This window comes from Triticum aestivum, chromosome 3A, assembly GCF_018294505.1.
Source record: "Triticum aestivum cultivar Chinese Spring chromosome 3A, IWGSC CS RefSeq v2.1, whole genome shotgun sequence".
In the NCBI taxonomy this organism is placed as follows: Eukaryota; Viridiplantae; Streptophyta; class Magnoliopsida; order Poales; family Poaceae; genus Triticum; species Triticum aestivum.
Window position 1 is genome coordinate 399,130,061 of NC_057800.1, and position 67,152 is coordinate 399,197,212.

At 43.9% G+C, this 67,152-nt stretch overlaps 1 protein-coding gene across 1 annotated transcript; it reads right to left on the minus strand.

The window, feature by feature from the left end:
* Nucleotides 1-55,682: 55,682 nt before the first annotated feature.
* On the minus strand, nt 55,683-58,023 carry LOC123061406 (pentatricopeptide repeat-containing protein At3g49240, mitochondrial). Its single transcript, XM_044484497.1, has one exon. The coding sequence runs from the start codon at nt 57,934-57,936 to the stop codon at nt 55,945-55,947; it is 1,992 nt and encodes a 663-aa protein (XP_044340432.1). The 5' UTR covers nt 57,937-58,023; the 3' UTR covers nt 55,683-55,944.
* Between the last annotated feature and the right edge of the window lie 9,129 nt (nt 58,024-67,152).

Genomic DNA, 67,152 nt, shown 5'->3' on the forward strand with positions numbered 1-67,152 from the left:
TCCAACTTCTCTATGGTTCATAACCTCTGCGCCATAGATTCATCAAAATAAGCAAACAACACACAAAGAACAGAATCTGTCAAAAACAGAACAATCTGTAGTAATCTGTACGTTTCGAATAATTCTGTAACCCCAAAAATTCTGAAATAACTTTCTGGATGTGGGGAATTTATCTATTAATCATCTGCAAAAAGAATCAACCTAATCTCACTCTCCAGTAAAAAATGGCAGCAAATCTAGTGAGTGCTAAAGTTTCTGTTTTTTACAGCAAGATCGCAAAGACTTTCCCCAAGTCTTCCCAAAGGTTCTACTTGGCACAAACACTAATTAAAAGCATAAAACCACATATAAACAGAGGCTAGATGAATTATTTATTACTAAACAGAACCAAAAATCAAGAAACAAAAATAAAATTGGGTTGCCTTCCAACAAGCGCTATCGTTTAACGCCCCTAGCTAGGCATAAAAGCAAGAATAGATCTAGGTGTTATCATCTTTGGTATGCAATTCTTCAATGGAACACTTACAAACCTTTGGAGTTTCCTTCTTTTTATTAATAATCCTACTCCTAGGCGAGAAATCAAGAAATTCATTTGTAGCAAAAAGTTCCCTAATGATATTGAAGAAGTTGGGGTGAACACTTATTGATTTGAGATCCGCATTTTCCTTACTAGAAGTTTCACTCTTATTTTTAGGAACGTGCATTAATTTAGCAATCTTGGTGGTAGGAGGACTTGGGGTATTTTTAATGGATGAAAAGGCAGACCCTAAATTAGTAATGATATCCTCAAGTCTACCAATTCTTGTGGAATCTTGATCTATTCTTTCGTTAACTATAGGTTCTTTTTCTTTAAAAAAATTCAAAGTAACCCCCACCTTAGATCCCAATTGAGTGATTTGGTTGTGGATCTTTTTATCCAAATTTTCAATCAACTCTACAGAGGCAACTTTATTTTCAATAATTTCAAGCCTTTCCATCACATGTTCCAAAGTTAAAACAGTTCCATTAACCAAAAGAGGTGGTCGGCCAAACAAATCTATCACAGCATTATAAGAATAAAAAGTATGGATACCCAAGAAATTCCCCCGGTAATGGTATCAAGAATATATCTATTCCAACGAGTGATGCCAACATAAAAATTGCAAAGAAGAACGGAAGTGGATTGCTTCCTAGTAGATCTATTCTGAGCATTGCAGATTCTATGTCAAGCATCTTTTAGATTTTCTCCCTCCCTTTGTTTAAAATTAAGAACTTCATGATTGGGAGTACTAGCAATGATAGAAGGACTAGCCATGACGACACATGGCGACACAAGAAGCAAGTGAAAGGAGACGAGCTAGAAAAGAGAAGGGGAACAGAAAAAGAGGGCGAATAAAACAGCAAGGGTGAAGTGGGGGAGAGGAAAACGAGAGGCAAGTGGAAAATAATTTAATGCGAGGGATAAGAGTTTGTGATGGGTACTTTGTATGTCTTAACTTGTGCGTATATCTCCTCGGCAACAGCGCCAGAAATCCTTCTTGCTACCTCTTGAGCACTGCGTTGGTTTTCCCTTGAAGAGGAAAGAGTGATGCAGCAAAGTAGCGTAAGTATTTCCCTCAGTTTTTGAGAACCAAGGTATCAATCCAGTAGGAGACTACATGCAAGTCCCTCGTACCTACACAAACAAATAAGAACCTTGCAACCAATGCGATAAAGGGGTTGTCAATCCCTTCACGCTCACTTACGAGAGTGAGATCTGATAGAGATAATAATAATAAGATAAATATTTTTAGTATTTTTATGATATAGATTGGAAAATAAAGATTACCAAATAAAATATATTGGAAACTTATATGATAAAAGATAGACCTTGGGGCCATAGCTTTCACTAGTGGCTTCTCTCAAGATAGCATAAGTATTACGGTGGGTGAACAAATTACTGTCGAGCAATTGATAGAAAAGTGCATAATTATGAGAATATCTAGGCATGATCATGTATATAGGCATCACGTCCGTGACAAGTAGACCGAAACGATTCTACATCTACTACTATTACTCCACACATCGACCGCTATCCAGCATGCATCTAGAGTATTAAGTTCATAAGAACAGAGTAATACATTAGGCAAGATGACATGATGTAGAGGGATAAACTCAAGCAATATGATATAAACCCCATCTTTTTATCCTCGATGGCAACAATACAATACGTGCCTTGCTGCCCCTGCTGTCACTGGGAAAGGACACCGCAAGATTGAACCTAGAGCTAAGCACTTCTCCCATTGCAAGAAAGATCAATCTAGTAGGCCAAACCAAACTAGTAATTCGAAGAGACTTGCAAAGATAACCAATCATACATAAAAGATTTCAGAGAAGAATCAAATATTGTTCATAGATAAACTTGATCATAAACCCACAATTCATGGGATCTCGACAAACACACTGCAAAAAGAGTTATATCAAATAGATCTCCAAGAAGATCGAGGAGAACATTGTACTGAGATCCAAAGAGAGAGAAGAAGCCACCTAGCTAATAACTATGGACCCGAAAGTCTGAGGTAAACTACTCACACATCATCGGAGGGGCCATGGAGTTGATGTAGAGGCCCTTCGTGATCGATTCCCCCTCCGGCGGAGCTCTGGAAAGGCCCCAAGATGGGATCTCTTGGGTACAGAAGGTTGCGGCGGTGGAAATAGGGTTTCATGGTGCTCCTGGATGTTTTCGGGGTATATGAATATATATATAGGAGGAAGAAGTACGTCAGTGGAGCCACGAGGGGGGAGGGCGCGCCCCTGCCTCGTGGCCTCCTCGTTGGTTGCTTGACGTCCACTCCAAGTCCCCTGGATCACTTTGTTCCAAAAATAACTCTCCTGTAGGTTTTATTCCATTTGATATTCCTTTTCTGCGAAACACTGAAATAGGCAAAAAAAACTGCAATTTGCACTGGGCCTTGGGTTAGTAGGTTAGTCCCAAAAATAATAGAAAAGTGTATAAATAAGCCCATTAACATCCAAAACAGATAATATAATAGCATGGAACAATCAAAATTATAGATACGCTGGAGACGTATCAGAGGGTGATCGAGCATCACCTAAGGGTGTGCCCCAATGTGCGCCCTGTGAAGCAGAAGGCGTGGCGGCAGTCCGCGGAGAAGCAGTCCTTCATCGTCCAAGAGACATGCAAGCTGGAAGCAGCAGGCGTCATTCGCGAGGTCCGGTACCAGGAGTGGTTGGCGAACCCCGTCGTTGTGCCAAAGAAAGGCGAAAAGGAGCGCATGTCTGTCGACTTCACCAACCTCAACAAGGCTTGCCCCCAAGACCCGTTCCTGCTTCCGCGCATCGACTAGATTGTCGACTCCACCGAAGAGTACGGCCTGCTATGTTTCCTGGACGCGTTCTCGGGCTACCACCAGATCAAAACGATAGTGGAGGATGTGGAGAAGACGGCCTTCCTGACCCCATGCCGGGCGTATTGCTACACTTGCATGCCATTCAGGCTGTGCAACGCGGGTGCGGCCTTCCAACGGTTGATGCACATCGCCCTAGGTCAGCAACTTGGGAGAAACGCTGAAGCCTACGTCGACGATATCATGGTAAAATCTCGGGAGGCGAGAACTTTGATTCAGGATCTGGAGGAGACCTTCGCAAGCCTGCGCCAGGTGGACCTGTGGCTCAACCTGAAGAAGTGTGTGTTCGGTGTACCCTCTGGCAAACTGCTAGGCTTCCTCGTGTCCCACAGGGGGGTCGAGGCTAACCCAGAGAAGGTCATGGCGATAGAAGACATGAGCCCACCACAAACTCTCAAGGAAATGCAGAAGCTTGCGGGCTGCGCGACCTCGCTAGGGCGCTTCATCTCCAAGCTGGGGGAGCGCGCCTTGCCATTATTCAAGCTAATGAAGAAGAAGGGCCCGTTCGAGTGGACCCCGGAGGCCGACCTAGCGTTTCAAGACCTCAAGAGATACCTGACCTAGCATTACAAGACCTCAAGAGGTCCCAATGGATGACTAGGCTCCTGAGGTCCCATCACCTCAGGAGACGCCCCTACCTCCGACAAACGCGGGCTCCATCGATGCTCCCGCCCTCATCGAGCACCTAGTGTACTTCGTCAGCACGGTGCTGCGGGATGCTAGGGCGCGATACCCCATGCCACAGAAGCTTCTGCTCGCGCTCCTGGTGGCCTCATGTAAGCTACGCCATTACTTCCAAGGCCACCCGATCAAAGTCGTCTCGGCTTACCCACTGGAGAGGGTGCTCCGGAGCCCTAATGCCACGGGAAGGGTCGCCGAGTGGAATATCGAACTTCAGGCATTTCAGCTCGAGTTCAGCACAACCAGGGTCATCAAGCGGGCCGCCCTAGCCGATTTCGTGGCCGAATGGACCAACGTCCCGGAACCTGAAGATGGCAGGAGCCCGTCTCTCTCACCAGGAAGTGAAGCACTGGATGGTTGGGTCATGTACTTCGACGGCGCCTTCGCCCACCAAGGCGCGGGGGATGGAGTCGTGTGATAACCCACAAGTATAGGGGATCAATTGTAGCCTCTTTTGATAAGTAGGAGTGTCAAACCAAATGAGGAGCTAAAGGTAGAACAAATATTCCCTCAAGTTCTATCGACCACCGATACAACTCTACGCACGCTTAACGTTCGCTTTACCTAGAACAAGTATAAAACTAGAAGTACTTTGTAGGTGTTGTAGGCTAGGTTTTCAAGATAATAAAGAGCATGCAAATAAAATCTAGGGGATGTTTAGATAAATACACAACTAAATTAGTTTCATTAGAGAGCTTTTTGTCACGAGAAAGTTATTTGTCCCTAGACAATCGATAACTAGACCAGTTATCATTATTGCAATTTTATTTGAGGGAGAGGCATAAGCTAACATACTTTCTCTTCTTGGATCATATGCACTTACGATTGGAACTCTAGCAAGCATCCGCAACTACTAGAGATCATTAAGGTAAAACCCAACCATAGCATTATAAGGCATCAAGTCCTCTTTTCCTCCCATACGCAAACAACCTACTTACTCGAGTCTATGCTTCTGTCACTCACGCCACCCACCATAAGCAAATCATAAACATATTGCAAACCCTACAGCGGGGATCCCTCACACTTGCGTGACACGGAGAGCACCATAGGACAACACCAATAATAAAACAGGCAACTCAAACCAATCACGATCATCAATTAACCCATAGGACAAAACGGATCTACTGAAACATCATAGGATAGCCATACATCATTGGGAAATAATATATAGCGTTGAGCACCATGTTTAAGTAGAGATTACAGCGGGTAAAATAGGGGTTACACCGCTGCATAGAGGGGGGAAGAGTTGGTGATGACGGCGGTGAAATTGTTGGTGTAGAACGTTGTCGCGATGATGGCCCCGGCGGCGTTCCGGCGCCACCGAGAGAGAGGGGGAGAGCGCCCCCTTCTTCTTCTTCTTCCTTGACTTTCCCCCTAGGTGGGAAAAGGGTTTCCCCTCTGGTCCATGGCCTCCATGGCGGCTGAGGGGCGAGAGCCCCTCCGAGATTGGATCTCTCTCTCTGTGTTTCCTTCTGTTTCTGTGCTCTCCGATTCTGCCCTTTCACCATTTCTTAAATTCCCAGAGATCCGTAACTCCGATTGAGCTGAAATTTTGATACGATTTTTATCCAGATATTGGCTTTCTTGCGGCGAAAGAAGGGCACCAACTGCCTTATGGAGTGGCCACGAGGGCCCAGGGTGCGCCCCTCACCCTCGTGGGCCCCTTGGGCATCGTCTCACGTTGATTCCACTTCCCAGAATTCACAAATATTCCAAAAAATCTCCGTAAGTTTTTATCCCATTTGGACTCCGTTTGATATGGATTTTCTGCAAAACAAAAAACATGCAACAAACATGAATTGGCACTGGGCACTAGATCAATATGTTAGTCCCAAGAATAGTATAAAAAGTTGTCAAAAGTATGTAAAAGTTGTAGAATATTGACATGGAACAATCAAAAATTATAGATACGATGGAGACGTATCAGCATCCCAAGCTTAATTCCTGCTCGTCCTCAAGTAGGTAAATGGTGAAAAGGATATTTTTTTGATGTGGAATGCTACCTAGCATAATCTTGATTATTTAATCTAATCATGGCATGAATATTAAGACACGAGTGATTCAAAGCAATAGTCTATCATTTGCCATTAAGACAATAATACTTCAAGCATACTAATAAAGCAATCATGTGTTTTATAAATAACATGGCCAAAGAAAGTTATCCCTACAAAATCATATGGTCTAGCTATGCTCCATCTTCATCACACAAAATATTCAAATCATGCACAACCCCGATGACAAGCCAAGCAATTGTTTCATACTTTTGATGTTCTCAAACCTTTTCAACTTTCACGCAATACATGAGCATGAGCCATGGATATAGCACTATAGGTGGAATAGAATATGATGATGGAGGTTGTGTGGAGAAGACAAAAAAGGGAGAAAGTCTCACATCGACGCGGCTAATCAACGGGCTATGGAGATGCCCATCAATTGATGTCAATGCGAGGAGTAGGGATTGCCATGCAACAGATGCACTAGATCTATAGGTTTATGAAAGCTCAAACTGAAACTAAATGGGTGTGCATCCAACTTGCTTGCTCATGAAGACCTAGGGCACTTGAGGAAGCCCATCGTTGGAATATACAAGCCAAGTTATATAATGAAAATTCCCACTAGTATATGAAAGTGATAACTTAAGAGACTATCTATATGAAGAACATGGTGCTACTCTGAAGCACAAGTGTGGTAAAAGGATAGTAACATTGTCCCTTCTCTCTTTTCTCTCATTTTTTATCTTTTTCTAGGCTTCTTTGGCCTCTCTCTCTTTTTTGGGGGGGGGGGGGCTTCTCTGGCCACCTTTATTTTGATAACCTCACATGGGACAATGTTCTAATAATGATGATCATCACACTTTTATTTAATTAAAACTCAATAATACAACTCGATACTAGAACAAAGATATGACTCTATATGAATTCCTCCGGCGGTTTACCGAGATGTGCAATGATCTAGCGTGGCAATGAAATCAAAAAAATGGACAAGCCATGAAAACATCATGCTAGCTATCTTACGATCATGCAAAGCAATATGACAATAAATGATCAAGTCATGCATATGATGATGATGATGGAAGTTGCATGGCAATATATCTCGGAATGGCTATGGAAATGCCATGATAGGTAGGTATGGTGGCTGTTTTGAGGAAGATATAAGGAGGCTTATGTGTGATAGAGCGTATCATATCACGGGGTTTGGATGCACCGGCGAAGTTTGCACCGACTCTCAAGGTGAGAAAGGGCAATGCACGGTACCGAAGAGGCTAGCAATGATGGAAGGGTGAGAGTGCGTATAATCCATGCACTCAACATTAATCATAAAGAACTCACATACTTATTGCAAAAAATCTATTAGTCATCGAAACAAAGTACTACACGCATGCTCCTAGGGGGATAGATTGGTAGGAAAAGACAATCGCTCGTCCCCGACCGCCACTCATAAGGAAGACAATCAATAAATACCTCATGCTCCAACTTCGTTACATAACGGTTCACCATACGTGCATGCTACGGGAATCACAAACTTCAACACAAGTATTTCTACAATCCACAACTACCCACTAGCATGACTCTAATATCACCATCTTTATATCGCAAAACTATTGCAAGGAATCAAACATATCATATTCAGTGATCTACAAGTTTTATGTAGGATTTAATGACTAACCATGTGAATGACCAATTCCTGTCATCTCTCTAAATAGATATAAGTGAAGTAAGAGAGTTTAATTCTTTCTACAAAATATATGCCCATGCTCTAACAGATATAAGTGAAGCAAAAGAGCATTCTACAAATGGTGGTTTTCTATGTGTAGGGAAACAGGCAATCCAAACTTCAAATGATATATGTGATGCACATGAAGCATTCTATAAAGCCATACTCAAAAGATATAAGTGAAGTGCAATGAGCATTCTATAAATCAACCATGGACTATCTCATACCAGCATGGTGCATGAAAGAAAAGTGAAAACTGAATGCAAAAAACGTTCCAAGATTTGCACATATCACATGAACGAAACAAAACTGAAAACATACCGATACTTGTTGAAGAAAGATGGGATGCCTTTCGGGGCATCCCCAAGCTTAGACGCTTGAGTCTCCTTGAATATTTACTTGGGGTGCCTTCGGCACCCCCAAGCTTGAGCTCTTGCCCCTCCTCCTTCTCCTCATATCGAGACCTCCTCGATCCTTGATCACTTCATCCACACAAAACTCAACAGAAAGTTTGGTAAGATCCGTTAGTATAATAAAGCAAATCACTACTCTAAGTAATGTTGCAAACCAATTCATATTTCGTTTCTGCATTGTAGCTACTATAATATACCTTTTCCATGGCTTAATCCACTGATAGAAATCGATAGTTTCATCAAAACAAGCAAACAATGCATCAAAAACAGAATTTGTCTTAAACAGGACAGTCATAATCTGAACATTCAACATACTTATGGTACTCCAAAAATTATGAAACATTTAGGAAAAATAAAAAATTTGTATAGAAATACAGTGCAAAAAGTTTCAGAACCGTTTGACGTTCCAGTAAAAAATGTAAACTCGCGCACTATAGCCAAAGTTTCTGTTTTGCACCGCACAAACCAACAAGCAATGTAAACATCCTAAAGGCAAATATTGTCACATTATTTTAATAATACAATGGAATTGTACAAGGGGATAATTATTTTTGTTGAAACCTTTCTGTAATCATGATTCACAAAATTTCCGTGAGCATGAACAAAGTTCAAGGAGCTCCCTCACTTCAACAATGCTTGTCTCTCTCAGTTTCACTTTCCTTTTTGAAAAGTTTTGGGTTCCCCTCTTTATTTTTTTATTTTTACACTATAAAATCACTCAACAGAAATAAATGATTCTGTAAAACTTTCGGGTTGTCTCCCTGGCAGCGCTTTCTTTAAAGCCATTAAGCTAGGCATAAGGTGCTCAAGTAATGAATCCACCCGGATTCCAAGGTATATCAAAGCCAATTTGAATTAGCAATGATTTGGCATTTAGTAGTGAGCACAAAGCAACATATATCAAGAAATGACGAAGTCTAACTATCTTCCTATGCATCGCCATGTCATACAAGAACAATTCATGCACATCAAGTAAAGGCCAATGCATAGCATACGAAGTTTCTTGCAATTTTATCGTGTTGGAAATATAGAGAGGCGGAGATGTAGTTCCTCTCTCATAATAATTGCAAGTAGGAGAAGAAAGCACATGCATATTATATTCATCAAAATTATCATGTGCAATGGTAAAAGGCCACCCATCAATATAATCCTTAATAAGTGCAAACTTCTCCGATATAGTGTAGTTTGGAGAATTCAAAAAGATAATAGGACTATCATGTGTGGGTGCAATAGCAACAATTTCATGTTTAAAATAAGGAATAATAGCAAGTTCATATCCATAAGCATAATTCATATTGGCATCTTGGCCACAAGAATAGCAAGCATCAAGTTCATCAAAAAGGGATATTTCAAACGAATCAACAGGATCATAGCAATTATCATGGCATTCATCCTTCGGTAAGAACGAAGGGACATTAAATAATGTATGAGTTGGAGAGTTACTCTCATTAGAAGTGGGCACGGGTAGCTAATCCGATCTTCCTCCTCTTGTTCTTCGCTCTCCTCATCATCTTTTTCATCCAATGAGCTCACAGTTTCATCAATTTCTTCTTCCATAGACTCCTGCAAAATATTAGTCTCTTCTCGGACAGCGGAGTCTTTCTCAGTAAATTCATCAGTATCATAATTGTATTTATAATTCTCATAGAAATATTTAAGGATATCTAAATTTTCAGGTCTACAAACTGAATCATCAAAATCTTCAAACTCTTTAAACAAAGATTCAGTTTCACAAGCACCCTTAAAAGCAACAAATTCTTCTATTCGTTCCACATCATAGTAATCATATATACCGTTAGCATAAGAAGCTAAGGTTTCATTATCATTAAATTTGCATAAAAAGGGAAGGTTTGGAACCTTCATCCTAGAGCAACAAGTATAATCATATCTCAAGCATAGTTACCGAGCATACCAATGCAACATATAAATATGATCCCATAATAGTTTCCCTCTTTGAGTCAAGCGATAATCCCTAAAGTATTCATGTTGATCCAACGTGTCTCGCATTATATAATTGAATGGGGTTTTCTCAGGATTATTTAAATAGTGCATAATACCTTTCACATAATGAGCATCGAGAGTTTTAGGAGGTTCCCCATCTCCATGAGTAGCAAGTAAACCTATTTTTTTGGTATTTCGTGTTTCATATCCATAACTAAAGATAGAGAACAACTTAGAACAGCAAATAAAATCCACTTAGTGATAAAGCAAACAAGCGCACATGAGAATATTCACCCCACACTATTGCTCCCCGGCAACGGCGCCAGAAAAAGGTCTTGATCACCCACAAGTATATGGGATCAATTGTAGCCTATTTTGATAAGTAGGAGTGTCGAACTCAACGAGGAGCTAAAGGTAGAACAAATATTCCCTCAAGTTCTATCAACCACCGATACAACTCTACGCACGCTTAATGTTCGCTTTACCTAGAACAAGTATGAAACTAGAAGTACTTTGTAGGTGGCTTCGTTTGCAAGATAATAAAGAGCATGTAAATAAAATCTAGGGGATGTTTAGATAAAGACACAACTAAATTAGTTTTAGTAGAGAGATTTTTGTCACGAGAAAGTTATTTGTCCCTAGACAATCGATAACTAGACCGGTAATCATTATTGCAATTTTATTTGAGGGAGAGGTATAAGCTAACATACTTTCTCTTCTTGGGTCATATGCACTTATGATTAGAACTCTAGCAACCATCCGCAACTACTAGAGATCATTAAGGTAAAACCCAACCATAGCATTATAAGGCATCAAGTCCTCTTTTACTCCCATACGCAAACAACCTACTTACTCGGGTCTATGCTTCTGTCACTCATGCCACCCACCATAAGCAAATCATGTACATATTGCAAACCCTACAGCGGGGATCCCTCACGCTTGCGCGACATGGAGAGCACCATAGGAAAGCACCAATAATAAAACATGCAACTCAAACCAATCACGATCATCAATTAACCCATAGGACAAAACGGATCTACTCAAACATCATAGGATAGCCATACATCATTGTGAAATAATATATAGTGTTGAGCACCATGTTTAAGTAGAGATTACAACGGGTAAAAGAGGGGTTACACTGCTGCATAGAGAGGGGAAGAGTTGGTGATGACGGTGGTGAAGTTGTTGGTGTAGATCGTTGCACAGGCGGCGTTCCGGCGCCACCGGGAGAGAGGGGAGAGTGCCCCCCTCTTCTTCTTCTTCTTCCTGGACCTTCCCCCTAGATGGGAGAAGGTTTTCCCCTCTGGTCCATGACCCCCATGGCGGTGGAGGGGTGAGAGCCCCTCTGAGATTGGATCTCTCTTTCTATTTCCTTCTGTTTCTGTGCTCTCCGATTCTGCCCTTTCACCGTTTCTTAAATTCCCGGAGATCCGTAACTCCAATTGAGCTGAAATTTTGACACGAGTTTTTTCCGGATATTGGTTTTCTTGGGGCGAAAGAAGGGCACCAACTGCCTTCCCGAGTGGGCACAAGGGCCCAGGGCGCGCCCTGCCCCCTGGGGCGCGCCCCTCACCCTCGTGGGCCCCTCAGGCATCGTCTCGCATTGATTCGACTTCCCAAAATTCACATATATTCCAAAAAAATATCCATAAGTTTTTATCACATTTGGACTCTGTTTGATATGGATTTTCTTCGAAACAAAAAACATGCAACAAACAGGAACTGGCACTGGGCACTGGATCAATATGTTAGTCCCAAAAATAGTATAAAAAGTTGCCAAAAGTATGTAAAAGTTGTAGAATATTGGCATGAAACAATCAAAAATTATAGATATGACGGAGATGTATCACCGCGCTCATCTCGCCCACCCAAGATAAGCTCTACTACACCGTGCAGCTCTGCTTCTAGCGGGGCGAGAAGGTCTCCAACAACATTGCAGAGAACGAGGGGTTGATCGCCAGTCTCAAGGTAGCGGCGGCCTTGGGAGTGAAGCGTCTAACCATCAAGGGTGATTCCCAGTTCCTCGTCAACTTCTCCAACAAGGTGTACGAACCAAGGGACGAGCACATGGAAGCGTACCTCGCGGAGGTGCGTAAGATGGAGAAGCAATCCTTAGGCCTAGAACTGCAGCACGTCCCACGCGACACCAACAAGGAGGCTGATGAGATCGCCAAGAGGGCGTCAAAGCGCCAGCCCCAAGAACTCGGTTTCTTCGAGGAGCGACTCTTCAAGCCTTCAGTGGTCCCCACGGCCATGGATTCCGCGCCTTCTCGAGAGGAACTCCCCCAACCACCGACCTCGGGAGCCCCCGCTTGCGGTCCGACCTCAGGAGCATGTCTGCTCTTGGCGCTCTAGCCTCAGGAGGGGTGCTGGACCGGGGAGTTCAAGGCGTACCTAGGGCAAGGGACGCTGCTGGAGAAGGAGGAGGATGCAGAACGTGTGGCCCGACAAGCCATGGCATACTGCATCCAAGATGGTGAGCTTTATAGAAAACGGCCGAACGTTGTTTCCTTACGATGCATCTCGAGGGAGCAGGGGAACGAGTTGCTAGCTGACATACATGGCGGAGACTGCGGGCACCACTCGTCGTCACATACCCTGGTCAGCAAGGCGCTCCGCAATGGGTTCTTCTGGCCCACGGCACTCAATGACACGACCGAGCTGGTGAGGTCCTGCGAGGCCTGCCAATTCCACGCCAAGCAGATCCATCATCCAGCTTAGGGCCTCCAGACCATCCCGCTCTCGTGGCCATTCGTGGTCTGGGGGCTGGATATTCCAGGCCCATTCCCTCGAGCGGCTGGGGGCTATCGCTACCTCTACGTTGGCATCGACAAGTTCACCAAATGGGCACAGGTGGAGGCCGTCTGCACCATCCCTTCCGGGTCCGTAGTTAAGTTCATCAAGGGCCTCATGAGCCGGTCTGGGGTCCCTAACCACATCATCACCAAAAACGGTTCGCAATTCACTAGCAATCTCTTCAAGCCATATTGTGCTAACCTTGGAACACAGATCTGCTACACTTCGGTGGCACACCCCAGGAGAAATGGCCAAGTCGAACGCGCCAACGCGGAGGTCCTGAGAGGCCTCAAGACCAGGACCTTCAAGAAGAAGCTCGAGGCCTGCGGCAGGGGCTGGCACGACGAGCTCTAGTCCGTGTTGTGGTCCATCCGCACCACCGCCACCAAGCCAACAGGCAAGACCCTGTTCTTCCTCATCTATGAAGCAGAAGGGTTCTCCCTCACGAGGTCAGGCATCGCTCCGCATGGGTCCTGGCGTTTGATGAGACGCAGCAGGACGCCATGCGGGGGATGGACCTTGGGCTGGGGGAGGAACGCCGCTGTGAAGCCTCACTCCGAGTGGCAAGATACCAGCAGGCGCTGCGACGGTACCACTATCGCAGCGTCCGCTCCAGGACGCTCGAGGTGGGTGATCTCGTCCTGAGGTGGGTGCTCTCCAGGGAAGGGCTGCACAAGCTCTCGCCCATGTGGGAGGGCCCGTTTAGGATCGCCCGCATCTCCAGGCCTAGCGCCGCACGCCTGGAGACACAGGACGGGATCCCCATCCAGAACGCCTGGAACATCCAGCACCTCCGGAAGTTCTACCCATGAAGCAAGGCCCAGTGCCTATGAAGGTCTCCGCTCATGACACTCTCACGTAATAATGAGTGGGGCTGTACACTCCCCGGAGTCTCCGGAGTGCCGCCCTTGGGCCTCGGGGGCTCCCCCCCCCCACATCCTAGTGGCAACACTTAGCTTCCCGCTGGTGAGAAGACTAGACTAGGTGCCGGACGCATCTGCTCATTTGCTTTCCGTAGTTGGCTTGCCTTTCTTTAATGGAAAATTTGAATTCTGGTGTTTCTCGCTGGCTTGGTTCGATTCCCTTCTCTTCGTTTCTTCCCTCGTTTTCCTGTTTTGCCTGACACTCTCCCTCGCATGCCTCGCAAGGGGGTTGGACAAGTGCACGCATAAGAGCTTCCATTGGTCTTCACGAGGTACCCTCGTTCGAGCTCGCGACTGGTGAACCCCCTTTTTTTAAGTCAGTACCCCACGGGTACCGCGATGTGGTGCGCTAGGCCATGCCCGGCCACGCCTGGGGCCCTGAGCAAGGTAGGATAAGGGTTTCTTAAATGAAATTTTGCAGTATCTCGACACCTCCCAAGTCCTCAGCAGGGAGGTCTCATCAGGTGCCGGGAGATGCGTGCCTCACGAGGTGGAGGCTGCTTTGGACGCATCGAGCTAAGTTATCCTTACATGCCTACGTAAAGCACTGATACCACAGTACAACTCAGAAGTGATAAACATAGCAAAAGGCAAGAAAGGCGTTACGGTTCATTATACGCCCCCATGGGGCCCCATACTTGTTTCTTGTGATGCAGGGAGAAAAGAAAGGAAGAACAAGCAAAAGCGGCCCCTATGCCGGCGACTACTCCCGAGAACCAGCTCCCAACGCTTCCCCAAGCTCAGCCGGAGCCCTCCTCGTGCTTCACCGGGGCGCGGTGGCGGGACGACCCGCCACCATCCTCAAAGTGAGCCCGACGACAAGGCGGTTGGCCGTAGCCGCTGCTAGAGCTTTCGCCGGAGGAGGAGCTGACGGTGCTGGACAAGTCACGGCCATCACCGAGGGTGAGCTCGCCCTCTTCCTCGTCGCGGCCATCGCCAAGGCCAAGCACTTCGTCACCGTCGCTGTCTTCAGGGCAGCACCAACGCGGCAACCATCTTCCTCGAACACCCTCACGAAGAGGGTCACAGTGCCATCGTACTTGAAGTGGAGGGTGCATTGCCTGCCCAGGCCGCACGCGCGGGCAAACGTCTGCCAGCCGTGGTCCAGGGCTACGTTTCCCGTGACGGAGATCTCCACCGCGACCCACAAGTCCTTGCTACAGCAGTTGTCCACCTGCAGCTAGAGGCCGTCGGGACCCGAAGTCGCCAGCTCTCCGGCAAAGAAGCACGGAAGCTGGAGCCAGGTGTCGGTCGGGTTCTCTGAGCACACAACGAAGTCTGGCAGTACCTCCGCTAAGTGGAAGCGTGGTCGGGGAGGCCTGACGATCACGGCGCGCCTCCCCTAGTCGACGGGACCGCCACGCCCCAAGCGACTTCCACCGGGAGGAGAAACGCCGCCTCGGACGCCCAGAGCGGCACCGGACCCCGAAGAGATCCGTTCTCGACCACGGGGAGCCACAGCGGGGGTCGAGGTGTGCTTGAGAGGGCGACCACACCCCCTCTTGGGAGGAGGAGAGCTGGGGCCCTCTTGGTGAGCCTTTCCCTTCTCTGCGGCAGAGAACCTCTTCATCAGCACCATGGATGTCGCTGCTAGCAGTGAAGCAAGAAAGAAGAAGCAAGCGGACCGAGAAGAGATGGGCGATGGGGGATCTGCCTCCTCCCCATTTATAGCAGGAGAAGGCCAACCGATGACCCCCACGATCGCAGGTAATGATGGCTTTTCTGCATGCACCAGGGACTCGTCAAGTCGGGCAGTTGCCGAGGTAGCATGGGGAAGCGGAGACGCCCACGTCCCGTCAGTCGCCATGCGTCAATCAAGGCCACAGGCGGTTGGGGCCCGCGGTGCTCCGCACTTGCCCCTTGGTTTCGCCTTGAAGCCAAGTCTGAGCTCGCCTTCGGCCCAGGGGCTACTGTCGGCGTTCTGGGAACGGGGGTCCCCAGACTTGCCTGCCTGTGGCCCACGGCGTGGCTCCTCTAGCGGCCTAGTACGACCCAACTTCACCAACAAACACTCAAGACCCTCGCGAGGGGCCAAGCCTCGCGAGGCGGATGACACAAGACCTCCTCAGGGGCAGCCTCGCTAGGCTGGCTCACGAGGAGCGGAGAGATCAAGGCGAGGGGCACCTCATGAGGTTTCCGTGACGTAAGCCATGACGACCAAGGCCAGGAGGGCGCCAGCGGGCGCAGAGTACTGGTTTCCTCTTTGGTGCTAAAGGAGCAGGCACAGGCGAGGAGTCCCGAGGCATCAGGCAAAGGTTTCCATATCGGTGCAACAAGACCGAGACAAGCAGGACGGCAGGACGGAGGTCATCGCGGAGCCCATGACGGCGTCACCACTAGATCCTTTGGCGGGCGGAGATCACCTTTTGTCAGGATAGCTTGTACTAGTTGTCCCCCTTCAAATTGGTCGTTGTGGGATCCCTTCCCGCCTAATATTTGGGAAGAGGACCAGGGCCTCTATAAATAGGACTAGCCACCACCATAGGAAGGGGACGGATCATTCAGATCATCCTAAACCACACAAGCTCACCGAGCTCAAGGACACCTCTCCTCAGGAGGTAGTTCTTCATTTGTATTTGTTCATCCTCAGCCTACAAGGAAATCCACCACACCACACTGTAGTAGGGTATTACACCACATCGATGGTCTGACCCAGTATAAACTCTTGTGTCCCTTGTTCTTCGAGTTCGACGAATTGAGCTTTGAGATCATGGTGAGTGAGCTAGAGGGAAGGAGAGATCTTCGTGCGCACCCCAGAGTTCGAACCTTAAGGGTTTTGCCGGAACCCAAAATCCGATAGTTTTCTAGGAATAGAAACTTCTAATTCAAGCTTTTCTTCATAAGATTGCATTAAAGCATCAACGATATGTTTAGTAAAAGCTTTGTTTTGATCATAAGCATGAGAAGGATTTAACATGGATTGCACCAAGGAAATACAATCTATCAAAGAGCAATTATCATAATTAAATTCCTTGAAATCCAAAATAGTGGGTTCATTGCTATGTAAAGTTTTGACCTCTTCAATCCCACTTTTATCAATTTTTGCATCAAGATCTAAAAACTCCAAATCGTTGGGACGCCTTCTAACAAAATTTGACTCATCTCCAGTCCCATCTTTATCAAGATTCATATTGGCAAACAAAGATTTAATTGGAGAAACACCAATCACTTTTAGATCTTCATCATTATTATCATGAAAACTAGAAGAACAGGCTTTCACAAAGCAATCCCTTTTAGCACGCATCCTAGCGGTTCTTTCTTTGCACACATCAACGGAAATTCTCATGGCTTTGAGAGACTCACTGATACCATGCTCAGGTGGAATAGATCTAACTTTCAAAGAAACAAAATCAAGAGAAATTATATCCACGTTCCAAGCCAACTCATCAATCTTAAGCAATTTTTCTTCAAGCAAAGCATTGAAATTCTTTTGCGAATTCATAAATTCTTTAACACTAGTCTCAAAATCAGAGTGCATCTTATTAAAATTTCCATAAGAGTTGTTGTAGGAATTACCATAATTATTAGATGAATTACTAGGGAACGACCTAGAATTAAAGTTTCCTCTATACGCGTTGTTACCAAAATTGTTCCTACCAACAAAATTCGCATCCAAGGATTCATTATTATTCTCAATCAAAGTGGACAAAGGCATATCATTAGGATCAGAAGAAACACTCCTATTAGTAAACAATTTCATAAGTTCATCCATCTTTCCACTCAAAACATTAATATCTTCTATCGCATGAACCTTTTTACTAGTGGATCTTTCGGTATGCCATTGAGAATAATTAACCATAATATTATCTAGGAGTTTAGTAGCTTCTTCTAAAGTGATTTACATAAAAGTGCCTCCCGCGGCCAAATCTAAAAGATTTCTAGAAGCAAAATTCAATCAGGCACAAATTTTTTGTATAATCAGCCATAAATTCAAACCATGTGTAGGGCAATTACGTATCATTATTTTCAGCCTCTCCCAAGCTTGTGCAACATGCTCATGCTCAAGTTTCTTAAAATTCATAATATTGTTTCTAAGAGATATGATCTTAGCAGGAGCAGAATACTTAGATATAAAAGCGTCGTTGCACTTATTCCATGAATCAATACTATTTTTAGGCAAAGAAGAGAACCAAGTTTTAGCACGATCTGTAATCGAAAATAGAAATAGCTTCAATTTAACAATATCATTATCCACATCTTTGTTCTTTTGAATATCAAACAAATCAACAAAGTTGTTTAGATGGGTAGCGACATCTTCACTAGGAAGGCCAGAAAATTGATCTTTCATAACAAGATTCAACAAAGCGGTATTGATTTCACAAGATTCAACATCGGTAGTAGGAGAAATCGGAGTGCTAATAAAATCATTATTGTTGGTATTGGAAAAGTCACATAATTTAGTATTGTCTTGAGCCATTGTGACAAACAATCAATCCAACACACAAGCACAGAAGAAGCAAGCGAAAAGAAACGAACGGAAAAGGGGCGAATAAAACGGCAAAGGTGAAGTGGGGGAGAGGAAAACGAGAGGCAAATGGCAAATAATGTAATGCGAGGGATAAGAGTTTGTGATGGGTACTTGGTATGTCTTGACTTGAGCGTAGATCTCCCCGGCAATGGCGCCAGAAATCCTTCTTGCTACCTCTTGACCGTGCGTTGGTTTTCCCTTGAAGAGGAAAGGGTGATGCAGCAAAGTAGCGTAAGTATTTCCCTCAATTCTTGAGAACCAAGGTATCAATCCAGTAGGAGACTACACGCAAATCGCCTAGTACCTGCACAAACAATCAAGAACCTTGCAACCAACGCGATAAAGGGGTTCTCAATCCCTTCATGGCCACTTGCAAAAGTGAGATCTGATAAAGATAAGAAGATAAATATTTTTGGTATTTTTGTTGTATAGATTGAAAAGTAAAGATTGCAAAATAAATAGTAATCTAGAATTATAGATCGGAAACTTATATGATGTAAAGTAGACCCGGGGCCATTGGTTTCACTAGTGGCTTCTCTCAAGATAGCATGTATTACGTTGGGTGAACAAATTACTGTCGAGCAATTGATAGAAAAGTGCATAGTTATGAGAATATCTAGGCATGATCATGAACATAGGCATCACGTCCATGTCAAGTAGACCGAAACGATTTAGCATCTACTAGTATTACTCCACACAACGACTGCTATCCAGCATGCATCTAGAGTATTAAGTTCATAAGAACAGAATAACGCATTAGGCAAGATGGCATGATGTAGAGGGATAAACTAAAGCAATATGATATAAACCCCATTTTTTTATCCTCGATGGCAACAATACAATACTTGTCGGTTCCCTTTCTGTCACTGGGATCGAGCACTGCAAGATTGAACCGAAAGCTAAGCACTTCTCCCATAGCAAGGAAGATCAATCTAGTAGGCCAAACCGAACTGATAATTCGAAGAGACTTGCAAAGATATCAAATCATGCATATAAGAATTCATAGAAGAATCAAATATTGTTCATAGATAATGTTGATCATAAACCCACAATTCATCGGATCTCGGCAAACACACCACAAAAAGGATTACATCGAATAGATCTCCAAGAACATTGAGGAGAACTTGTTATTGAGAACCGAAGAGAGAGAAAAATCCATCTAGCTAATAACTATGGACCCGAAGGTCTGTGGTAAACTACTCACACATCATCGAAGAGGCTATGGTGTTGATGTAGAAGCCCTCCGTGATCGAATCCCCCTCCGGCAAATCACCGGAAAAGGTCCCCAGATGGGATCTCACGGGTACAGAAGGTTGTGGCGGTGGAAAAGTGGTTTCGTGGCTCCCCCGGATGTTTTCAGGGTATAAGAGTATATATAGGCGAAAGAAGTAGGTCGGTGGAGCTTTGTGGGGCCCATGAGGGTGGGGGCGCCTACCCCCCTGGGCGCGCCCCCTGCCTCGTGGAAACTTCGCAGACTTCTAGACTTGTACTTCAAGTCTCCCGGGTGACGTTTGTTCCAAGAAAGATCCTCGCGAAGGTTTCGTTCCGTTTGGATTCCATTTGATATTCCTTTTCTGTGAAACACTGAAATAGGCAAAAAAACAACAATTTGCACTGGGCCTTCGGTTAATAGGTTAGTCCCAAAAATAATATAAAAGTGCATATTAAAGCCCATTAAACATCCAAAACAGATAATATAATAGCATGGAACAATCAAGAATTATAGATACGTTGGAGACATATCAGGGCATGCATAGTAGTACTTTGCTTCGAGGGCTAATAAACTTTTGCAATAAGTATATGAGTTCTTCATGACTAATGTGAGTCCATGAATTATACGCACTCTTACCTTTCCGCAATTTGCTAGCCTCCATGGTACCATACATTGCTCTTTCTCACATCGAGATGTGGTGCAAACTTCGCAGGTGCATCCAAACCCCGTGATATGATACGCTCTATCACACATAAGCCTTATTATACCTTCCTCAAAACAGCCACCATACCTACCTAATATGGCTTTTCCATGGCCATTCCGAGATATATTGCCATGCAACTTCCACCATTTCCATTTGATGACTTGAGGATTCATTGTCATATTGCTTTGCATGATCATATAGCTGACATAGTAGTTGTGGCTCAGCCACCGTTCATCATTTTTCATACATGTTCCGCTAGATCATTGCACATCCTGGTACTTTGCCAGAGGCATTCATATAGAGTCATATTTTTTCATAGGTATCAGGTTGTAATTTTTATTTATTTTGAGTTATAAGTAAATAGAAGTGTGATGATCATCATTATTCATTTTTAGAGCAGTGCCCAAGTGAGGAAAGGATGATTTAGACTATGATTCCCCCACAAGTCGAGATGAGACTTCGGACTATGAGAGAGAAAAGAAAAAGAAAAGGAAAAAAAGAAAAGAAAGAAAGAAAAAGAAAAGAAAAGAAAAAATATAAATAAACAAAGAGAGAAGGGGCATTGTTAGTATCCTTTACCACACATGTGCTTCAAAGTAGCGCCATGTTTTTCATATGGAGAGTCTCCTATGTTGTCACTTTCATATACTAGTGGGAATTTTTCATTATAGGATTAGATGCACACCCACTTAGTTTTCATATTGAGCTTTCATACACTTATAGCTCTTAGTGCATTCGTTGCATGGCAATCCCTACTCCTTGCATTGATATCAATTGATGGGCATCTCCATAGCCCATTGGTTAGCCGCCTCGATGTGAGACTTTCTTACTTTTTTGTCTTCTTTATATTTACCCCTATCATCATACTCTATTCCACCCATAGTGCTATATCCATGGCTTGCGCTCGTGTATTGCGTGAGAGTTGAAAAAGCTGAAGTGCGTTAAAAAGTATGAACCAATTGCTCGGCTTGTCATCGGGGTTGTGCATGATAAATACTTTGTGTTAAGAAGACAGAGCATGAAAAGACTATATGATTTTGTAGGGATAGCTTTCTTTAGCATTGATATTTTGAAAGACATGATTGTTTGTTGGGATGCCTGAGTATTGATGTCTTTATGTCAAATTATAGACTATTTCTTTGAATCACTTATGTCTCAATATTCATGCCATGACTAGACATATGGTCAAGTTTATGTTAGGTAGCATTCCACATCAAAAATTATCTTTTTTATCATTTACCTACTCGATGACGAGCAGGAATTAAGCTTGGGGATGCTGATATGTCTCCGCCGTATCTATAATTTTTGATTGTTTCATGCTAATATTATACAACTTTTACCTACTTTTGGAAAAAATTTATATGATTTATTGGACTAACCTATTGATCCAGTGCCTAGTGCCAGTTCCTGTTTTATGCATGTTTTTTGTATCGTAGAATATCCATATAAAACGAAGTCCAAATTCAATAAAATTTTACGGAGAATTATTTTGGAATATATGTGATTTTTGGGAGTTGGAATCACCGCAAACGGAGGCCCACACAGGGCACAAGACACCGGCGCACCACCCCTAAGCCAGACGCGTGGTGGTGGGTTGTGCTCACCTTGTATGTCGGTTGGAGCTCTACTTAGGGTGCAAGGAAGCTTATAGCCGGAAAAAAAATCGTGTTATAATCTCAGTGCAATTGGAGTTACGGATCTCCCGGAATATAAGAAACGGTTTTCGGCCAGATCTGGGGAACACGAAACAGAAGAGAATAGAGAGGGAGATCCAATCTCGGAGGGGCTCCCGCCCCTCCGCCGCCATGGAGGCCATGGACTAGAGGGGGAAGTCTCCTCCCCATCTAAGGGGGAGGCCAAGGAAGAATAAGAAGTAGGGGGGCTCTCTCCCCCTCGCTCCCGGTGGCGTCAGAGTGCCGCCGGGGCAACGATCGAGACGATGATCTACATCAACAATCTTGCTACCGTCAACACCAACTCTCTCCCCCTCTGTGCAGCGGTGTAACACCTCTTCTCCCCGCTATAATCTCTACTTAAACATGGTGCTCAACTCCATATATTATTTCCCAATGATCTATGGTTATCCTATGATGTTTGAGTAGATCTGTTTTGTCCTGTGGGTTAATCGTGATCTTGGTTGGTATGATTGTATATTTTATTTATGGTGCTGTATGGTGTTGCAATATGTTCATGGTTCACTTATGGTGGATTGTGAGAGTGACACAAACCCTTTTACTAAACACCTAACTTTTATTATCTTGCAAAGTACTTCTAGTATTATTCTTACAAAGTAGTTCTAGCATCACTCCTACAAACTAGTTTCATACTTGTTTTCGGTAAAGCAGACGTCAAGTGTGCATAGTGTTGTATCGGTGGTCGATAGAATTTTAGGGAATATTTGTTCTACCTTTAGCTCCTCGTTGGGTTCGACACTCTTATTTATCGAAAAAGCCTACAAACGATCCCCTATACTTGTGGGTTATCAGCGTTGGGGAACTTCCCTCCGGGAGGGGGAAATAGAAGCCATCACCATCACCAACAACCCTCTCATCTTTGGGAGGCCAATATTCATCAACATCTTCAACAACACCATCTCATCTCAAAACCCTAGTTTATCTCTTGTGTTCAATCTTTGTACTGGAACCTCGGATTGGTACCTGTGGGTGACTAGTAGTGTTGATTGCATCTTGTAGTTGATGCTAGATGGTTTATTTGGTGGAATATTATATGTTTAGATCCATTATGCTATTTAATATCCCTCTGATCGTGAGCATGAATTTTATTTGTGAGTAGTTTCCCTTGTTCTTGAGGCCATGGGAGAAGTCATGTTGCAAGTAATCGTGTGAATTTGATATTCGTTTGATATTTTGATGATATGTATGTTGTGATTCCCTTAGTGGTGTTACGTGAACGTTAATTACATGACACTTCGCCATATTTGGGCCTAAGGGAATGCATTTTGGAGTAGTTATTAGATGAGGGGTTGCTAGAGTGATACAAGCTTAAGCCCTAGTTTATGCGCTATTCCGTAAGGGTTGATTTGGATCCACATGTTTAATGCTATGGTTAGATTATATATTAATTCTTTTGTGTAGTTGCGGATGCTCGCAAGGGGGGTTAATCATAAGTGGGAGGCTTGTTCAAGTAAGAACAACACCCAAGCACCAGTCCACCCACATATCAAATTATCAAAGTAGGTGATACGTCTCCAATGTATCTATAATTTTTTATTGTTCTGTGTTATTATATTATCTGTTTTGGATGTTTTATATGCATTAATATGTTATTTTATATTATTTTTGGGACTAACTTATTAACCCAGAGTCCACTGCCAGTTTCTGTTTTTTCCTTGTTTTTGAGTTTTACCGAAAAGGAATATCAAAAGGAGTCCAAATGAGCTGAAACTTTATGACGATTTTTTATCGACCAGAAGAAGTCCACGGAGTATCAGAGATGGCCTAGAGGAGCCATGAGTTATCCACAAGGGTGGAGGGTGTGCCCCCTAGGTCGCGCCCCCCTGCCTTCCCGCTGCCTCGTAGACCCCCCTGACTTGTTCCCGATGCCAAAAATTCCCATAAATACCAAAACCCCTAGAAATAAACCTAGATCGGGAGTTCCGCCGCTGCAAGGCTCTGTAGCCACGAAAAACCAATCGGGAGCCCGTTCTGGCACCCTACCGGAGGGGGAAACAATCATCGGTGGCCATCTTCATCATCCCGACGGTCTCCATGAAGAGGAGGGAGTAGTTCACCTCCAGGGCTGAGGGTATGTACCAGTAGCTATGTGTTTGATCTCTCTCTCTCTCGTGTTCTTGATTTGGCATGATCTTGATGTACCGCGAGCTTTGTTACTATAGTTGGATCATATGGTGTTTCCCCCCTCTACCTTCTCGTTCTGAATTGAGTTTACCTTTGAGGTTTCACTATTATCGGATTGAATACTATTATGGATTTGAGAACACTTGATGTATGTCTTGCGTGGGATACCCGTGGTGACAATGGGGTGTTCTATTGATTCACTTGATGTATGTTTTGGCACTCAACTCATGGATTATCGAGGTGACATTGGGGTAATCTATGCATAGGGGTTGATGCACGTTTTCGTCCTTGTTTCTCCGGTAGGAATCTTGGGGCACTCTTCAAGGTTCTTTGTGCTGGAGTGAATATTATAAATCTGAAGTTGTTTGATGCATATTGTATAATTGACCCACAGATACTTGTGGTGACATTGGAGTATCTAGGTGACATTAGGGTTGATTGATGTGTGTCATATGGTGTTATTTTACTACGAACTCTAGGGCTGTTTGTGACACTTATAGGAATAGCTCAATGGTTTGATCGAAAAGAATAACTTTGAGGTGGTTTCGCACCCTACAAGCAATTTCATCTTAATGTCTCTGCGATAGGAATTTTGGAGTGACTTTTTTGTCGCACGTTGAGGGATTTACATATGATCTAATTATGTTATCATTGTTGAGAGAACTTACACTAGTGAAAGTATGAACCCTAGGCCTTGTTTCCAAGCATTGCAATACCATTTTCGCTCACTTTTTTACTTGCTACCTTACTGCTTTTATATTTTCAGATTACAAAAACTTATATCTACTATCCATATTACACTTGTATCACCATCTCTTCGTCGAACTAGTGCACCTATACAATTTACCATTGTATTTGGTGTGTTGGGGACACAAGAGACTCTTTTTTATTTGGTTGCGGGGTTGTTTGAGAGAGACCATCTTCATCCTACACCTCCCACGGATTGATAAAACTTAGGTCATCCACTTGAGGGAAATTTCATGATGTCCTACAAAACTCTGCGCTTGGAGGCCCAACACGAGTCTACAAGAAGAAGGTTGTGTAGTAGACATCAAGCTCTTTTCACGTCGTTGCCGTGGAGGTTAGTGCTTGAAGGTATATCTTTAGATCTTGCAATTGAATCTTTTAGTTTCTTGCTTTATCACTAGTTTAGTCTATAAAAGAAAACTACCAAAAAAAAGGAATTGAGGTTGCCTCATATGCTTCATATTTTTAATGTCTTTCGTGAAAATGATGGTAAGGAAAATTGTGCTCAAGTGTTAGAAGAAGAAGTCAATAAAATGTTTGGCACTAAATATTTGAATGATGAGCATGACTGCAATGTTGTTAGTATGAATTCTTTGAATATCCATGATGCTAATGGTATGCAAAGCCATAAGCTTGGGGATTCTATGTTTGATGAAGATGATATTTTTTGTCCCCCAATTTTTTATGAGCAAATTTATTATGATGATAGCATGCCTCCTATTTATGATGATTATATGATTAAAGTGGGTTTCAAGGAGTGTCAACTTTAGGTAATGATCCCACTATTTTGGAGGGTGTTGAATCTTATAATATTTATGAAAGTGGATTTGGAGAGGTCGTGACTTTATTTAGTGACGAATCCACTATTTTGGAAGAGGTTCCAATTGATTATGAGAACAAAGTTGCTATCTATGATGATTATTGTGATGACATGTATGCTATAAAGAATAATGATAACCATGAAACTTGTCATAGTGATTTTAATTTTCAATTGGATTATGCCTCGCATGATCGTTATTTTGTTGAGTTTTCTCCCACTACTATGAATGAGAAGAATTTTGCTTATGTGGATCACGAAAGAATGCTTTATGTGATAGTTATATTGTTGAATTCATTCATGATGCTACTAAAAATTATTATGAGGGAGGAATATATGCATGTAGGAGTTGCAATAATATCAAGTTTCTCTGTATCTGTTGAAAATCTTGAAGTTATGCTTGTTTTGCCTTCCTATGCTAGTTGATTCTTGTTCCCATAAATTGTTTGCTCACAAAATACCTATGCATAGGAAGTGGGTTAGACTTAAATATGCTAGTCATATTCTTCATGATGTTTGAATTCTTATCTTTTATGTGTGCATCATTGAAATCATCATGCCTAGCTAGAAAGGCATTAAAGAAAAGCACCCATTCGGAGACAACCCAACATTTACCCCTACTGTTTTTGTGTGTTCACATGATTATGCTATTGTAGTAATGATGTTTTATAGCTTTTGTTTCAATAAAGTGCCAAGTAAGACCTTTGGGATGGTCTATGGTGATAGTTGATTTGATCTTGCTTAAAAACAGAAACTTTTGCGCCCGGTAAAATAATTTTCCTTTTTTATGGAAGCATGCTAAAATACTGATTCATTCTGCACAAGATTTATATAAAAAATTCCCAGGATGTTCTAATTTTTCAGAATTTTTAGAGTTACAGAAGTATATGAAGTTTCGAGATTACTACAGATTGTTCTGTTTTTGACAGATTCTGTTTTCATTGTGTTGTTTGCTTATTTTGATGAATCTATGGGTATTATCGGACGGTATCAACCATGGATAAGTTGGAATACAGTATATATAATACCAATATAAATTTAAAATGAGTTCACAACAGTACCTAAGTGGTGATTTGATTTATTATACTAACGGAGCTTACGAGTTTTTTGTTAAATTTTTTGTTGTGAAGTTTTCAAGTTTTGGGTGAAGTTTCGATGGACTACGGAATAACGAGTGGCAAGAGCCTAAGATTTGGGATGTCCAAGGCACCCCAAGATATTCAAGGACAACCGAGAGCCTAATCTTGGGGATGCCCCGGATGGCATCCCCTCTTTCGTCTTCGTTCATCGGTAACCTTACTTGGAGCTATATTTTTATTCACCACATGATATGTGTTTTGCTTGGAGCGCCATTTTATTTTATTAGGATTTTCTTGTTGTTTGAATAATATCCCAAGATTAGAAATTCTTAAATGTTAGAGTATTCACATAGTCATATAATTATTCGACTACTCATTGATCTTCACTTATATCTTCTGGAGTAGTTTGTCATTTGCTCTAGTGCTTCACTTGTATCTTTTTAGAGCACGACAGTGGTTTTATTTTGAAGAAATTGATAAACTCACATGATTCACTTATATTATTTTGAGAGTCTTAAACAGCATGGTAATTTGTTTAGATTATGAATTTAGTCCTAATATGATGGGCATCGAAGAGGGATATAATAAAAACTTTCATATAAAGTGCATTGAATACTATGTGAAGTTTGATTCCTTATGATTGTTTTGAGATATAAAGATGGTGATATTAGATTCATTCTAGTGAGTAATTGTGGATTGGTAGAAATACTTGTGTTAAAGTTTATGGTTCTTGTAGCATGCACGTATGGTGAACCGTTATGTGATGAAGTTGGAGCATGATTTATTTATTGATTGTCTTCCTTATGAGTGGCGGTCGGGGACGAGCGATGGTCTTTTACTACCAATCTATCCCCCTAGGAGCATGCGTCTATTACTTTGTTTCGATAACTAATAAAATTTTGCAATAAGTATGTGAGTCCTTTATGACTAATGTTGAGTCCATGGATTATATGCACTCTCACCCTTCCACCATTGCTAGCCTCTCTAGTATCGCGCAACTCTCGTCGGTGCATTAAACCCACCATATCCCTTCCTCAAAACAGCCACCATACCTACCTATTATGGCATTTCCATAGCCATTCCGAGATATATTGCCATGCAACTTCCATGTTCCGTTTATTATGACACGCTTCATCATTGTCATATTGCTTTGCATGATCATGTAGTTTACATTGTATTTGCGGCAAAGCCACCATTCACATTTTTATACATGTCACTCTTGAGTCATTCCACATCCCGGTACCCTGCCGGAGGCATTCATATAGAGTCATATCTTGTTCTAGTATCGAGTTGTAATTCTTGAGTTGTAAGTAAATAAAAGTGTGATGATCATCATTATTAGAGCATTGTCCCATGTGAGGAAAGTATGATGAAGACTATGATTCCCCCACAAGTCGGGATGAGACTCCAGACGAAAAAATAAAAATAAAATAAAAGAGAAAAAATAGGCCAAAGAGCCCAAAATAAAAAAATGAGAGAAAAAGAGAGAAGGGACAATGTTACTATCCTTTTACCACACTTGTGCTTCAAAGTAGTACCATGATCTTCATGATAGGGAGTCTCCTATGTTGGCACTTTCGTATACTAGTGGGAATTTTCCATTATAGAACTTGGTTGTGTATTCCAATGATGGGCTTCCTCAAATTGTCCTAGGTCTTCGTGAGCAAGCAAGTTGGATGCACACCCACTTAGTTTCTTTTGAGATTCCATACACTTATAGCTCTAGTGCATCCATTGCATGGCAATCCCTACTCACTCACATTGATATCTATTGATGGGCATCTCCATAGCCCGTTGATACGCCTACTTGATGTGAGACTATCTCCTTCTTTTGTCTTCTCCACAACCACCATATTCTATTCCACTTATAGTGCTATATTCATGGCTCACGCTCATGTATTGCGTGAAAGTTGAAAAAGTTTGAGAACATCAAAAGTATGAAACAATTGCTTGGCTTGTGATCGGGGTTGTGCATGATTTAATACTTTGTGTGATGAATATGGAGCATAGCCAGACTATATGATTTTGTAGGGATAACTTTCTTTGGCCATGTTATTTTGAGAAGACATGATTGCTTTATTAGTATGCTTGAAGTATTATTGTTTTTATGTCAATATTAAACTTTTGCTTTGAATCTTATGGATCTGAATATTCTTGCCACAGTAGAGAATATTACTTGGATAAATATGATAGGTAGCATTCCACATCAAAAATTCTGTTTTTATCATTTACCTACTCGAGGACGAGCAGGAATTAAGCTTGGGGATGCTTGATAGGTCTCCAACGTATCCATAATTTTTTATTGTTCCATGCTATTATATTATCTGTTTTGGATGTTTTATATGCATTAATATGCTCTTTTATATTATTTTTGGGACTAACTTATTAACCAAGAGCCGAGTGCCAGTTTCTGTTTTTTTTCTTGTTTTTGAGTTTTACAGAAAAGGAATATCAAACGGAGTCCAAACAAGCTGAAACTTTACGACAATTTTTTATGGACCAGAGGAGCCATGAGGCATCCACAAGGGTGGAGGGTGCGCCCCCTGCCTTGCCGCTGCCTCATGGCCCCCCTGACTTGTTCCCGACGCCAAAAATTCCTATAAATACGAAAACCCCCATAAATAAACCTAGATCGGGAGTTCCGCCGCCGCAAGCGTCTGTCTGTTGTCCAGGGATCTGGACACCGCCAAACGTCTTCGGAAGGATGCAAAGGACAAGCTGAAGAATCGGGTCGATATGAGCAACCTCTGGATCAAGAGCCTGATTGATATTGTAGAATGCCTTGGCGCCTAAGCTGTGGTGATGGGCATGGACGGTCCAGTCTTCTCGGCCAGTAAGCAGGAGGTCCCAAGCATCAAGTTGGGGATCTTCTTCGACTAGCTGATCCAAAAACTGAAGGTGCATGAAGAGGGAAGGGCCGAGCTCTTCACGACCGAGTCCCGGAAGCTCGCTCGCAACTCCCTCTTCATGGTCTTGAGCAATATCGCCTGCCGCCACCCAGAGCTCGATCTTGACGACGGGTTTAAGGAGCCGCCAGTGGGTGCTGCCGTCGCAGCCACCGAGAAGAAAGTCGCTCCCCATGCCGACAGGGTTCTTCATGTTTAAGTTGTTCCTTCTAGCCACCGGACCAAGTACCGGGCCACTGTCGTTTCCACTGTGCCCTGTAATGGAACATGATAAATATTTCGTGCTTAATTATTCTATCTCTAGTGTTTGTGCGGAACAAATATTCTTAGTTGGATCTTTAAATGCACGTTTTATCCATTTGAATCCTATATGCTTGCGTTCGTATGATCAATTCATGTGTATGCTCTGGATGCCTGGCGATATCATATTGCCATGATTGTCGTAAGGGTCCAGCCCTTAACAGTCATCTTGGCATGGATGCGTCTCGGCAGGTTTTTCCTAGGTAGCTCTCGATGTAGCCTCTCGACCTGCGAGCATGGCTCTGGACAGGACGATGGTGCGATCAAAGAAACTAACCAAGGTTCCATCGCATGAGGGGTTTCACTATATGAACACTCGCTGGGGTTTAAGGGATAAACGACTGCAAAGACTTGAAAAACATCAATAAGAGGTGATAACCCAAACTTAGCTTTCGTTTCGAGCCCCCTTTTTCTTCTACCGGGCCGCGCTCACAGGCGCGCCCACAGCACTTGGAGGAGCATAAGCTAATCAGTTGATCTCTTCGTTCCCAGTAGGGACCGACACGTATTCCTCGCAGCTGGCGGGCGTCGGGGCGTAGCGTCGGGCTCTTTTGGTCCTCTTCCCCTTTCTTCCCTTTCCTTTTAAGTCAATCAAGCTGCTGCCATTGCGTGGACTACACCGACGTAGGCAGCCTTGCCGAAATATGCTTGCCAGGGTATCTATCGATGGACTAATACCAGCACTTCGTCCAGGATTACCTCCTAATAGGGGAAATACTGGACCGAGCGTTGCGTGGTAATCGTCGACATCGACGACACCGAGGCTGAAGCAATTCGACCACTAATGAAGGAAAAGGATGGGGAGGAGGGAGCCCACGCTCACACGCATTGCGCCCCTTCTCCGAACGGCACCCAAACGGTGGGTACACCGTACGGGCCGCCGCGACGGCCGTATCGCCATCAGCAGCAATCTCTTCCGTAGTTGTCTCCACGACGAGGATTGGAGAGCGATAAAATGGCGCGGGGGTGGCCCCGCGCTTCACTTGTGTCTTTGCGGGCACCATGGTTGATGGCACCGTCGAAGACGAAGATGGTGAGGAAGATGACGCACTGTGCACGCTTTTAGGTTCGCATAAGCGAGCCCCCTACCTGGCGCGCCAAAGATGTCGCGGGGTATACGCGGCCACCTATGGGACCGAGAGGCCCCTTGCTGGTTCGGGAGGGGGACGTCGCGTTGCACAAAGAGCAGACCAGCGCATGGCAGCACAGTAGAGAGCACACAAGAAATTTACCTAGGTTCGGGCCACCGTGAGGTGTAAAACCCTACTCCTGCTTTGGTGGAATGGAGGTGGTGAAGCATAGCACACTTCCCCAGCAGGGATTGCCTAAGGGCAGTAGCAACTCAACGCGTATGGGGGTGTGGGTTCATCAACTTCCCAACCCTTTCTACACTTGCCATGGGACTCCTTTTATAGATCAAGGGGTCACCACAATGGCAAAGTAGTTATTACGCACTGATATGATAGCAAACAGTGCTATCATACCTAACTCTGCGGGCTGACTGGGCACATTAAATGCGCCGCTTAGTGTCACATCACTGGTTGCCCGGCAAGGCTTGCCGGGCTATCTTGCCAGCTCCGCGCCTGTTCTCTTGACACGTGCAGGACGGGCGTCATCTGAGGGTTCCTTTTGTAGAAAATGGCTACCATGTGGCGAACGGCTGCCACTTAAGCACCTTGCGGCTTGACACCGCACTGATGGACGACGTGGGTCGTGCTGGAGTGGTTGGTGAGGCGGTTTTGCCTCCGCGAGCCCCGGCAGGGCCCTGCCGGGGTGTCTTAGTCGTCTGCTTCTGGGGTGGCCTTGCCCCTTTCCGGGCTTGCCCGTCCAGCAAGGGAGGCCCTTCTTTTGGCAATACTTGCTTATCTGGCTTGTCCTTAGTCTCTCTAAGCTGCATGCTGGTTCTTCGAATCTCTTGGTTTCTTGTACTTTGGCCTGGTCTTGGCTTGTCCGTGCACGAGTCAGGGGAAATGCATACCCCTGTATATTTTCCCCGACACCATGTTGTGGACCACATCCCCATCATAGGGTCTTGGGCCCACACCTATTTCTACAGTACCATCAAATTCAGCTTTCGTCTTTCGGTATGGGTGATTTTTCTGTAAGAACCTACGATGACGCAAATACACGGTTTTGCACAAGTTGGGAATTCTTCTGCTAGCTGTCATATCCATGCATGTGACACACCCTACATCTCCCTTTGTTTTCTGCCCCGATGTGTTGCCTAATGCTGGCATATCTTGAATGGTGTGCACCAGCATCGCATGTAGATCGAAAATCTCCTTTCTGTAAGCATCATACCATTTTACAATAGGTGCATCTATCCACACTGTCAATAGTTCTTCTACGAGTAGCTGAAAGTAAACGTCGATGTCATTTCCAGGTTGCTTTGGGCCTTGGATAATCATTGACATCATAATGTATTTTTCTTCATACACAACCAAGGAGCTAGTTCATATATGCACAGAAGCACCGGCCATGTGCTGCGATTGGTGCTCATATCGCCAAAAGGATTCATCCCGTCAGTACACTCCCCGAGCCTTATACTTCTAGGATCCTTGGAAAAGTATTCAAACTTGTTGTCGATTAATTCCCACTGAGCCCCATCTTTCGGGTGCATCATATACCTATCCACAATTCTCTCATCATGATGCCACCGCAACCTCTTTGCCTCTCTATGGTTTGCAAACAAACACTTCAACCTTGGAATTAAAGGCAAGTACCAAACAACCTTGAACGGGATTCCTGTCTTGATCTCATCGTCCAATTTGTACTTGTCCTTTGCTCTCCTGTGCTTGTATCGTGCATGCTTGCATTTGGGACATGCACGCAAATCTTTGTACTCACCATGGTACAATATACAACCATTCACACAAGCGTGTATCTTTTGTACTTCAAGTTCCAATGGGCAAACAATTTTCTTTGCTTCATTCGTGCTTCTAGGGAGCACATTATCTTCCGGAAGAATTTCTTTGAAAAGACCTAACATCTTTGTGAAGCCCTTGTTTGATAGACCGTTTGTTGCTTTAAATCTGAGAAGCGCCAGGGTGACACTCAACTTGGAATATTTCTTTTTGCAACCTGGATACAATTCTTTCTTGGAGTCCGCATCAATGGTTGGCAGATCCTTGTACCCAATCATATCCTTTTTTGGGCCCTCAAAATCTGCAATCGTAGCAGAAAAATCTTGCATATCAAGATCATCGACATCTTGGTTTTTCCAGTGGGCGTTTTGGCTTTCCGGTGTTCCATTGGTAGCTTGACGCCTTTGCCCCGATGTTAGATTCAACATCCATGTGACACTGATCGGGGTTTGGCATCTCGCAGCCCTGGGTATCTTCATCCATGACCTCCTCCTCACCGTGTCTGGTCCAACGTGTATATCCATCCATGAATCCCCGAGAGACTAAGTGCCACTAGACATCTGCAACTTCATGTGACTCTGTATTGGCACAATCAGTACATGGACACAGGATGTAATCCGCATTACCGATTCTCCTCTTTGTACTTTTAGCCAAATTCATGAACTCTGTCACGCCACTGATGAAATCTACAGTTTTCTGATTCTTCCCATCGAGATCGTATCATCTGCACCACACGAATGGTAATTAAAAACAAAAACAACAACATTAATACACGAATTAACTGCAGCCCAAAGATGCATGCATAAATCACAAGGTTTTATTTTCATAATTACTATCCCGCCATCAACCGCGATTGATGTGCTCGAATCACGCCGCCGCCGACCTCGATGGTTGAGCTCCTCCTATCTCCCACCACAGACTGAGGATTGACCTCCTATGACGCCTCCACCGCCCACCGACTAAGGTTGACCTCTTGTCCGATAGCTGCTGCCTAGGCCGCCGCTACCATCTCTATATGCAGAGAGGCTGTTTTTTACGGATATCCGCAGAGCGGCTATTTACACGGTATCAATGTAACTCAATTATATGTATAGGGTAGTACATCACATACGGTTATGTAACGGCAACCGTGTCTCACCTACGTTATCTTCTCACATGGTTTGGTGCGAAAATCATTTGTGACGTTGTAATACCTAACACAAACGACATGTATAAACAGTGTGCCGTATACAACATATAGTACCATAAGTAGTTCCCGACCGTTAGCTGAAAGTGAGTTATATCGACTAGAGGGGGTGAATAGGCGATTTTTATGAAATTCTTCACTAAGGAATTTGTTGGTGAGGAAATTCCTTAGCGAAGAACTACTAGCAGCGGAATAAGTACTCAAAAGTAAACACAACAGAATACAAGCATAGTCATCATGATGAAATGAAGACAGGCACAGAGTACAGGAAGCGTAATCGCAGGATAACACAGGATGAAGACAAACAGACTGAAGAAATTGAACTGAGGAAATTGAGAAAGTCTTCAGTCAAAGTCTTCAAACACAGATATGAACAAACATACAGCACAGTTATGAGGAAATGAAAGAGTTGAGGAAATAGAACAAGTAAGCTCGGTGAAGACAATGATTTGCTAGACCAGTTCCAACTGTTGTCTTAGTTGTACGTCTGGTTGGAGCGGCTGAGTATTTAAACTCGAGGACACACAGTCCCGGACACCCAGTCAAGGACACTTAGTCCAAGACACCCAGTCCTCACCATATTCTCCTTGAACTAAGGTCACACAGACCTCATCCAATCACTCGTGGTAAGTATTCAGGCGACTTCCAAACCTTCACAAACTTGGTCACTCGGTGATCCACAATTCCTCTTGGATGCTCTAGACCATGACGCCTAACCGTCTGGAAGAAGCACAGTCTTCAAAGGTAACAAGCGTCGGATCCACTCAGGATCAATCTCTTCAGTGATGCTCAATCACTTGGGGTTTGTAGCTGTTTGGGTTTTGGATTTTTGGTTTTTCCTCACTTGATGATTTTCGCTCAAAGTCCTCGGAGGATGGGTTGCTCTCAAATGACAAGTGTCAGTTTCTCTCGAAGCAGCCAACCAGCTAGTGGTTGTAGGGGGTGGCTATTTATAGCCTAGGGAGCAGCCCGGCATGATAAGACATAAATGTCCTTCAATGATATGACTGTTAGGTGGATAGATATTTTGGGACAGCTGGCGCATAGCACAGCAACGGTCAGAATTTTGAGTAGCAAAATCCTCAGGGCTATCATGTTCCTCACTGTGTAGGCAATCCACACTGGCGAATTCCTATCTCCTCAGTAAGGACAAATTCCTCAGAGACCAGAAGAACTTCGTTTGTGTCACTGAAGAAATTGACTGAACTGTATGAGATTGCCAATGGCTTCACTCGAAGAGATTGGTAGGTGTAGGATTTTGAGTTGAGCATCACATGGAAAATTTTCTTTAGTATTTCCTCGACCCCCTTTAATAGTACGGTGTTTCCTATGACTCAAGAAAGAGAAAAACAAAACTATGAAAACGAAAGTCTTCAAGCTTCATATTCCTCGCATGAATATCAAGTCTTCATGGACACACCAATTTCTTCACTTTCAAAGTCTTCATGAAAGTCTTCAGAAATACCAAAATCTTCAGTCGAAGATGTTCATTTTTAGGGGTCGACTTTTCCTGTAGATATCAAACTCCTCATAGACTTATAGACCTGTGTACACTTACACACGCATTAGTCCCTTAACCTATAAGTCTTCAATACACCAAAATCACTAAGGGATAAACATAGGTTAAGACTAGATGCACTTACAATGTCCCCCTTTTTGGTGATTGATGACAATATAGGTTAAGTTTTCAACGGGGATAAACATATGAAGTGTAAATACTGATATTGAGGAATTTGATTGCAAGATATAGAAGAACTCCCCCTGAAGATGTGCATAGTGAGGAATTTGCTTTTGAAGCAATGCACACTTGAAGAGTTGAATCATGGAGATCTCCCCCTATATCTTGTAATTCACACACGCATTTAACATATAATATGAAGAATTTGAAATGCATGATGAAATATGGTGCCTGATGAAATTCAGCATGCGTGCAATAATATTAACGACGAATAAGCATGCAGAATAGTGCATCAAGAGTATCAGAGCACAATGCATCAAAAGTATCAGAGCACCATCGAGTTTAAGATTACAACTCGATCCAATAAAGTTTCAGAAGAACGAGAGTTGTAACTTAGCAAAGAAAATGCCCATATAGTAGACCCGCTTGAAGACTAACTCATATTTCTCCTCCTTTTTCATCGAATGACCAAAAGGATCGAAAATGAGGACTAACGCCCCTGAAGATAATCATGTTGATGAAGGAGCGCCAGCGTTGTTGGGGTCATTGGTTGATGTAGGGCCTGCCGCAGTGTCGTCCAAATCTTCATGTTCATCAGTGTCGCGCGATGAAGAATATGAGCTCGCCACCAGAGAAGGAACCTTGACCTTCTTGAATTTCTTCGGTGGAGGTGCAGACCAGTCAAAATCTTCATTAAGACCCATGTTCTTCATATCTTCTTCACCATACAGATGTGACAGGATTGCCCAGGTGCGACCAAAGACTTGATGGAGGTAGTAGTGGTTTTTCTTCATTGCATTATGTGTGGCAGTCTTGTTATGAAGAAGTGAACCAAACTGACGCTTAACCCATTTGTGATTTCGATCCACCTTCTGGTGAAGACTAAGCAGAAGTTCACGGTTAGTCATCACGCGCGGAGCAGTGGCTTGAGGAGTGGACTTGGGTGCATTGGCAGAGTCATGTGTGGTAGAGTCATCATTGGTGGAATAAGATGCAGCTTTACGAAACTGACCATCCAATGGACGAATGCCTTCATCAATTACAGCTGGTGCCTTGCCCTTTCCATCAACTGAGAAATATGTCTGCTTGAGGACTTCAATTGGGGGCAAGTAGCTGAGATGATTCTGGAAATCAGCTTTGTAGTTGAGTGAATACCTTGTCCTGAGGAATCTCATGATCCAAGGTGCATAAGGCTTCAGCTCAAACGGAGACAGTGCAACATTGGCCATAGTCCTCATGAAGAAATCGTGATAATTGACAGGAATGCCATGAACGATGTTGAATACCAGATTCTTCATGATGCCAATAATTTCCTCATCAGATGAGTCGTGGCCTTTGATAGGACTGATTGTCCTCGTAAGAATACGCTAGACAGTTCTGGGCACGTACAACAATTCCTTCACGAGGAATTTGGTTCTTGGTGCTTAACCTGGCTTCAAAGGTTTCATCAGCACCTGCATGTAATGATGTGTGAGCTCAGGTTCACTGTAGATGCAGCGAGCTTCTTCAAGGGGAGGACTGAGTGGTAGAGCACAAAGCAATTCAGAGGCTGGTGCAGTGTAGTGAGTGTTTTCAGACATCCAGTCCAGCACCCATGAATTCACATCTTCAGCATCTCCGGTGATGTGCAGCGTTGCATAGAATTGAAGAATCAGTTCTTCATTCCAATCGTAGATGTCAGAGCAAAAGTTGAGCAGCCCAGCGTCGTGAAGAACACTGAGGACTAGTGCGAAGCACGGCAGAGATTCCATATCCACGTGAGGAATATGCTCATGGTAGAAAATCTTCTCCTTGTTGAGCAGCACTGAGGAATAGAAATTGGCTTGACTAGCAGTCCAGAAATGCCTCTTCCTAATGTGAGCAGAGTCATATGGGTTGTAATCTTCGAAGAATACGTGCTCGCCGAAGAAATCATCAGCCTTGAACTTTTGCTTGCGTAAGAATGGGTCCTTTGGTTTCGGCAGAGGAGTGTCAGTGAGTTGCATCACGACCTCAGGAATCTCAATCGCAGGTTCTTCAGGTTGAGGAATTTCTGGTTCCTCCTCAGTGGCAGTCTGCGTAGTTGGTTGTTTAGTAGTAGCAGTTTCTTCAGCGCTAGTGGCTGGAATTTCCTCATGGACAGATGCAGTGGGATGAGTTTCTTCAGAGACCATGTGAACAGTTTGTGTGGGGACTGAGGAAGTTGCTGTAGAGGGGTGAACATTGGAGAGTTTGGATGCTGACTTTCCCAGAATTCATCACTGATTACGGGTGTGGAGCAGCCAATGTCCACATCTTCATCTTCCATTTCTTCAATGCCAGCCTCTTCAGCTGTGAACTGAGGCATAGGCGAGGAGATGATAGGTGTTGAAGGGATCGCATCCACTTCAATTTCTTCATCCAACGGTTCAGACGAAGCAGCAGAAGGAGTTTCTTCATCAGATCCGCTGGGGATCACATATTCTTCATCAAAAGGAACAAGGTCCTTTGATGGCCTGGTTGAGATGGGAACAGCATCAATCAGATTTGCAAATGAACTTGTCATAGACTTCATTTTCTTCGGAGCTGAAGAATCTGAAGCAACTGATGCTTTACTTTTCTTCACTGCAGCACGCTCTGCAACCTTGGTCTTCTTCACATCCGATGCAGATGGAAGGATTGGAGTTGAAGTTGGTGCAGGAGCAGCTGAGGAATCTGGTTGATTTTCTTTAGGCACAACTGATGCAGTTGCCCTGAGTTCTTCAGTTTCTTCAGGCACACCACTAGTGGATTCCCTGGCAATTTCTTCAGCGGCTGGAATGCAATCATCAGCCCTGGAACTCACATTATCTTCAGCAGCCTGATTGTCATTAGCGGTGCTGGCATTTTCTTCAGTAGGCTGAGCAGATGCTTCAGCCTGAGGAATTTCCTGTTGCGTTGGGGCTGCAACATTGGAAGTGAAGTTATCCGCAAGTTTCACAAAACAATCCTTGGCTCCAAGCCAATCAGCGCGATATGCTTCAAAGTCATCACTAAGTTTCTTAATCTCAGTTTGAGTAGTGACAAGTTCTTCAGTTGTCATAGAGACAACATTTTTGTTCAGATAGCACTCTTTCTTGTACTGTGCTTTCTTGATCTGCCTGGCCTTCTCAAATTTTCACTTTTCTTCTTGAATGAAGTGGGCCAACATGTGACTCTGGCCAGGAGTCAGCTTGAAGTCAGGCAAGGGAGTGTTGGGGTCCTTGTGCCAATCATCAATGTAGTCGAGGATCAGCTTGGGATCCAAAAGCAGTGGCAGCTCTGATCTTTTGGCTCTAGCGGCCCTGACTTACCTGTCTCTGATGATTTCTGCAAGTTCATCATCATCAGCTTCGTCTTCATCAGACGGCACTTGGAAAGCGACTTGCTTCTTTTGAGGACTTGGGCATGGACCTCGTCCAGCAGTGGCCTTTGTCTTCGGCAGTGAGGGGCCAGCTGAGGAACTTGGTGCAGCTGAGGAACTAGCTGAGACACCTGAGGCAATGGAGATGCCGGCAGTCCTTTGGCACGAAGCGAGATGCACAGGTGCTGAGGATTTGGTTGGAACAGCTGAAGGCTTTGGCGGAGGAGCTGAGGACTTTGGAGGAACAGGAGCAGCATGAGGAATTGGCCGTGAGGGCTTTGATGATTCTAGCCGTGAGGGCATTGCTGAGGAACTTGGCTTGTGCGCAGGCTTCTTTGACATAGCCTTCTTTGGCTTGACAGCAGGGACCTCAGCAGAGGGAGCAGCAGCAGCAGCAGAGTCTTCATTAAATTTCCTCACTGCTTCTCTGGCTTGCTTAGCCAACTTGCCTTGGCGCTTGGCCCATTCATCAGGATAGTCCTCACCGCACTTGAGGCTGGTGGGATCTGCTATTTGGCCAGGTGCCAATGGATCTCTTGGGCATGGAGGATTGAGTGCGAATTTTTTCATGTACTTAGGAGTGACATATCTGTACTCCCTCCATTCTCTTGCCCATCTCCTCTCTATCTTCTGAATGCGCACTTTGCGCTCATTCTTGGTTTCCTCAGTAGGTGTGCAGTACCCAGCATATATGTCATTACGGATCTCAAATGTTGTATTTACCTCAGGCCTCTTTCCTCCCTTCTGTGGCCTTTTACCATCAGCCATTTTCTTCAGTTGAGGAATTTGAACAATCGAATTCTCTGAAGAAGTATGCAACTTTTCTTCGAGGAACGCTGCAAATGAGTTAAGTTGATGAGAACCTAGTGATTCAGCAGCTGACATGTGTACCTGTGAATAGAGTATAGTTGCGAGGAATTTGGAGAGGTCATATGCGTTCTCAGAAGGTTTTTCAAAAAGAACAAGTTTGAGGAAGTTGACCAGATGAGTCTTGAAGATTTTCACTAAGCGTTCTTTGTCTTAGGTTCCAGAGTTGTATAGATCGAAGATCCACACAATTGAGGAATCTTGAAGAAAAATGATGCTTAGAGAAACGAATCAAGAACAGATGACTTTGTGAGGTGTTCAGTGTGTGAAGATATGAAGAAAAACACTTTTGAAGATTTTGTAGATAATCATTCGAATCAACGAGGGTAGTAAAAGTAACTTTTATTTACCCTGGACGAAGAACACGACGAACTGGAGTGAGGAGATGTGAAGTTCGTCTGTGCAGATCTTCCACGCCCTAACTTGGCGGAGGAAGACGGCTACGGCGGCGGCGGAGTGAAGATGTCCGCGATCGGCGCGAGTACGTCGGTGACGAGGTCGAGGCAGTGAAGCTCTTCCTCACCGGCGGCAATGAAGTAGCGGCGGCGCTAGGGTTTGAGAAGCTCGAGCTGGAGAGAGAGGTTGAGCGGAGTAAAAGAAGTGAGGAAGGGAAGGAGGGGTATTTATAGCCACGGTGAAAAACTGCTCGCCCGAAGAAATTGGACGAACGTGCCCCTGACCCTTCTCATTCGCATGACATGTGTCACCCACGTAGTGAGAGGTGGAGATCGTGTTAGATTGTGGGTGAGTGGATAAGTGTATCGAGGGATGCGGAACGGTTTGAGCAGCAAGACCGAAAATTTTGATAAGATAGGTTTTAAAGTTCAGTTCGCAATTTCTTCAGCTGAGAAGGACACGGTGAAGATTTTGAACGAGTTTCAAATAGAACGCACATGAAGAATTTGTGAACAGATTGGGTTGAGTATAGCATAGAGGGGAAGGGTTCGATCACATTCACTTAGCAGAAAACCAACTTGAAGAAATAGCAATAAGTGAATGTTGTAAAGGACATAAACTCATATATATATAGACAATGAAGAAAAACGACGGAACCAGTGAAGACTATGCAAAGTTGAAGAATATGAATAATTTGAGGAATTTCAACTTTTGGTGGTGGCGTGACCCACCGTATAAGAATGATGATTTCAGACACCGCGTACAATTATCGTAGGGTTCTGAGAATCAAATTCTTCGTTAATTTCTTCACACTAAGAGTGTTATTCTTCATTGATTGAAGTAAAACGTTTCTTCATGTGTTGCACATCTAAGTCATCAATTTTGCACAAGTGTTAGGATGAGTGTCCTTTTCACAGAACATTCGAAGATTCTAGGATATTTAGCTCACACCGCAACTTGCTAAATCTCTTCTCATCCAAGGGCTTTGTGAAGATATCGGCTAGTTGTTCTTCAGTCTTCACATGCTCAATAGAAATGTCGCCCTTCAACACATGCTCACGAAGAAAATGATGACGAATCTGAATGTGCTTTGTCTTCGAGTGCTGAACTGGGTTGTGAGCAATCTTGATGGCACTCTCATTGTCAAAGAAGAGAGGTACATTCTTCATGTTGACGCCGTAGTCCTTGAGAGTTTGCTTCATCCATAGCAATTGGGCACAGAAAGAACCAGCGGCAATGTACTTAGCTTCAACAATAGATAGTGATACGCAGTTTTGTTTCTTTGAGGACCAACAGACCAAAGATCGTCTGAGGAAATGTCATGTACCAGATGTTGACTTGCGATCCAAATGATCACCAGCATAGTCAGAGTCAGAATATCCAACAAGATCAAAAGCCGAGCCCTTGGGGTACCATAATCCAAGTGTTGGTGTGTGAGCTAGATATCGAAGAATATGCTTCACAGCCTTATGGTGTGATTCCTTCGGTGCAGCTTGAAATCGGGCACACATGCAAACACTAAGCATTATATCTGGCCTAGATGCACATAAGTATAATAAGGAACCTATCATGGAGCGGTATACCTTATGATCGAAGTCAATACCATTTTCATCAGTGCACAGATGGCCATTTGTGGGCATAGGAATTTTGACGCCTTTGCAATCTTGCATGCCGAATTTCCTCAGTACATCCTTGAGGTATTTCTCCTGAGATATGAATATGTCATTGTGTTGTTGACGAATTTGAAGACCTAAGAAGAATTTCAACTCTCCCATCCTAGACATTTGATATTCTTCACTCATCATATAGGAAAATTCATCACTATAACGTTGGTCAGTACAGCCAAAGATAATATCATCAACATATACTTGGCACACAAACAATTCACCATCATAAGATTTAGTGAAAAGAGTAGGGTCGAGTGAACCGGGTTTGAAGCCTTTCTTCATGAAGAGTTCCTTCAAAGTATCATACCAAGCCCGTGGGGCCTGCTTGAGGCCATAGAGGGCCTTGTTGAGTCTGAAGACTTTGTCAGGATTCTTTGGATCTTCAAAACCTGGGGGTTGAGCAACATATACTTCTTCCTCAAGCTTACCATTGAGGAATGCACTTTTCACATCCATTTGATATAGAGTGATATCATGATGTTTAGCATAAGCAAGTAATATGCGAATAGCCTCAAGTCTAGCAATAGGTGCAAAAGTTTCATCGAAATCAATTCCTTCAACCTATGTGTAGCCTTGAGCTACAAGTTGTGCCTTATTCCTCACCACAAGGCCATTTTCATCTTGCTTGTTGCGGTAGATCCACTTTGTGCCGATGATATTGTGCTTGTGAGGATCTGGGCGTTTGACCAGTTCCCAGACATTGTTGAGCTCGAACTGATGTAATTCTTCTTGCATGGCCTGAATCCACTCAGGCTCCAGAAATGCTTCATCTACCTTAGTGGGCTCTGTAATAGAGACAAAAGCATACTGCCCACAAAAGTTAGACAAATGTGAAGCTTTTGAGCGTGTGAGAGGACATGGCACTTTGATGTCATTGATGATCTTTTCAACTTGCACTTCTTTTGCAATGTGAGGATGAGCTGGTTGTCGTTGAAGAGTTTGATCAGCGTTTTCTTCAGCACCATTTTCTTCAGCATTTTCTTCAGGTGCATTAGCTCGACGTTCTTCATGTTCTGGAATGAATTCTTCAGCAGATTCTTCAGTAGGAATGACATCCTCAGTAGCCTTGAACTTGATAGTTTCCTCAGGTGTTGGTTCATGTATCACAGTAGGTAGGTGCTCTCTTTGCGAGCCGTTAGTTTCATCGAACCGCACATCTACAGTTTCAACAACTTTGTGAAGAACGTTGTTGAAGACTCTGTAGGTGTGCGAGTCCTTTCCGTAACCAAGCATAAAACCTTCATGTGCTTTCGGTGCAAATTTTGAGTTGTGATGAGGATCTCTAATCCAACATTTAGCACCGAAGACTTTGAAATAACTTACATTGGGTTTCTTATCAGTGAGGAGTTCATAGGCAGTCTTTTTGAAGAATTTGTGAAGATATACTCTGTTGATGATGTGGCACGCAATATCAATTGCCTCAGTCCAGAAACGATGAGGCGTTTTGTATTCATCAAGCATAGTGCGAGCCATCTCAGCAAGAGTCTTGTTCTTGCGCTCCATGACGCCATTCTGCTGAGGAGTGTAAGGAGCAGATAACTCATGAGTAATACCAAGTTCATCAAGATAGTCATCGAGACCAGAATTCTTGAACTCGGTGCCATTGTCACTTCTGATGTGCTTGATCTTCACACCAAAGTTGGTTGAAGCCCTCGAGGAATATCGTTTGAAGACTTCCTGCACTTCATGTTTGTAAGTAACAAGGTGTACCCATGTGTAGCAAGAATAATCATCAACAATAACGAAGCCATATTGAGATGCTTCATTTGAGATAGCAGAATAATGATTAGGACGAAAGAGATCCATGTGAAGCAATTCAAATGTGCGAGTGGTGGTCATGATAGTCTTCGCTGGATGCTTGGCCTTGGTCATCTTCCCAGCTTCACAGGCTCCGCATAGGTGATCCTTGAGGAATTTGACATTCTCGATGCCAATGACATGCTTCTTCTTCGCAAGCGTGTGCAAATTCCTCATGCATGCATGACCAAGTCGTCGATGCCAGAGCCAGCCTTCTGAAGCTTTTGCAAGTAAGCACACGGCTGGTTGTGGTCCTGTAGAGAAATCAACAATATACAGGTCTCCTCTCCTAAAGCCTTCGAAGACTTTGGAATTGTCAGCTTCCATAACCACAACACAACGGTACTTGCCAAAGAGAACAACCATATCAAGATCACAAAGCATTGAGACAGACATAAGGTTGTATCCTAAGGACTCAACAAGCATGACTTTGTCCATGTGTCGATCCTTTGTAATCGCAACCTTACCTAGACCCAATACCTGACTTTTGCCTTTGTCAGCAAAGATGATATCCTTCAGATGCGATGGAGATAATGGAGCATCCATCAATAGATTCTTGTCACCAGTCATGTGGTTTGTACATCCACTATCGAGGACCCACTCAGTGGCTTTGGGTTGATCATCCTGCAGATGAATTAGTGCAGCTTACAAACTCATATACTTCATCAGTGAAGAATATGACATCAATCCATCAGATCAATTTCATCAAGTAAGAGAACTGATAAAGCAATATGAGGACGTGAGAAATGAAAGTTCATTTCTTCATGATTAGCGTGCGTCCTTTCAGGCATGCTCAGGTCTCCAGCAAATTCTTCAGACGATTATGTGTGTCTGGAGACCTGACCCTGTAGAAGAGATTAGTTCTTTTTCTTCACCACCCACATCTGAAGGGGTGGCAAAGAGTTCATCATTCTGCGAGCTCCATACGAGAAGGATGGCATAGAAGCCAGTCCATTTCGTTTCACATAAGAGGGGTTAGAGTAAGCATAAGAGTATGCAGAGAAATTCTTCGAGGACTTATGGACATAATGATTTGAAGAATAATGCATATATCCATAATCCTTAGATCTTCCCTACGAAACAGACGGGTTAGCACGATGATGTTCATATGAGGACTCTGCTCCATATGAGGAATTTGGTCCATATGAAGAATTTGATCTGGGGTTCCTATTCTTCACAGGTGGTGTCATGATGACATTCACCTGAAGATTATCAAGACATCTTTTGGGAACCCAGATTTTCTTCATAGGGGAGCCGTTCCTGCAGTTAGTGCCAATATATCTAGCAAATACTTCACCATTCTGATTTTTGAATAGCTTATAGTTGGAGTCAATTGACTCATCATCAGAATGAGGAGATTCACATGCAAATCCAGATAAGTTAGATGGATCAACTGGAGGTCCCTTTGCAGCAACCCATGTAGTTTTGGTGTACTGCTCGGGCTTCCAATATGTACCATCAGCATTGAGTTTCCTCTCAAAGGCGATACCCTCTTTCCTAGGGTTCATGTTGAGGATCTGCTTTTTAAGCACATCACAAAGAGCCTGATGCCCTTTGAGGCTTCTGTACATGCCTGTCGTGTACAATTCCTTCAGCCCTGCATCGTCAGTGATACTAGCAATGTCCTTAGATGAGGAATTAGTGATAGCAGAGGCATGTGAAGAATTTGAAACATTAGCAGCATTTGAACATTCAGGTGAAGAATTAGCAGATTCACGTTCAATGCACTTCAACCATGGAGGAACAAATTCTTCCTGAGATGCGCTGATTTGTTGAGCAAGTAATGAATCGCGCTCCTTCTGAAGATCTTCATAACTCACTCTTAGCTTCTCAAGGTCTTGCTTTCTTTGAAGAAATTCATAAGAAAGCTTCTCATGATTCGATAAGAGAGTGTTATGTTGATCTTGAAGGGTGTCATACTTAGTATGAAGTCTCTGAAGACTTTCAGCCAAAGCTTTTGACTGATCCATTTCCTCACCCAACATATCATCGCTCTTGTTTAGCATATAGTGAGCTTTTTCCAAAGCTCTTTGTTGTTTAGTAGCAAGGGAAGCAAGTGTGACATAGCTGGGTCCAAATTCATCACCAGATTCATCATCACTGGACTCGGATAGGTAGCATTCAGTTACCTCAGCATCTTTTGCCATAAAGCATGATGCAGAAGATGATGATTCTGGTTCGAATGTCATCGTTTTGAGAGATTCCTTGAAGTCCTCAAACCAAGGATCATGACAAGTTCGATGACCTTCATAGACCTTAGAGAGACGGTCCTAGATGAGCTTCGCATGATCGAGATGCATGATATTCCTGAACTGATTTTGTGACAGGCTGGAGCAGATGAGATCCTTCGTCGTGAGGTTGAGAAGAGTATACTTGCGAATGTCATCAGCATCCGCCATCTTGCACAGATCAGTCAGACCAATCTCAGTGACGGTCCACAACTCGATGTTCATCGCCATGAGGCGTTTCTTCATCATGGCCTTCCACTTGGGATACTCGTGACCGTCAAAGATGGGGCATGTCACCTTTGTCATACCTGCGGTCGACATAACTTAAACTCCAGGCGGTTAAACCAAAATCACACAGAACAAGGGAGTACCTTGCTCTGATACCAATTGAAAGTGCGTTATAGCGACTAGAGGGGGGATGAATAGGCGATTTTTATGAAATTCTCCACTAAGGAATTTGCTGGTGAGGAAATTCCTTAGCGAAGAACTACTAGCAGTGGAATAAGTACTCAAAAGTAAACACAACAGAATACAAGCATAGTCATCATGATGAAATGAAGACAGGCACAGAGTACAGGAAGCGTAATCACATGATAACACAGGATGAAGACAAACAGACTGAAGAAATTGAACTGAGGAAATTGAGAAAGTCTCCAGTCAAAGTCTTCAAACACACATATGAACAAACATACAACACAGTTATGAGGAAATGAAAGAGTTGAGGAAATAGAACCAGTAAGCTCGGTGAAGACAATGATTTGGTAGACCAGTTCCAACTGGTGTCTCAGTTGTACGTCTGGTTGGAGCGGCTGAGTATTTAAACTCGAGGACACACAGTCCCGGACACCCATTCAAGGACACTTAGTCCAAGACACCCAGTCCTCACCGTATTCTCCTTGAACTAAGGTCACACAGACCTCGTCCAATCACTCGTGGTAAGCCTTCAGGCGACTTCCAAACCTTCACAAACTTGGTCACTCGGTGATCCACAATTTCTCTTGGATGCTCTAGACCATGACGCCTAACCGTCTGGGAAAAGCATAGTCTTCAAAGGTAACAAGCGTCGGATCCACTCAGGATCAATCTCTTCAGTGATGCTCAATCACTTGGGGTTTGTAGCTATTTGGGTTTTGGATTTTTGGTTTTTCCTCACTTGATGATTTTCGCTCAAAGTCCTCGGAGGATGGGTTGCTCTCAAATGACAAGTGTCAGTTTCTCTCGAAGCAGCCAACCAGCTAGTGGTTGTAGGGGGCGGCTATTTATAGCCTAGGGAGCAGCCCGACATGATAAGACATAAATGCCCTTCAATGATATGACCGTTAGGTGGATAGATATTTTGGGACAGCTGGCGCATAGCACAGCAACGGTCGGAATTTTGAGTAGCAAAATCCTCAGGGCTATCATGTTCCTCACTGTGTAGGCAATCCGCACTGGCGAATTCCTAACTCCTCAGTCAGGACAAATTCCTCAGAGACCAGAAGAACTTTGTCTCTGTCACTAAAGAAATTGACTGAACTGTATGAGATTTCCAATGGCTTCACTCGAAGCGATTGGTAGGTGTAGGATTTTGAGTTGAGGATCACATGGAAATTTTTCTTTAGTATTTTCTCGACCCCCTTTAACAGTACGGTGTTTCCTATGACTCAAGAAAGAGAAAAACAAAACTATGAAAACGAAAGTCTTCAAGCTTCATATTCCTCGCATGAATATCAAGTCTTCACGGACACACAAATTTCTTCACTTTCAAAGTCTTCATGAAAGTCTTCAGAAATACCAAAATCTTCAGTTGAAGATGTTCATTTTTAGGGGTCGACTTTTCCTGTAGATATCAAACTCCTCATAGACTTATAGACATGTGTACACTCACACACGCATTAGTCCCTTAACCTATAAGTCTTCAATACACCAAAATCACTAAGGGGCACTAGATGCACTTACATTAGCTTATCCCCGCAGTTTCCCCATTTTCCCCAAATCCCAACAAAGCCTCCAAATTCCCTCGTGTGGCGCTGCCATTGGGGGAATGCGGACGAGTGGTGCTGATGGTTTTGGTGCGGCTGCTCTTGCTCGTATCGCCGCCACGACGATGGTCGCCACCGAGCACTTGCCTAAGGTCATCAGAAGGAAGGTGTACTACGGATCCAAATCATCCTGTCAGGTTCCAATATATCTCGATCTTTTTTAGCATGTCCAAAGTAGCTCCTTGCTGAATCCGTCCTGAATGAACCCCCCCCCCCCTTAGGAAAGCGATCTGCCACCGGATCCGGAGCATGACTCCAGACTCCCGCAACACGAGTTTGTTGCCGAGTTTTGCACCATCAAGAAGTACCAAAAGCTGAGTTGTGTGCACGGGCACACTCCCGCTCGACGTCTACGCATGGAGGGATTCAACATTGGCAAGCGGTTTCTCAGTTGCCCCTTAGAGGTTAGTGCTAAGTTCATCATTTTACATGACTTAATGCCACCGCTCATCCTGAATATTATTTAACATTGGCAGGATATGAGGCTTGTGCCTTTGTTAACAGGCTGGATGAAGAATGGCATGGCAGGGCTCGAAGTGTTATCACCAAGCTCGCAGAAGATAACATAAAGCTGAAGAAGAAACTGGTTGATCTGAAATGTACAATCAGTATGATGAAGCAAGAAAGAATCAATCATAGGCAACAGATGAAAGCAAGAGACAAGAAGGAACTAGCATGTGTAGTTGTGGTTGTCGCATTAGCCATGTTCTATGCACTGTTTGCAATGATGATTAGGAGTTTTGTTTGACAGTATTGCTAAAGCACATCTAGATGTGCTCTAAGTAATGCACATCTAGGTCCTATGCCATTGATGTTACGCGAAGATTCGTGCGGATATTTTCCTTTGTCTTTTTTTCTTTTCCTTTGTAGTTTGATTATTACTGGCTTTACCAATAAGAAGAGCTCAATGTATTGCTTGCCAACTGGCCTACTCCTTTCGTACCAGTACTGGTGCATAATCCCAAAACTCATTCCTTGTTTTTGTCTTGAAAAAAGAAACCAGCCAAATAGCCAATAGGAGTCATGTGCAACTCCAGGAATTTGGAGCGACCATGTACAAATAATTGCGGTTGATTATATCAGCGGTTAGATAATACGTCAACCCCCGCTTCAATTGGCAGTTCCTCTTCTCTGCATACCCCGCTTAAGTGTCCACCATCTTCATCATCCCCGGCAGGCCGCGCTACACACTAGCACACACTCTGCAGCCATGTCGACCGACAGCGAGGACGGCAGTTCGGCCAGCAGTCTGGTGCCCGATGATAGGTCAACATTGGAATCATCCCGCTCGTCTTCCATGAGTCCGGCGTCGAGCCCAGACCTCGATTATATCCGGATCATGGAAGGGACGCCGCCTCCGGAGTTGTCAGAAGACAACCAGACGAATAAGGAGTCGTCGGAGGACGAAGAAGAGGACGACGATGATGGGGAGGATGAATGGTCGAACGAGGAGGAGGAGGACAACGACAACAACGACGACGACGACGGCGGCGATGAAAAGCCAATGGTCAGCGGCAAGAAGCGTCCTCACCAAGACGATGTCGCAGGGCCATCCAACAACAACAACAAGAAGAAGAAGGACTAAATTAAGCAGACTGTATATATCTCTGTTTTCTTCCGCTCATACTAATTTGTTATCTCTATTTATCCTGTCAATCTCATCACAGACAGTTAGTAACACGTATTCGACAGAGATCTTATACATTATCGCCCACAGGTTGGTTTGTTGAACTGTGTGCCCTGATGAGCACACAATTCACAAAAAAAGGGACCGTATGGGTTGTCTATAATGATCGCACACAATTTTGATTACCGGCCTGTTTGCCAGGTATCACACACATCTTGTTACGCCGAATTGTTTGTGTTCACCTCAATCATCGCAAACGGTTCATCGGAGCGAACCGTATGTCGTATATCGCACACACCTTGATCTAGCTGACCGTTTCTGTTTTTCTGTCTCATTGCAAACCGTTTGTATGGCTCAACCGTATGCCTAGCATTGCACATGCAACTAAAATCTGAACCGTGTTTGATGTATCATTCATCGCAAACGTCTTGCCTCTTCTTTGACAATTTTTTTACATCACCATTTGCGATTAATGCATCGCACACAGTTTCGTCAAAGGGTCTCTGATCGTAGTGTCGCGTTAGTAGCATCATGCAGTAGTGATTGTTGAACAAGATTGATGTTGGTGTATTCTTGTGCTCAAAGACACGGGCGTTCCGCTCATTTCAAATGGTCCATCCCATAAGCATTGTCAGGGATGCCATGGCCTTCGTCTTGGGCATGCGGTCGTCGGATCTCTTGGACCACCATTCGGTAACAAAGTCCTTGAGGTGCCAATCTGAAGTATCAAAGTCAATCAAGTGTAGTCACTTATTTATCAAGTTCCAAAGTCTAAGCGTGCAACATTTGTATAAGAGGTGTGGCCCGGATTCCTGAACTCGCTTGCATAGTGGGCACATACCCCAGTTAGGCCATCCCCGCTTGGTCAGTCTATCAACGGTCCAAATACGATCTTGGTTAGCCAACCAAGAGAAGAACTTGACCTTGGGAGGGGCACAAGCTTTCCATATCGTGTGCTCCATATGGGAGAGTATACCGTTCCCAAGAATTGGGCCGCGTAGGCAGAGGCCACCAAGTAATGCCCGCTGGTCGTGTGCTTCCACACAATGTCATCTTCGGCATGCTCATCAACATGAAAACCTTGGATGGACGTACAGAGGGCCACAAATTGACAGAGTTGCTGCAACTCCATGGTGAAGTTTGCAGAAATTTTGACCTTGGCAACCCAAGCATTATTCTTCAGTGCCTCTCTGACCTTCCCGTTTTAGCGAGATGAAGCCTCGAAAATGAGCGTAGCTACTCCTTGGGATTCCGGTCATTTATCCAAGGAGCTTCCTAAAAAGGATTCTTGATCCGTCCCCAAATGTGATGATGGTGGATGCATAGACGAAGTCAAGATCATGCTCATCACATGGGTTGCCCATGCCAACCCACAGTTTGGAAGGCTCTTTCCATTCAAACCAAGGCCAGTGAAGCCGCAAAGCTCACACAAACTTGTCTGTGTTGAGCACTCCAAGGCCTCCTCGCTCGTATGACATGCATACCATGCCCCAGTTCACCTTGCATTTCACTCGTATTGTCTTGTTCGATCCTGACCACAGGAAAGCTCTATCAAGTTTATTAGTGCTACAGAGAGTGCTTGGAAGTGCAATGAGTGGCGTAATGTGGTATAGCACTTGGGAGGAGAGGACCCGTTTGACGAGGATGGCACGTCCAATTGTGGTGATGTTGCCTCCATCTCAAGGAGTGAGCTTAGCCGCCACCTTGTCCTCCAGGAATTGAAAGTCCACTTTTTCCAGCTTATACACCGAGAGGGATAGACCTAAGTATCTCATTGGGAAGGAGGATCTTTTAGCTCGCAAATTATGAAGGACGTGTGTTAAGTTTATGTGACCGCATCTGGTTGGTATGACTGAGCTCTTTTGAAAGTTGGTTGCGAGACCCGTGGCCTCGCCAAAACAGTGTAGAATCTGAGAGAGTCAATCAATGTCACTCTTGATGGGTGCCATGAAGACTGTCACATCATCCGCATAGAGAGGTGTGCACTATGGCACCACGGCCACGAATCTTGTGTAGGAGGCCCTTTGAGGTGCCGTTGTTCAGGAGTTGCTAAAGCAGATCAATGGCAAGGACAAACAACAACAGAGATATAGGGTCTCCTTGTCGAAGAACACAACCATGCTTGATCGGAGGCCCCGGCACCCCATTTAGAAGGAACCTGGAAGAAGAGGTGCATAGCAGGGCAGTGATCCAATTTCTGAACTTAGCGGGGAATCCTCTCTTTTGAAGGTCGATGATGTTCCCATTTGACCGAATGGAAGGCTTTACGAATGTCCAACTTGAATAGGAGTGACAGGAGTTTTGCTCTTTTGCAGTCTATGAGCAAGGTTTCTGACATACATGAAGTTGACGTCGATGCTCCTTCTCTTGATGAAGGCACTTTGCGCATTGGAGACAAGGACATTCATGTGATGACGTAATTTGTTTGCAAGGATTTTTGCAATGATCTTTGTGATGACGTGGATGAGACTAATTGGCCTATAATCTGAGATTCCCTCCGGACCCTCCTTCTTCAGCAAAAGCACCATGTATGCCGAAATCAACCAATGGAGATTAGTACCATGAAGGTCCTCGAAGAGTCGGATCACACGCATCACATCCCCCTTTACTTTTTGCCAACATTTTTTGAAGAAAAGATCGGTGAAGCCGTCCGGGCCCGGAGCCTTGTCAGAAGGCAAGTCATTGATCGCCGCTTTCACCTGCTCTTCGTTGATGGGGTCCTCCAGCTCTGACAAGTCATGAGTCTCAAAGTTTAGTTCATCTCAGTTTAGGTCCAGGGACCAAGCTCCCCTTTTTCTAGCACCTCTCTAAAATGATCAAAAATGAGCTCCACTTTTTCTCATGCTCGATGATCCACCCTTGGTTGTGTTTGAGCATGTGGCTGTAATTTTTCTGGCGTCTTTCATTAATTTTTCGGTGAAAGAATTTGGTGTCCGCATCACCTCCTTTAGATTTGTCATTTTAGCACACTGGCATTTTTGAGCTCTCTCGTTGATCGATAAGGAGATCACCCTCCGTTTTAGTCTCTTGTGAAGGTCTGTCTCCCCCAAGGATAAAGCGCAACTTTCTTGGGAGGAGGTGCACTAAGATATACAAGGTGAATCTCACTCTAAAAGCATAGAAATCTTGACTAATTCCTTTTTGTCATTTTAGCACACTGGCGTTTTTGAGCTCTCTTGTTGACCGATAAGGAGATCACCCTCCGTTTTAGTCTCTTGCGAAGGTCTGTCTCCCCCAAGGATAAAGCACAACTTTCCCTCAAGTCCCAAGAAACTGCGCAATTCTTTCAGAATATAAGGTCTAAGCCAACTCTTTCTAGCTTCAACCTTTCCTGGATCAGTCGATACCCCTCCCTTAGATACAATAGGAGGTGCAAGATATACAAGGTGAATCTCACTCTAAAAGCATAGAAATCTTGACTAATTCCTTTCTTTTTGAGCGGTATCTTGACTAACCCGACAGGCCACTCCACTAATGAAGGCCACAACAGGGTAAATATCTGCACCCATAAATTTCATATTTCTGAAATCAGCTCTCTGGACAAGGATGCTCCATTCAAGCCTATGCCACTTAGAGTAAGTACAATAATGGGCTTATAGCTTGCTTACATGGCAATTTTGCCTATATAGAGGAGAGACATGAAAAAGTGAGGGGAGTGGGCTCTCATACAAAAGTCTAGCTATATGCATGCTCCTAAGTAGATATAATAAATGTGAGGAAAGAGATAGAGAGAAGATGAAGAAAAATAGTATTTTTATAGCCAACCTTATAACTAACCTTATTGTATGAGTGGCTACAAGTGATGACCATATATGACATGGCAACATCATATAGCCAGTAGTTGGCTATACTACTATGATAGCAACCATCTTTAGCCTAGGCACAATCGATGGTATTGTGTCCAGGCCAGGGTATTGGTTGGTGTGCATCTCTGCTAACTACTACCTCGGCCCGGAATTAACTGTAATTTAAGAACTAGCACAAATCCAAGTAGAGCTGGAGCAAAGTGAACGCCCAGTGCAGGAGTACCTTGGATAAAATTGTCTTACGACCATGTGCAACTACCCAATTAAGGCTGGTCACAATGGGGAGGAACTTAGGAGTAACATCACACACTCCAATACAACTTTGCTTATGTGTCACATATTTAATGAAGAGAGAGGTGCTTGTGGTAACTAGCTAAGTTACCGGAACATCACACACTCCAAAAAACAATGAGTCTATAACCTAATAAATACATTGTTGCATGACACTACATAGATGTTCCTACCCATTGTGGAGGTAGTAACATAGTCTAGGGAAGTGTGTAAGTTACTAGACTATGTTCTTGCCCATTGTGACCAGCCTAAGACAATGTTTTTCATGGTTTAGGAGAAACTGCAGCACCCAAAAAGTGTTCACACTTAATGAGCTGACGTTCCATATTTTTTTGGAGTATTTTGACGACTGCTTCGATAAATCCATATGTTTTGGCCGGTGTTATTTCGACAGAAGGTTAGCCTTGAAAGCTTTAGATACTTTTCGTAATTGTCCTTCAACAAAACTGGAGGCAGTTTCTGTTGTGGTGAAACTGTGGTTTGCTGGCAATATTTAGCGGGATAAAACCAATTAGTATTTTGTTGTGTGATCCATCACGGTGAAATAATTTTGTGGTTTATGCCTTGGAATTTCGCTCAATATTTATTACATGAAATGATCTTAATCAGCCCTTCGTGTTTGTAGCTTGCTACGTAGAATTATCTGCCATTTGTATTTTGGCTTTACTTGTTTATTAAAGTATGAAGTATACATGCACTGTTTTCCATATCTGATATTTTCATCTTATCTTCTATTACTCCATCTGTTCCTAAATATAAGTTTTTTTAGAGCATCTCCAACGGCCGCACAAAAATTTCGCGCCCAATAAACGTTATAGCACGCCATAGTGCAAATTGTGAAGCGGACGCAATCCGGCGCCCAAAATATGCTGCGCGCGATAGCGTTTTTCAGCGCGCGCCCAAAAACTTTTAGCGCTACAGCTTCTGCTGAAGCTGCCCGGCACCCAAAAAACTAAACTTTTAATGCACGAAGCTCTTTTTGGGCGCCTGTTGGAGATGCTCTTAGAGATTCCAATATGGACTACATACGAAGCAAAATGAGTGAATCTACACGCTAAAATATGTCTATGTACATTTGTATGTAGTTTATATTAAAATCTCTAAAAAGACTTATAATTTAGGAACGGAGGGAGTACGTTTTTACCTTAACCTCCCAACTTTCAATACATTACCTTTGATTTGTTTAGGGCCAGAGGAGTTCACTTGTGTGTTTTACAGTCTTCAGAATTGGTACAGCTGCAAGTTCCCTTGCTTATCCGTGAGGTAACCAATGAACTAACTTAATGAAGTTACTTTACCATCCCATCTGTTACATTTCCCACATGTCAGAGGTTTGACTGTGACCGAATACTGACAAAGAAGCTAGGGAGTACTTGTCAGTATGCTTGACTAACAAGTAGCATCATGATCTGTTTTTGTTTTCTATACCTTATTATAGGTGGTCAAGAAATTTTGAATGTAATTAACATATGGTCCAGCTGACCAAATTTGAAGGTAATTACCTAGGTTGAATTGGGAATTGAGCAAATTGCATTTACACAGCTCAATTTTGAAGGTAAGTCCCATATTGTCCAGTTGAAGGTAATTACCTAGGTTCAATTGGGAAATGAGCAAATTGCATTTACATGATGGTAAAGCTCAATTTTGAAGGTAGGTCACATATTGTCCAGTTGAAGGTAATTGGTTCAATTGGGAAATGAGCAAATTGCATTTACATGATAGTAAAGCTTAATGAAGTTTTTGGTTGAGTTGATTCTTGATAGTATCACCTAAATATATCACCCATGCATACAAGAGTGTTTCCCCGTTGCAACGCACGGGCACTTACCTAGTATACTTTACAAAATGTATAAGGGCAAATAAGAAAAGGTGAAAGAAGAATTACTAGTGCAATAGTCATCTCTTATGGATCTTATTATAAGCAATACTTAAGTAAATGAAAAGCTGATCACTTTACACTTGCAGGAGAAAGAGTGTGAAAAGGAGAATTTATCTAGCCTGTGATCATATGCCATAATAAATTGAGTGATTTCAGGGGCATAGAAATCTGTACTATCTCCGAAATAAGAGATGTGGTACAAAATGGTTCCCGCATACAATCACTGGGAGCTCTCATAACATGTAAATTCCATTCAAACCATGAACATAAGCATCACTAGATGTACTATTGGAATGAAACTAATCATTAACCATTCTCATAACGTAAGCTCTTCTAATCATATTGTACTATTGAAATGAAACTAAAATCATTAACTGAGGCACAAAGAACCTCTAAGATGATGAAGCTATGACCTGCGACGTTGCATCACCAGACTCTTTCTTCTGGTCATCACCTTCATTCTGTTCTGCAGCACCAACAGCGTCACTGTGAGATTCAACAACCTGTGCCTCCTCAACACTCATTTCTTGAGACGATTCACCATTTTCTGCTCCGCTCTTGCGACCCAGCACCGCGTCAATAGCTGCTCTACTTGCTCTGGCAGCAGATTCCTCCTTAGCCTTAGCCTCAGCCTTCTTCTTCTCCTCTTCTTCTTTAGCAAGAGCCTCTGCCCTAGCCTTCTCTTCAGCTGCACGTGCTGCAGCCTCTGCTTTCTCCGTCTCAACATCCTCATACAACTTTGTCATATCCCCGTTTCTCCCCTCTTTCTGCAATGCCCCGTATAGAAGTGCCTTCAATTCATCAGTAAATACAATACTCTCATCCAAAAGAATACCCTTGGCCATCTTAATTGCATCATCCAACCTTGCAACATTGATGTATGCTCTCAACAATGATTCATAGCTAGCAATGTTTGGCTTGACCTCCTTTTCGGGCATCAGATCAAAGAACCCCTGTGCCTCGTCAATCCTATCAACCTTCACCAAGCCACTTATGACTTTGTTAAAGGAATTGGCATTGGGCCTGAGACCAACATCAAACATCTTATTGAAGTAACCAACAGCGTCATCCACATTATCAACCCTGAAGCAGGACTCAATGAGCAAGACATAACTGTATTCGTCAGGATTAATACCACGCTCCCCCATCTCCTTGTACAGTCCTTCTGCCTCACCAACAAGTTCATTCTTCCCCAGCCAGTCAATCAGACTATTGTATGAGAGTGCATCTGGTGTGCAGCTTTTCTCACCCATTTTGCCAAACACCTCAATTGCGTCCTGGAATCTTTCCACACGGCAGTACGCATCAACCATCACATTAAAACTACCAAGATTCACAGCAATCCTCCTGGGCGGGTCATGCTCTTTGCACATCCTATCAAACAACTCGACTGCATCATCTAACCTCCCATTCCTACCAAGCGCATCAAGCACCATGTTGTAGCTAACAGCCTCAAATCTCACCTTGGATCCCTCTCCAAGCACCTCGGTGTAGCAATCCATGGCCTCCTTGTCCATACCCTTTAGAAAGTACCCCTTCATAAGGTTCCCGTACACCACACCATCAAGGATCAGCCCGCCACCAAGCTTCTCCTTAAGCTCCTCGTACAGTGAGACCGCCGTGTCACCATCCCCGGCGTTGACAAAACCACCCATGACGAACGCATAGACCTGGGGGTCGGGAGCGATAAGGCCACGCTCGAGCATGCCGTCCTTGAGCTCGAGCGCCAGATCGAGCTTGCCGTTCTCGGCGAGGGAGCGGGCAAGGATACGATATGTGGTTGGGGATGGGAGGACAGGGGAGTCGTCCTTGAGTAGGAGACGGAAGTGCTCCAGCGCGGTTTCAGGGCGACGGCAGTCGCAGTAGGCCTGAAGGAGGAGGTTGTGGGTGGCGACGGTGGGCGCGACGGAGGCCTGGGTGACGAAGCGGTGCAGGGAGAGGAGATCCGCGTAGCGCGCCTGCCGGAGGAGCGCAGCTAGTACTGTGTTGCAGGTGAATACGGTGGGGCGGCAGTTGGAGTAGATGGAGTGGCGGGTGAGGAGCGCCGCCTCGTCGAGGTCGTTCTCGCGGACGAGCGTGAGGATGCGGCGATGGAGATCGAGGCGCTTGCCGGAGAGGACCGACGCTGGCTCAGGGAGCTTGAGAGCGTTGGGGTTAGACGAGGGGCGGGGCCCTCCAGGGGTGCGCTGGGGAGTCGGGCCGCGGGAGGACGGCGGCTCCACGCGGAGGCGGCGCTTGCGGCGGCGGCGCTCGGCGGAGGCGTCGGTGGGGGCATCCGGGAGATCGGTGGGGGTGGCGAGGCAGAGGAGACGGTGCTGGGGGCGGGCGGGGAGGCGGAGGGAGAAGGGAAGGAGGCGGGAGAAGAGGGGCTTCGAGAGCGCCATGGAGGCCACGGAGCACGACGGCGAGCCGACGAGGGTTTAGCTAGGGATTTGGGGATATTTTCTCCTGGAAATGGCAAATGGCGAGAAGTCGAACACGATAGGCTAACTCTTCAGAGAGAGAATACAAGCCCGTTACTGGTACGTGTGGGCTGGGCAAGATCCCATGATGGGCTTGGGCTACATGCCTTCGTGTCCGTGTCTTCCGTGCATGAACGCGTGGATAACGATTCCAAGGCCGAGAAACCCGGACAATTTGACTAGTAGCATCGTTGATGCTAAAAAAAAAAGGTAAAGGGATGTGAAGCTGGGGTGCAAATTGATGGATGTTAGGGTACCTCTACCCTTGCTAGTTCAAATATATGTTACTCAAAAAAAAGGTAGCTCAAATATATAATAATAAATGTACTAACAATCATAAAAAGAGATATTTTGGAATTTTTAGGGGAATTGATTAGATTCATCCGGCTGTAAACGCAACGATCGGCCTATGTCCGCCTCTTCCGTATCTCCTCACTTATCGTTCCGTTTTCAGATTTTCCTCATCCAAGCATGCCCTCTCTCTTACCTTCTCACCATGGCACACTGTCGCTTTTGCTACCACCGTCACTACACCTCTATTACTGTAATGCCCCGGATGTAACATTCCATAATTGTAACTCCAACTTTTGCCATTTCAGGCTATGTGATATGTTATATCATTCATGGTTGGGTTTTGTTCCTCGTTTTGAATTTTGTTCATGTCATGCATTTCATCTCATGTCATCATGTGCATCTCATTTGCATTCGTGTTCGTCTCATGTATCCGGTCATTTTCCCTGTTGTCCGTTTCGGAATCCGACACTCACAAATGCACCCGTTGCACCTCTCAAATCTCGTTTCGTGAGCGGAAGAAAAACGTTATCGGAAGGGCCAAGATTTGTTGAGTGGCCTTGCTACATCATCGATAGGCCGCCTGTCAAACTTCGTTCCATTTGGAGGTCGTTTGATGCCCCAACGGTTAACCGGGTAACCGCAAAAACCCCTCTCTCATTGCAGCCCAGCACCCCTCTAAAACAGCCCACTAACCCATCTAAACCTCCTCTGTGCTATCCGTCGTTAGATTACAATCGTGTGGGCGAAAACCGCATCTTATTTGGACTCTCCTATCTCCCTCTACCTATAAAAAGGTTCATTCTCATCCACTTTCGGACGAAACCCTAGCCCCCCCCCTCTCCCGCCACCACCGGACGCGTCCGTGACGGCCGGACGTGTCTGCGCCGCCGCCCCCTGAAGGAAATATGCCCTAGAGGCAATAATAAAGTTATTATTATTTCCTTATATCATGATAAATGTTTATTATTCATGCTAGAATTATATTAACCGGAAACATAATACATGTGTGAATACATAGACAAACATAGTGTCACTAGTATGCCTCTACTTGACTAGCTCGTTGATCAAAGATGGTTATGTTTCCTAACCATAGACATGAGTTGTCATTTGATTAACGGGATCACATCATTAGGAGAACGATGTGATTGACTTGACCCATTCCATAAGCTTAGCACCCGATCGTTTAGTATGTTGCTATTGCTTTCTTCATGACTTATACATGTTCCTATGACTATGAGATTATGCAACTCCTGTTTGCCGAAGGAACACTTTGTGTGCTACCAAATGTCACAACGTAACTGGGTGATTATAAAGGAGCTCTACAGGTGTCTCCGAAGGTACATGTTGGGTTGGCGTATTTCGAGATTAGGATTTGTCACTCCGATTGTCGGAGAGGTATCTCTGGGCCCTCTCGGTAATGCACATCACATAAGCCTTGCAAGCATTGTAACTAATGAGTTAGTTGCGAGATGATGTATTACGAAACGAGTAAAGAGACTTGCCGGTAATGAGATTGAACTAGGTATTGAGATACCGACGATCGAATCTCGGGCAAGTAACATACCGATGACAAAGGGAACAAAGTATGTTGTTATGCGGTCTGACCGATAAAGAACTTCGTAGAATATGTGGGAGCCAATATGAGCATCCAGGTTCCGCTACTGGTTATTGACCGGAGACATGTCTCGGTCATGTCTACATTGTTCTCGAACCCGTAGGGTCCGCACGCTTAACGTTACGATGACAGTTTCATTATGAGTTTATATATCTTGATGTACCGAAATTTGTTCGGAGTCCCGGATGTGATCACAGACATGACGAGGAGTCTCGAAATGGTCGAGACATAAAGATTGATATATTGGATGGCCATATTCGAACACCGGAAATGTTCCGGGTGATTTTGGAGAAAACCGGAGTGCCGGAGGGTTACCGGAACCCCCCCCCCCGGGAGAAGTAATGGGCCTTATGGGCCCTGGTGGAGAGAGAGAGGGGCGGCCAGGGTGGGCCGCGCGCCCCCTCCCCCTCTGGTCCGAATTGGACTAGGAGAGGGGGGCGGCGCCCCCCTTTCCTTCTCCCTCTCCCCCTTCCTTTCCCCTCCTAGTAGGAGTAGGAAAGAGGGGAGTCCTACTCCTACTAGGAGGAGGACTCCTCCTCCTTGGCGCGCCCAAGGGCCGGCTGGCCTCCCCCCTTGCTCCTTTATATACGGGGGCAGGGGGGCACCTCTAGACACACAAGTTGATCTTCGTGATCGTTCTCTTAGCCGTGTGCGGTGCCCCCCTCCACCATAATCCTCGATAATATTGTAGCGGTGCTTAGGCGAAGCCCTGCGACAGTAGAACATCAAGATCATCACCATGTCGTCGTGCTGACGGAACTCTTCCCCGACACTTTGCTGGATCGGAGTCCGGGGATCGTCCTCGAGCTGAACGTGTGCTAGAACTCGGAGGTGCCGTAGTTTCGGTGCTTGATCGGTCGGGCCGTGAAGACGTACGACTACATCAACCGTGTTATCATAACGCTTTCGCTATCGGTCTACGAGGGTACGTAGACAACACTCTCCCCTATCGTTGCTATGCATCACCATGATCTTGCGTGTGCGTAGGAATTTTTTTGAAATTACTACGTTCCCCATCAGTGGCATCAGAGTCTAGGTTTTATGCGTTGATGTTGTGCACGAGTAGAACACAAGTGAGTTGTGGGCGATATAAGTCATACTGCTTACCAGCATGTCATACTTTGGTTCGGCGGTATTGTTGGATGAAGCGGCCTGGACCGACATTACGCGTACGCTTACGCGAGACTGGTTCTACCGACGTGCTTTGCACACAGGTGGCTGGCGGGTGTCAGTTTCTCCAACTTTAGTTGAACCGAGTGTGGCTACGCCCGGTCCTTGCGAAGGTTAAAACATCACCAACTTGACAAACTATCGTTGTGGTTTTTGATGCGTAGGTAAGATTGGTTCTTGCTTAAGCCCGTAGCAGCCACGTAAAACTTGCAACAACAAAGTAGAGGACGTCTAACTTGTTTTTACAGGGCATGTTGTGATGTGATATGGTCAAGACGTGATGAGATATAAGTTGTAGTATGAGATGATCATGTTTTGTTGAAGTTATCGGCAACTGGCTAAATCCTTATGGTTGTCTCTCTATTGCATAAGATGCAAGCGCGCAATAATTGCTTTACTTTATCGCTATGCGATAGCAATAGTTGCAAGAGCAATTGTTGGCGAGACGACCACGTGACGACACATTGATATAGATCAAGATGATGGAGATCATGGTGTCATGCCGGTGACAATAGAGATCATGACAGTACTTTGGAGATGGAAATCAAAGGCGCAAGATGATGATGGCCATATCATGTCACATATTTTGATTGCATATGATGTTTATCTTTTATACATCTTATTTTGCTTAGTTTGACGGTAGCATTTTAAGATGATCTCTCACTAATTATCAAGAAGTGTTCTCCCTGAGTATACACCATTGCGAAAGTTCTTCGTGCTGAGACACCACGTGATGATCAGGTGTGATAGGCTCTACGTTCAAATACAACGGGTGCAAAACAGTTGCACACGCGGAATACTCAAGTTAAACTTGACGAGCCTAGCATATACAGATATGGCCTCGGAACACGGAGACCGAAAGGTCGAACGTGAATCATATAGTAGATATGATCAACATAGTGATGTTCACCATTGAAAACTACTCCATCTCACATGATGATCGGACATGGTTTAGTTGATTTGGATCACGCGATCACTTAGATGACTAGAGAGATGTCTGTCTAAGTGGGAGTTCTTAAGTAATATGATTAATTGAACTTAAATTTATCATGAACTTAGTCCTGGTAGTATTTTGCAAATCATGTTGTAGATCAATAGCTCGCGTTGTTGCTTCCTTGTGTTTATTTTGATATGTTCCTAGAGAAAATTGTGTTGAAAGATGTTAGTAGCAATGATGCGGATTGGATCCGTGATCTGAGGTTTATCCTCATTGCTGCACAGAAGAATTATGTCCTTGATGCACCGCTAGGTGACAGACCTATTGCAGGAGCATATGCAGACGTTATGAACGTTTGGCTAGCTAAATATGATGACTACTTGATAGTTTAGTGCACCATGCTTAACGGCTTAGAATCGGGACTTCAAAGACGTTTTGAACGTCATGGACCATATGATATGTTCCAGGAGTTGAAGTTCATATTTCAAGAAAATACCCGAGTTGAGGAGATATGAAGTCTCCAACAAGTTCTATAGCTAAAAGATGGAGGAGAATCGCTCAACTAGTGAGCATGTGCTCAGATTGTCTGGGTACTACAATTGCTTGAATCAAGTGGGAGTTAATCTTACAGATAAGATAGTGATTGACAGAATTCTCTAGTCACCATCACCAAGTTAGTAGAACTTCGTGATGAACTATAGTATGCAAGGGATGACGAAAATGACTCCCGAGTTTTTCATGATGATGAAATCGATGAAGGTAGAAATCAAGAAAGAGCATCAAGTGTTGATGGTTGACAAGATCACTAGTTCCAAGAAAAACAGCAAGCAAGTTGTTGCTCAAGTGAAGAAGCCCAAGTCTGGTCCTAAGCCTGAGACTAAGTGCTTCTACTGCAAAGGGACTAGTCACTGGAAGCGGAACTACCCCAAGTGATTGGCGGATAAGAAGGATGGCAAAGTGAACAAAGGTATATTTGATATACAGATTATTGACGTGTATTTTACTAGTGTTCGTAGCAACCCCTCGGTATTTGATACTGGTTCAGTTGCTAAGATTAGAAACTCGAAAACGGGAGTTGCAGAATGAACATAGACTAGTTAAGGGTGAAGTGACGATGTGTGGTTCCACGATAGATATGATCATCATCGCGCACTCCCTATACTTTTGGGATTAGTGTTGAACCTAAATAAGTGTTATTTGGTGTTTGCGTTGAGCATGAATATGATTTGATCATGTTTATTGCAATACGGTTATTCATTTAAGTAAGAGAATAAATTGTTGTTCTGTTTACATGAATAAAACCTTATATGGTTACACACCCAATGAAAAGGGTTCGTTGGATCTCGATCATAGTGATACACATATTCATAGTATTGAAACCAAAAGATGCAAAGTTAATAATGATGCTGCAATTTATTTGTGGCACTGCCGTTTAGGTCATATTAGTGTAAAGCGCATGAAGAAAATCCATGCTGATGGGCTTTTGGAATCACTTGATTATGAATCAGTTGATGCTTGCGCACCATGCCTCATGGGCAAGATGACTAAGACTTCGTTCTCCGGAACAATGAAGCGAGCAACAGATTTGTTGGAAATCATACATACTGATGTATGTGGTCCAATGAATATTGAGGTTCGTGGCAGGTATCATTATTTTCTGATCTTCACAGATGATTTTGGCAGATATGAGTATATCTACTTGATGAAACACAAGTCTGAAACATTTGAAAAGTTCAAAGAATTTCAGAGTGAAGTGGAGAATCATCGTAACAAAAATAAAAATTTCTACGATATGATCGCAGAAGTAAAATATTTGAGTTACGAGTTTGGCCTTCAGTTAAAAACAATGTGAAATAGTTTCACTACTCACGCCACCTGGAACACCACAGCATAATGGTGTGTCCGAACGTCATAACCGTACTTTATTAGATATGGTGCAATCTATGATGTCTCTTACCGATCTACCACTATCGTTTTTGGGTTATGCATTAGAGACAGCTGCATTCACGTTAAATAGGGCACCATCTAAATCCGTTGAGACGACAACGTATGAACTATGGTTTGGCAAGAAACCTAAGCTATCGTTTCTTAAAGTTTGAGGTTGCAATGCTTATGTGAAAAAGTTTCAACCTGATAAGCTCAAACCCAAATCGAAGAAGTGCGTCTTCATAGGATACCCAAAAGAAAATGTTGGGTACACCTTCTATCACAGATCCGAAGGCAAGATATTCGTTGCTGAGAATGGATCCTTTCTAGAGAAAGAGTTTCTCTCGAAAGAAGTGAGTGGGAGGAAAGTAGAACTTGATGAGGTAACTGTACCTGCTCCCTTATTGGAAAGTAGTACATCACAGAAACCGGTTTCTGTGACACCTACACCAATTAGTGAGGAAGCTAATGATGATGATCATGAAACTTCAGAACAAGATACTACTGAACCTCGTAGATCAACCAGAGTAAGATCCGCACCAGAGTGGTACGGCAATCCTATTCTGGAAGTCATGCTACTAGATCATGATGAAACTATGAACTATGGAGAAGCGATGGTGAGCCCAGATTCCGCAAAATGGCTTGAAGCCATGAAATCTGAGATGGGATCCATGTATGAGAACAAAGTATGGACTTTGGTTGACTTGCCCAAAGATCGACAAGCAATTGAGAATAAATGGATCTTCAAGAGGAAGACAGACACTGATAGTAGTGTTACTATCTACAAAGCTAGAATTGTCGTAAAAGGTTTTCGACAAGTTCAAGGTGTTGACTACGATGAGAGTTTCTCACTCGTATCTATGCTTAAGTCTGTCCGAACCATGTTAGCAATTGCCGCATTTTATGAAATCAGGCAAATGGATAAACAAAATTGCATTCCTTAATGGATTTATTGTATATGATGCAACCAGAAGGTTTTGTCAATCCTAAAGGTGTTAACAAAATGTGGAAGCTCCAGCGATCCATCTATGGACTGGTGCAAGCATCTCAGAGTTGGAATATACGCTTTGATGAGTTGATCAAAGCATATAGTTTTATACAGACTTGCGGTGAAGCCTGTATTTACAAGAAAGTGAGTGGGAGCACTACAACATTTCTGATAAGTATATGTGAAAGACATATTGTTGATCGGAGATAATGTAGAATTATTCTGCAAAGCATAAAGGAATGTTTGAAAGGAGTTTTTCAAAGAAAGACCTCGGTGAAGCTGCTTACATATTGAGCATCAAGATCTATAGAGATAGATCAAGACGCCTGATAAGTTTTTCAATGAGTACATACCTTGACAAGATTTTGAAGTAGTTCAAAATGGAACAGTCAAAGAAGGAGTTCTTGCCTGTGTTAAAAAGGTGTGAAGTTGAGTAAGACTCAAAACCCGACCACTGCAGAAGATAGAGAGAGAATGGAAGTCATTCCCTATGCCTCAGCCATAGGTTCTATAAAGTATGCCATGCTGTGTACCAGACCTATTGTATACCCTGTCCTGAGTTTGGCAAGGGAGTACAATAGTGATCTAGGAGTAGATCACTGGACATTGGTAAAAATTATCCTTAGTGGAATAAGGATATGTTTCTCGATTATGGAGGTGACAAAAGGTTCGTCGTAAAGGGTTACGTCGATGCAAGTTTTGACACTAATCCAGATGACTCTAAGTCTCAATCTGGATACATATTGAAAGTGGGAGCAATCAACTAGAGTAGCTCCATGCAGAGCATTGTTTACATAGAAATTTGCAAAATACTTACGGATCTAAATGTGGCAGACCCGTTGACTAAACTTCTATCACAAGCAAAACATGATCACACCTCAGTACTCTTTGGGTGTTAATCACATAGCGATGTGAACTAGATTATTGACTCTAGTAAACCCTTTGGGTGTTGGTCACATGTCGATGCGAACTATGGGTGTTAATCACATGGTGATGTGAACTATTGATGTTAAATCACTTGGCGATGTGAACTAGATTATTGACTCTAGTGCAAGTGGGAGACTGAAGGAAATATGCCCTAGAGGCAATAATAAAGTTATTATTTATTTCCTTATATCATGATAAATGTTTATTTTTCATGCTAGAATTGTATTAACCGGAAACATAATACATGTGTGAATACATAGACAAACATAGTGTCACTAGTATGCCTCTACTTGACTAGCTCGTTGATCAAAGATGGTTATGTTTCCTAACCATAGACATGAGTTGTCATTTGATTAACGGGATCACATCATTAGGAGAATGATGTGATTGACTTGACCCATTCCATAAGCTTAGCACCCGATCGTTTAGTATGTTGCTATTGCTTTCTTCATGACTTATACATGTTCCTATGACTATGAGATTATGCAACTCCCATTTGCCGAAGGAACACTTTGTGTGCTACCAAACATCACAACGTAACTGGGTGATTATAAAGGAGCTCTATAGGTGTCTCCAAAGGTACATGTTGGGTTGGCGTATTTCGAGATTAGGATTTGTCACTCCGATTGTCGGAGAGGTATCTCTGGGCCCTCTCTGTAATGCACATCACATAAGCCTTGCAAGCATTGTAACTAATGAGTTAGTTGCGAGATGATGTATTATGAAACGAGTAAAGAGACTTGCCGGTAACGAGATTGAACTAGGTATTGAGATACCGACGATCGAATCTCGGGCAAGTAACATACCGATGACAAAGGGAACAAAGTATGTTGTTATGCGGTCTGACCGATAAAGATCTTCGTAGAATATGTGGGAGCCAATATGAGCATCCAGGTTCCGCTATTGGTTATTGACCAGAGACATGTCTCGGTCATGTCTACATTGTTCTCGAACCCGTAGGGTCCGCACGCTTAACGTTACGATGACAGTTTCATTATGAGTTTATATATCTTGATGTATCGAAGTTTGTTCGGAGTCCCGGATGTGATCACGGACATGATGAGGAGTCTCGAAATGGTCGAGACATAAAGATTGATATATTGGATGGCCATATTCGGACACCGAAAGTGTTCCGGGTGATTTCGGAGAAAATCGGAGTGCTAGAGGGTTACCGGAACCCCCCCCCCCCCCGGGGAGAAGTAATGGGCCTTATGGGCCCTAGTGGAGAGAGAGAGGGGCGGCCAGGGTCGGCCGCACGCCCCCTCCCCCTCTGGTCCAAAT

Excerpts from the sequence above, each read along its gene's own strand:
- LOC123061406 (XM_044484497.1), bottom strand. The coding sequence starts at position 57,936 with ATGGCGCTCTCGAAGCCCCTCTTCTCCCGCCTCCTTCCCTTCTCCCTC.